General features: G+C 46.4%; 2 protein-coding genes across 2 annotated transcripts in view; one reads left to right on the top strand and one right to left on the bottom strand.

Annotated features, from left to right (window-relative positions):
- lrrc51 (leucine rich repeat containing 51) overlaps positions 1 to 30,788 on the top strand; it is a 34,476-nt gene extending 3,688 nt beyond the window's left edge. The window contains exons 2-5 of the mRNA XM_078545014.1: positions 4,495 to 4,577; positions 9,877 to 10,082; positions 15,270 to 15,418; positions 30,426 to 30,788. Of these exons, the coding sequence (XP_078401140.1) occupies positions 4,495 to 4,577; positions 9,877 to 10,082; positions 15,270 to 15,418; positions 30,426 to 30,564 (577 nt within the window). The 3' untranslated portion in view covers positions 30,565 to 30,788. The remainder of the gene's footprint in view (positions 1 to 4,494; positions 4,578 to 9,876; positions 10,083 to 15,269; positions 15,419 to 30,425) is intronic.
- A 4,586-nt stretch (positions 30,789 to 35,374) lies between these two features.
- lamtor1 (late endosomal/lysosomal adaptor, MAPK and MTOR activator 1) lies at positions 35,375 to 62,074 on the bottom strand. Its single transcript, XM_078545016.1, has 6 exons — positions 61,848 to 62,074; positions 52,278 to 52,429; positions 43,959 to 44,036; positions 43,314 to 43,437; positions 36,595 to 38,688; positions 35,375 to 36,560 (listed from the first exon to the last, which is right to left on the bottom strand). The coding sequence occupies exons 1-5, from the start codon at positions 61,887 to 61,889 to the stop codon at positions 38,596 to 38,598; spliced, it is 489 nt and encodes a 162-aa protein (XP_078401142.1). The 5' UTR covers positions 61,890 to 62,074; the 3' UTR covers positions 35,375 to 36,560; positions 36,595 to 38,595.
- Between the last annotated feature and the right edge of the window lie 10,015 nt (positions 62,075 to 72,089).

The raw sequence follows: 72,089 nt of genomic DNA, 5'->3' as shown, positions 1-72,089 counted from the left end.
TGAGTTGGATGGAGGAGTGAGGAAGCAACAATCTGAGGGAGTGAGAAACAAAGTGGAAGGCAGGGGAAGAGAAATGTAAACTGGTGGGGATCATGTTGGAAGTGAGATGTTAAGGTAATAGTAAAGTCACTGGAATATTAATCCAGAGGCCCAGGATAATTCTGGGCAACTGGTGGAATTTAAATTCAATTAATAAATCTGGAATTGAAAGCTAGTCTCAGTAATGGTGACCATGAAACTATCATTGTTGTAAAAACCCATCTGGATCACTAATGTCTTCAGGGAAGGGAATCTGCCATCCTTACCTGGTCTGACTTACATGTGACTTCAGACCCACAGCAATGTGGTTGACTCTTAACTGCCCTATGAAATGGCCTAACGAGCCACTCAGTTCAAGGGCAATTAGGGAGGGGCAACAAATGCTGGCCTTGCCAGTGACACCCACATCACATGAACGAATAGGAAAAAAAATCAGCCTGTCTGTGTGCTTTTGAATAATGCGCCATCTAATGAGAATTGAGTAGATTTGGTTCTGGTTTTATTTACTTAAATAACTTGCAGTGTGTTTTTAAGAAAATAATTAATTAAAAATGTGTAACACTTCTGTTAAAAGATAGATTTGATAGGAGTATCCAAAATCACAGGGTGTTTTACTACCTGTAGAGTAAACAAAGACAAACTGTTTCAACTGGAAAAGGGACAACAACCAGCAGACCAGTAGCCATCACTGAGATGTGGTTGTGGGAGGGGCAGGATTGGCAGCTCAACATTCTAGGATATAGAATCTTCAGGGGAGGGGGTAAAAGAGGAGGAGGCGTTGTATTATTAGTTAAGGAGTCAGTTACTGCAGTAAGGAGAGATGATATCTTGGGGGAGGGGCATCGAATGAAGCTTTGTGGGTAGAGTTTAGGAATAAAAAAGGGGCAGCCACGTTGTTAGGTGTTTATTATAGAGCCCCAGATAGTCAGTGGGAAATTGAGGAGCAAATGTGTGCACAATCTGCGGAGGTATGTAAAAACAATAATAATAGGGTAATTATATTAGGTGATTTCAACTTTCTCAACATTAATTGGGATAGACATAGTGTTAAGGGCTTGGATGGAGTGGATTTCTTGAAATGTGTACAGGAGAACCTTCTAGGTCAATATGTAGAGGGTCCAACAAGGGACGGCACAGTGCTGGACCTAATTCTGGGGAGTGAAGCTGGACAGGTGGCTGAGGTGGTGGTGGGGGAGCATTTTAGTGATAGCGACCACAACATGGTACAGTTTAAGTTTGTTATGGACAAAGAAATCAACAAGTTGCAAAAAAATGTTTTGGATTGGGGGAGAGTGGATTTTAGTAAAATAAGGCAGGATCTGGCCAAGGTAGACTGGGAACAGCTACTTGTGGGGAAATCTACAGAGGAACAGTGGGGGGTGTTCAAAAAGGAAATGGGGAGGGTACAGACTCAACATGTTCCCTCTAGGGTGATAGGAAGGAGTAACAAGCCCAGAGAACCATGGATGACCAGAGATATTCAGGTTACGATGAGAAGGAAAAGAGAGGCTTCTGGCAGGTACAAGGGAAGCAAATCAGCAGAGGCATTAGTGGAGTATAGACAGTGTAGGGTGGAGCTTAAGAAAGCAATTCGGAGAGCAAAGAGGGGATATGAGAAAGCCCTGGCTGGTAAAAGTAGGGAAAATTCCAAGATATTCTTTAAGTATATCAATGAGAAGAGGATAACCAGGGAAAGAGTAGGGCCCAAAAGGGACCAAGGGGGCAATCTATGGGTGGAGCCAGAGGACATCGCTAGAGTGTTGAATGAATACTTCACGTCCGTCTTCACCCAAGAGAATGAGGATGAAGGTATCGAACTCGGGGAGAGAGACTGCGAGGTTCTTAAGCAAATTGATATAGGGAGTGACAAGGTATTGGAGGTGTTGGCAGGCTTAAAAGTGGGCAAATCACCAGGTCCGGCTAATTTGTGTCCCAGACTGTGGAGGGAGACAGGGAGGAGATCGCAGGGGTTCTGACTCAAATTTTTAATTCCTCTCTGGCTGTGGGGGAGGTGCCCTAGGACTGGAGAACAGCTAACGTTGTTCCGCTATTTAAGAAGGGTTGTAGAGATAAGCCAGGGAACTACAGACCAGTGAATGGTAGGGAAACTATTGGAGAAAATTCTGAAGGAGAGAATCTATCTCCACTTGGAGAGGCAAGGTTTGATCAGGGATAGTCAGCATGGCTTTGTCAGAGGGAGGTCATGCTTAACAAATTTGATTGAATTTTTTGAGGTGACCAGGTGTGTAGATGAGGACAGTGTAGTTGATGTAGTTTATATGGATTTCAGCAAAGCCTTTGACAAGGTCCCACATGGGAGACTTATAAAAAAGGCAAATGCACATGGGATACAGGGTAATTTGACAAGGTGGATTCAAAATTGGCTTAGTTGTAGGAGACAGAGGGTGATGACAGAAGGATGCTTTAGTGACTGGAAGCCAGTGTCCAGTGGCGTACTACAGGGATCTGTGCTGGGTCCCCTATTATTTGTCATTTATATAAATGATATAGATGACTATGTGGGGGTTAGCATTAGTAAGTTTGCGGATGACACAAAGATTGGCCAGGTGGTTAACAGTGAGGTTAAGTGTCTCGGGCTACAGAAAGATATAGACGGGATGGTCAAATGGGCAGATAAGTGGCAGATGGAATTTAACCCTGAAAAGTGTGAGGTGAAACACTTTGGAAGGAGTAATTTGACAAGGAAGTATTCAATGAATGGCATGGCACTAGGAAGTTCTGAGGAACAAAGGGACCTTGGCGTGTGTGTCCATAGATCTCTGAAGGTGGAGGGGCACGTTAGTGGGGTGGTGAAAAAGGCATATAGGACACTTGCCTTTATCAATCAAGGCATAGATTACAAAAGTAGGGAGATCATGTTGGAGTTGTATAGAACCTTAGTGAGGCCACAGCTGGAGTACTGTGTGCAGTTCTGGTCACCACATTATAGGAAGGATGTGATTGCACTGGAGGGGGTGCAGAGGAGATTCACCAGGATGTTGCCTGGGATGAAACATTTAAGTTATGAAGACAGGTTGGATAGACTTGGGTTGTTTTCATTGGAGCAGAGAAGACTGAGGGACGACCTGATCGAGGTGTACACGATTATGAGGGCCGTGGATAGGGAGCAGCTGTTCCCCTTAATTGTAGGGTCAGTCACAAGGGGACACAAGTTCAAGGTGAATGGCAGGAGGTTTAGGGGGGATGTGAGGAAAAACTTTTTTACTCAGAGGGTGGTGATGGTCTGGAATGCACTGCCTGGAAGGGTGGTGGAGGCGGGTTGCCTCACATCCTTTAAAAAGTACCTGGATGAGCACTTGGCACGTCATAACATTCAAGGCTATGGGCCAAGTGCTGGTAAATGGGATTAGGTAGGTAGGTCAGGTGTTTCTCATGTGTCGGTGCAGACTCGATGGGCCGAAGGGCCTCTTCTGCACACTGTAATTCTGTGATTCAGAGGGTGGACTTGGCTTTTTGTTTACACAGTAAATTGTGATCTGGAATGCACTGCCTGAAAGGTGGTGGAAGCAGATTCAACAGTAATTTTCAAAAAGGAATTGAATAAATACTTGAAGGGGAAACATTTACAGGGTGTGAACCAGTACAGGCACAATGGGCCTAATAATCTCTTCCTGATTCCTCTTTTTTTTCTTTATTCTTTCACGGGATGAGGGTGTCACTGGCAAGGCCAGTATTTGTTGTCCTTGAGAGTTAACCCCGTTGCTGTGGGTCTGGAGTCACATGTAGGCCAGACCAGGTAAGGACAGCAGATTTCCTTCCCTGAAGGACATTAGTGAACCATTAGTAAATAAAAAAAATTTACAACAATTGATGATAGTTGTCATGGTTACCATTACTGACTCATTAATTGAATTTAAATTCCATCAGATGCCCCTGGTAGGATTTAAACCCTTGTTCCCAGAGAATTAGCCTGGGGTTGCTGTATTACTAGCCCAATGATGTTACCACTATGCCGTCTCTGAAATTCCTGTGGGATATAAGGATAATATAAGTTGTCGTAGACAGACCTTATTCAACAACAGAAGCCAATTCCTTTCCAATTCAGCCTGTTGACTCCAAAAAGTGGGTTACAGGTTTTGATTGAAGCTTATTGGAAACAATCATGCATTGTACCCAGATTAGCCTCCTGCTCGTGGACTAATGCTCACTAGATGTTATGGTGGGTAGACACGCTGCTTTTAAGCATTGTAAAATGGTACAGCACAGAAGAAAGCCATCCAGCCCATTGAGCCCATGCTGGGTCTCTACAAGAGCAATTTAGCTAGTCCCATCAGCCAAAAGATGGATAATACCTGATGATTGAGTAAGGTGTAGGGGTTATATCTATCTGCCCTGCCTATTTAAATAAAATTATCTCCCTTTCTCCTCCCCTGTTCCCTCCTACCCCCTAATTTATACTATAGCCAGTAATTTCTTTGTACTTTATTTCCACAGGTCCATTAAAGCAAAAGAGTTCGATTCCATCTTGTATGGTCCAGTTGTGGATTATTCCTTCAGAAAGCTCGAAACTTTATCTGGTGATGTGTCTATCTATAAATCTTCACAAAAGCACAACATCTCCACATTTTCAATAGCTCCTCTGCTCATTTTGCTCATTAGAAATAATAGAGGATTAGATAGACATCTTCGTATTGTCTGTGACCCTGAGTTATATTTGGAGTGCCTGTGTATAAATGCACAAAATGTGTTAGCAAGGTCCATGAGTTGCAGGCACAAATAACCACATGGGATTGACATAGTGACGATAATTGAGACCTGGCTCAAATAGGCACATGATTAATGCTTAATATCCTAGGGTATGAGGTGTTCAGGAAAGAAAGGGAAGGAGGTTTTGTTCCGCAGTGGATAGCACCCCTGCCCCTGAGCTAGAAACTCTGGGTTCAAGTCCCACCCAGGACTTGATGGCCAAGGAAGGTGCGTTTATAATGCAGCCAAACAGGTTGAGTATCAACCTGCAAATCCTTCCCACGTGCCAATGGCAGGTGGTAAGAACAGGAAAGATTCCTGGTCAGCCATGTAATTGGATCGTCTATTGTCATTAGCCATAGCTCCAGGCTACAACATGCATGCAACAGTGTATGGTACCTTAGCAACTTGGATTCCTTGGGGATTGGTGCTAACAGCATGGGGTTCAATCCTCATTCTGGCTGGGGTGGATTCGGGATCTGCCTCCTTGCACTACCCAGGAAAGTGGTGGAGATTGTGGCCCGGTGAGTCGGACCTGCTTTCAGGCAGAGAGCTGAAGAAGGGAAGGAAAAAGAGGAAGAGGGGCAGCAGTTTAGATTTGAGGAAAATAATTGTGTGAAAAGAGAAATATCCTTGAGGGGATCAAAGAATCCATTTAATTGGAGTTAAGAAACAATAATGGAACTATCGCACTATTTATTGCATTTTAGAAGCCACCAAATAGAGGGAAGATGATAAAGTATTTACAAAGAAATTACTGAGAGGTGGAAGAATTGAGTATCAATAACGTGAGATGTGAACTAACCCAATACTGAGTGGGGCAATGGTTGTGTTAAGGGCACAGAAGGGAAGGAATTTCTGAAGTGCAACATTAAAAGGTTTTCTCTATGAACAGAAAATTCTGTTGTACTAAATAAAAAGTTCAAGCAAGAAGTGAAATGACAAATTATTTGTACTTTGAATTTATTATACTGTATTCGCTGCTTACGGTGCAGTCTGCTTTACATCAGGGAGCCAAAACACAGATTGGGTGACTACTTTGTGTAACACTGTTCAGTCCCCAAGTGTGACCCTGAGCTTCCAGTCACCAGTAACATTAACTTTCTGCTTCTCTCCACTTTGACCTCGGCCTCCTGCACTGTTCCAGTGAAGCTCGGGGGTAGATGGTGGTGTACTGGTAATGTTACTGCACGAGTAATCCAGAGGCCCAGGCGCTCCCATTTACACCTCTTCTAGCACATCTTCATTTCCCATTGCCATCATCCTCTTTTGCCTTGCACCATCATCTATTTTGTCATGTAATGTCTCCTGCCATCCACCCTATCACAGACCTTTCCCTTTGTTCTTTCCTACCAATTTCTGTCCCCCATGAGTGTGTTGGTCTCCCAACGCCATTCCCAGTGCCAACAGGTTTCACCAGTCTTGGGGAATGGCAACCTTGAGATCCCACCTGATCCATTAACCATGTAAATAAGATTGTTAAGGAACTCAATGAGAGCTCTTTAAGGGGCATGTTCTGATTTTGATGGAGGTACATGGGCTGCACACGTTGTCTGGGGCAACAAGATGAATGGAGGCGGACATGGAGCCAGTCATAGCTGCCCCAGGGAATTAGGTGGGCCCTCCTAAAGGGTGAATGGCGCAGAAGGGGGACTGGTGCAATTGGGTCAGCCAAGGCTCCGTCAACAGCACCTTCCAACCTCTATCACCTAGAAAGACAAGGCAAGCAGACTCAAGGGAACATCACCACCTGCAAGTTCCCCTCCAAACCACACACCATCCTGACTTGGACTATATTGCTGTTCCTTCACTGTCACTGGGAGTCAAAATCCCTCCCAACAGCACTGTGGGTGTATATATACCAGATAGACTTCAGAAGTCAAGAAACAGATGACCATACCATTTCAATCTCTTCTCAGCTACTTTCTTTGATGCTCCCATCATCTTCACTGACTCCCTGATGCGCTGGTTCCTGATTTTTCTTTTTGTTCTTTCTCATTACTCCACACATTAATCTCAGCATCCGCATCTCATTAGTATCCAATCATTATCCCTCTCTTGATGTTGTCAAGTTTCTGCACCATATAACAAGGCTGGTCTTTCAACTGTCTTGTAAATTCTTCCTTTCAGTTTTAGTGATACTTTTCTATCACATAACACTCCACTTCTATCAATTCTACCAGGGTTAATCCATGGCTCAATTTCCATTCCCATGCTTCCATCTTCTGCCACCATTGACCCCAGGTACTTGAAACTACTCAGGTCTTCACCCAGAATCTTTCCACCTTCACTCTGGTTTTCTTCCCTAGGATAGAAAGAATAAAAGCAAATGCATGTGGGCAGACGATGCAGTCTGTGCTCAGGACATGCAGGGGGTTTTCACCCTCCTGACATTGAGTCCGGAAGGGGAGGGGGCAGGGCTGCCAAGCACAATTGGAGGGGGGGAGGGGGGCACCTAAGCACAAAGAAGGCAATAGCTGGCAATGGGAGCACAAGTCTCATATTTTGTGTCCAGTGGCGATAGGGAGTGGGATCCTCCATTGGAAGGGCAGAGTCCCAGGCAGCAGGAGGGCAAAGGAGAGGGACGGGAGGCTGGAAGGACATTGTTGTGTTTTTGTAATGACGTAAAGGCACCAATCATCCATAAATCTGGGTTCATGTGTTAAGACTGGGCACATGAGAATAGATATACGTGCTGCATTCTGCTCACAGGCAAAAGTGAAACTGAAACTGGATTACATGACACACTTCCCTTCTAGTGATATCATGCTGCAATCCCTTAAAGGCATATTACAATTGACATAGAGGCCATACCCTTAGCATAGGATCTGCTGTCAAAGAAGGAGCTACTTTGAGATGGCTGCAAACAAGTGTTTCTACAGACTGGGACTCTCCAGGGAAATGGGCAGAGACCTGTGCCCTCGTTAACAAAGACCTAGCAATGCTCACCACCATGCTCTGCCAGTAACCATTGAAATCACTGTGGTCTTGAACTTCTTTGCTTCTGGCTCCTTCCAAGGATCGGCTGCAGAATTTGGCATCTCAAAAACATTGATATCCTGCTTCTGAGACCTGGACAGTACGTACAATTCGAGGCAGACAGGGCCTTGCAGGCACAGAGGTCAGTGGGCTTCACCTCCAGTTGCACCCATGATGCCATCAAAGCTCTCAGTGAGATTCATCAACAGGAAGGGATTCCACTCACAGCATTCATCTGATCTGTGACCACACAGGAGCTTCCTTCATGTGTGTACCTTCCTGGCAGCTACCCTGATTCCTTAATCCTCAGCCAGTCCAGTCTGCTGCAGCTCTTCACTCCAATACCCAAACTCTGTAGACGGATTCCACGGGACAAGGAATATCCCTTGAAGAGACGGCTACTCACCCCATTACAAGAGACATGGAGGCAATACAACTGAAGCCATTTTCTCAGTAGAACTACCATTGAGCAGGCCATTGGGCTTCTAAAGATGCGGCTCTGATGCCTGGACTGTTCGGGTGGTGCCCTGCAGTGCATTCATGCAAGGATCTCACCCATTGTGGTGGACAACTGCGCTCTCCATAATATGGCCCTCCAGAGAGATGTGTCGCTTGAGGTCAGTGAGGCCCTGGAAGGACAAGACTCACTGGAGGAGGAGGTGGAGGGTGAGGATGCAGAACACCGAGGTGCGCCAGCTGTGCAGAGGGGTGACCAGGTCCAGCATAAGGTTCGATCTCATCAGGATGCCATCAACGTTAGTGATCATCTGATTCAGGCATGATTCAAGTGAACCCAGGAGGAACGGGTAGCCTGGAACTCGCTCTGCACTGTCTGTGCTAACACTTCATTCAAGATGCAGCCTGGAACATGCAAACTCTTACCGCCGATGAAGGAAGTACATCTACCCAGATGTTTCACCATCACCATACAGGGAACCTTTCTCTCCTTCACCGCTTCATCACTCTTTTCTTGTCCTACCATTAATAAAAGGATGTTTACATGGTTGGCTTCATGTGTCAATATTTACATGGTGCCCATAAAGACAAGCAGTGCACAGTTACAGGTAGAAGACACCCCAGTGACCCACTCAGTGTTCTGCCACTAGTGGTGGCCTCTGCACTAAACCACTTCTACACTCAGTGCTCCCTTTGTGGCCTCGGAGGAAGTGGAAGCAGACTGCCCACTTGCGACTGAGATGCATGTTGGGGCGTCCTTTTTGTGGGGGCGTCCATGGGGTCATCTCTTCCAGAGGCTGCTGCACCTGCATTATCACACGAGACAGCCTCTGTCACTGCACAGATGTCCCACTGTTAGAAGGGCCGAGAAGGCTGATGATGATGGCAGTGCCCCATGAGAGGTGGCACCCTCATCCTCCTCAGTGACTGCCTCACCCCTTGGCTGGTGCTTTGGATCGCTGAAAGGGGCCACCAGCAGAGGTGCAACTGGCATCCCCTGAAAACGTCCCTGTGCCATCAGCACCACTGACGGGTCAAGGTTACAGAACATGGAATGCATTTTGTGAACATCAGTACACATTTCCTACATGCACTCCAAGTGCTGCCACATATAGCTCTACAAGGGGCTGGCCACTCAATGGAGGAGCTCATGCGCACAAAGCCTTGAGTTATGGTGACATGAGGTGCATGGTTTCCTCCATTCTGAACCCATGATGGTGTATTACCTCAGGGAATGTTAAGATGTGGTTGCTGGTCTAGATAGAGGCTCCTTTCCTGTGACCCCTGACACCCTGCAATATGCCCAGCTCAGCAGGGCTGTGTCTGTCCTCCATCCTCCAACAGGCACTATTCACAGCTGCCCTTCCTGTGGCACCTCCTCCTGCTCACGAGGGTCTTGCTTATCACCCAGTGCCACCCCATCTAGTTTACTGGGGTTTGGTGGGGAGAGAGCAGGGCAGTGGGATTAGTTTGGGATTGATACAGGACTATGGGGGGTGGGGGGGGCGGGAGCAGGGGATTAGTTTGGAATTGATATAAAGCTATGGAGAGAGCGGGGGAACACACATTTATTGGGCTTCATCACTTCAATCTGTGCTGCAAAATGATATGCAAATTGGTAATTAGCTAGTCTCCAGTGTATTCTGGCAAATGGGCAGTTAGACTTCTTTTTAACTGTTTCTCTCCATTATCCAGACTGCATTAAACTGACGCCTCGCACTGGCCTCCGACCAAATGAGTACACAGAGGACAAGAAGCTGAAGAGCTGTTCCTTGCGTCTGAGCCACAACCGGCTGTGTGACATAAGCGATCTGAACCAGCTGATTGACGCATTGTTTGTGGAACCTCACCGCTTGTTCTGGATTGACCTCTCCTTCAACCGCCTTCCCAACATTGACCCTGTAGGTTCCGGCTTGCTACTGGGCTGTCTTTTGTCGCAGTGAAATCTATCTACCTTCCTCTCCTCACTAGTCATTATTTCAACAGTGATCAAGGAGACAAACTTCATACTCATCTGATTTCATTCTTATCGATCTAATCATAGCCAGAGTATCACTTGCAATGACTTCTTTTCCTGCTGCAGTATCATTACCTCTGCTGTCCCCCAAGGCTCTATCCTTGGCCCCCTCCTATTTCTCATCTATATCAATTTCCATATACACCCAGATCTACCAGACCAGCATCTCTCTTGACTCTTCCACTGTCACTAAATTATCAGACTGCTTATCTGACATCTATTAATGGATGAGCAGAAATTTCCTCCAATTAAATATTGGGAAGATTGAAACCATTGTCTTTAGTGACCACTACTAACTATGTCCCTCTTCCTGGCAACAGTCTAAGATTAAGCCAGTCTGTTTGCTTTTCTTTGTGTCCCATTTGACCCTGAAATGTGCTTCCAAATATGTATTTGTGCCATCACTAAGTCTGCCTACTTCCACCCACTGTAACATTGCCCGACTTCATCACTACTTTATCTCATCTGTTGCTGGAACCCTCATTTACCTCCAGACTTGACTATTCCAATACTCTACACTGTAAATTTGAGGTCATCCAAAATTCTGCTGCTCATGTCCTTATGGCACCAAATTCCATTCACCCCCTCTGCTCCCTCACCTACGTTGGCACTTGGTCCAGCAACACCTTGATTTTAAAATTCTCATCCTTGTTTTCAAATCCTTCCGTGGCCTCGCCCCCTCCCGAACTCTGTTATTTCCCCCAACCCTCTCAGATAGAGTCATAGAGTTTTACACCTCGGAAAGAGGCTCTTCGACCCATCATGTCCGTGCTGGTCATCAAGCCCCTATCTGCTCTAACCCCATTCTCCAGCCCTTGGCCCGTAGCCTTGTATGCTATGGCATTTCAAGGCATCTCTTCACTCATCTGATTCTAGCCTCTTGAGCATCCCTAATTTTAATCACTTCACCATTGGCGGCTGTACCTTCAGCTGCCTGAGCCTCAAGCAACCTACACCTCTCAACTTCGCCTTCCTCCTTTAAAACATTTAAACCCTGCCTCTATGACCAGGTTTTTGGTCACCTCTCTTTCTGTTGTCTATGTGTTTTTTTTTGCATTATAACCCTCCTGTAATGTGCTTTAGGAAGTTTTATTATGTTAAAGTGAAAAAATGAAAAAGCTGTTGTTGTAACCAGCTCTACAACTCAGATCTCTGTGTTACACCAATTCTACCCTCTTGTCCATCCCAAATTTTAATCATCCACCACTGGTGGCCATGCCTCACTCATTTTTAAGTTACCTCCCCTTGGCGACTTGGTGTCAATTTTCCATCTGATAACACTCCTGTGAAGTGCCTTGACATGTTGCACAAAATTAAAGACACTATGTAAATGCAGTGGGGGTCTGGTTAGCTCAGTTGGCTAGATGGCTAGCATATGGATCAGAGTAACAAGAACAGCATTGCGATCGATCCCCATTCCTGCTGAGGCAGGCTAGGGGCCTGCATCCTCGCCCTGCCAGTAGTAAATGATCTCGGCAGTTTATTTGTGGCTTGGCTAACATTTATCAAGGACCTGCCCTCGGACAGAGAACTGAAGAAGATAAATGCAATACTCTCTCTCTCGACTGACTCTGACTCAAATTCAAGACAATATCACTCCAATGATTGGGTGGCCTGATTGGTGCACAGTATTCAAGGTGGTGCCTATAAACAGTCCATTTATACACTTACACCACTTCTTCTGATTTGCATCCTAAAACTCTGCTACAGAAATCCAGTTTGAGTTTTTGCCATTTTCAGATTGGCTTGATTAGTTAATCTGAACACCTCGTGCACTAGTCTATGGCATTTCTAATGATGCAGTGCTCCCACAGTATAGAATCATACTGCATAGGAGGCCATTCAGTCCATTGCACCTGTGCCAGCTCCCTGAAAGAGCTATCCAATTATTCCCACACTCCTGCTCTTTTCTCACTGCCCTGCAATTTAATTCCTGTTCAAGTATTTATCCAATTCACTTTTCAAAGTTACTATTGAATCAGCTTCCACCGCTCTTTCAGGTAGCACATTCCAGATCACAACAACTCACTGTCTTAATAAAAAATTCTACTCTTCTCCCTTGTGGGAAAGGTGAACTCCTAACTGTCTGTACGTTTATTTCCCACATATCAGCAACTCCCTCACACCCCCCCCCCCCACTCACCCCTGCCACCCCTGATTATTGCTGCAGTTTTGAGAGATTATTGTGTTCAGAATGTACAGTTCACAGTGTAAACCGGTGTACGAGCTGCAGGGAGTGGGTCATGGTTTGGGTTTAACACTTGCTTGAGTTCAAATCCAGACCAGGCCCTTCTGGCTTTTGGGGAGGTGGGGTTTGTTCTACATGAAATGAGAGTGTTTGTCTCGGTCCACTCTTCAGCCAGCAGATATAGATCCTGTAATATTGGCTTGTGCTATCCCTGCCCTGGGAGTGTTAGATGGTGACAGTGTAGAGGGAGCTTTACTCTGTATCTAACCCCGTGCTGTACCTGCCCTGGGAGTGTTTGATGGGGACAGTGTAGAGGGAGATTTCCTCTGTATCTAACCCCGTTGCTGTACCTGTTCTGGGAGTGTTTGATGGGGACAGTGTAGATGGAGCTTTACTCTGTATCTGACCCCATGTTTTTCTTGTCCTGGTAGTGTTTGATGGGACAGTACAGAGGGAGCTTTACTTTGTGTCTAACCCTGTGTTGTACCTGTCCTGGGAGTGTTTGATGGGACAATGTAGAGAGAGTTCACTTTCTAACTAACAGTACCTAGGTTTGTTTCCAAACCTCTAACCTCTGGTTTGAATGGTGTTTATGAACAGTCAAAAAAGTAGTAGAAAAACAGATGCTTGGAAATGCTGACAGTAGGGGCCTGAATGGAAAAGTTCCCTTTCTACCACATTGATATTCCTCACATTCAGCCCAAAATTAATGAGAAAACAAATTCAACAAAAACCTTTAATTTTATTATGATCCCCAGCTGAGGTCACCACTGGTCAAGCCTGATCCCAGGATGGAACCCAGCTTGATAGATCCTAACTTTTATTTATTTGTTTGGATACATGGAGAGTGGCTACTGAACAGAGTCACCGGAGTCAGCTAATAAACTTTTAACAAAAGAATAAAACGTTTATTAAACAAGAAAAGATGAACTGTGTTACAATACTCCATCACCCACAACTATACCTTTACAGATTTGTAAGGATAACACAAGTTACAAAAGCTATCTTATACTCTAACGTTCACAGTCCATGTAAACCAATAGGCGACCTGTGGTCAGACACTCCATATTCTGAAACCAAGTGACAGATGCCATCTCAACCAGATACTATGGATCTCTCCTCAACTCCCCTCAGACGCTTGTCACACCGTGAGCCAACTGGTCTCACTGCACTCCGTCTTTAACATGAGGGTTTCCAATCTCCACTCTCCAAGTCCTCACCTTAGAATCTTCTCTCAAACTGACGCTTTCGCTCAGACGCCTTCCGCAAGAGTTCACCTCCAGGGTTTCAAACTCTCCTTCCGGTGTTCCTCTTCCCTGGGTCACCACATGCATTCAAGCTGTCTTCCACGTACTCTCTCTCACTGACTCAGCCATCAGCAGTACCACTGTTTCACATGCTCATAGCAAAGAGTTACAGACCTTCAGCCATCTAATTGGACCTTCTGGCTCTTGCAAGCTGTTTTCACTTTAAATCTGCTTTCTGCAGCTTTTGTCTCTTTAATTCTGAAGCTTGGAGGCTTTCTCTCTGCCCCTCACTGTTAACTTCACTTAACAGGACCTTTTCCAGGTTCCGCTCTTTCCCTTTGATTAGAAGGTCTGCTTGGGACTTTCTCCTGTTCCACTCCCCTGGATTTTGGCGTCTTTTCTTTAGCTTGGGACTGGCTATCTGTCCCCTTTGCTCCAGTTTGTGGGAGGCAGTGGCATAGTGGTATTGTTAATGGACAAGTACTCCAGGTACCCAGGGTAATGCTCAGGAGACCCAGGTTCGAATCCCACTACAGCAGATGGTGGAATTTGACTTCAGTAAAAAAATTTGGAATTAAAAGTCTAATGATGACCATGAAACCATTGTCGATTGTCGTAAAAACCCATCTGGTTCACTAATGTCCTTTAGGAAAGGAAATCTGCCATCCTTGCCTGGTCTGCCTACATGTGACTCCAGACCCACAGCAATGTGGTTGACTCTTAAATGCCCTCTGAAATGGCCTAGCAAGCTACTTTGTTCTCAAGGGCAATTAGGGATGGGCAATATATGCTGGCCCAGCCAGCGACACCCACATTCCATGAACAATTAAAAAGAAGTCTCTCCTGGCAGCTACTTTCAAAACCAACTGAACTCAAACTGCTGTTTATAGTTTCTGGTGTGTGTCTGTGGGAGGGACCTGTCTCTCCGAACCCCTGCAAGGCAACAGCCTAGATTTTTTTTCTTTTGATTGCTTTACTTAGCTTAGAGTTGTAAAACTCTCATTAAAAATGCAGGCCCCTTTTAAAATGAAACTAAAACTCAACTTGACCCTTTCTTAACCCACAAATACAAAAATACTAATCAAACTTAACACTCATTCCTTAATACCCACAAATACCAATATAACTTAAACTATCTCTTTCTTAACATTTTCTATAGTACTTTTCACCTCCCTCTATCATGTAGTCACCACTGAAATGCGGGAAACAGGGCAGAATTTGCGCACAGCAAGCTCCCACAAATAGCAATGTGATAATAACTGATAATCCGTTGTAGCCTTGTTGGGTAATGGATAACTATTGGTCTGAGAACTGGGGAAGAACGCCCTACTTTTCTTTCAATAGTGCCATCTTTTACACCCTTGCTTAATGTCTCGTTTAAAAGACAGCAACACCAACAGTGCAGCACTCCCTCAGTAATGCACTGCGAGTGTATGGGATTATGGGCTCAAGTCTCTGAAATGTGACTTGAACCCGCAACATTCTGACTCAGAGGCATGGCTGGCACCTGCTTTTAGGGAGTAAGAACAAATGCATCAAATGAACTTGTAATGTTTAAATGTAAATGATACTGCTGTCACTTTGGCTTGGGGATTTTATCCAATGACTGTCTGTCAACTGTTTAATCTTTCTACAGGTCCTGGTCCAGTGCACTAAGCTGCAAATCCTCAATCTCCATGGTAACCAGATTGGCGAGCTGTCTGAGGTGGACAAGTTGGCCTCGCTGGTCCACCTGCGGAGCCTGACGTTGCATGGCAACCCTATGGAGCTGATCAAAGGATACAGGTACCCGGGCTGGGACTCTCTGTGTCCTCTGGCCTGTACAGCAACAGGGCATCAAGTCAAAATATATTCTCTTCTGACGGGCACTCACTACTCGCTGGGGTATAATCCTACCTGTCTACCTGTCAAAATTTGCCATACTGGGTGATCGACCAGCTATTTGACCAAAGGATGCATATCACAGTCAAACCCTTGTCATGTCCTGGCCCCGCCCCTCCATACTTCAAGGTAGGTGGTACCGAGGCTGATGTGTAAATGGACCTCAACCAGACCCTGGTAACTCGGTATGGATCACAGCTGGCCTCTGACGTACCTTCACCTGTTTTATCTTGAGGGATTGGCTACCACTTTCCTCAACACAAGCACCCACATTCAGTCGGGATTTGAGTTATAGGGTGCAGGCTGTATCTATTGCCCATCCCTTGTTTCATTGATGTGGGACTGCAGACGCACACAGGCTCAGACTGTGTAAGGACGGCAGGTTCCCTTCCCTGAGGGACACAAGTTATTACAACAGTCTGGCAATTCATCGTCTTTTTATCTGGTGACTGCCCACCAATCACCAGATTTATTGAGTTTTTTGCATTTTGCCCTGGTGGAATTTAATGTCACATTCACTCTGGTTGCTAGTCTGATGCAATTAACACAAAACTACTGTACACCAGGTCTGGTTCAGAAGGTACCAAAAATGATTCTTGCATCAGCGGAATGCAGAGCTTTGATCCAAAAATAAGGAACTTGCATTTATATGGCACCTTTCACTTCCTCCGGATATCCCAAAACACTTTATAGCCAATGAAACACTTTTTTGAAATGTTGTCATTATTGTAATGGAGGAAACACAGCAGCTAATTTGGACACAGCAAGATCCCACAAAGGCTGAAGAGTTTTAGTTATGAGGAGAGATTGGATAGACTGGGGTTATTTTCCCTGGAGCAGAGAAGATTGAGGGGGGACATGATTGAGGTGTATAAATTTATGAGGAGCATAGATAGGGTAGACAGGAAGGAACTTTTCCCCTTGGTGGAGGGATCAATAACCAGAGGGCATAGATTTAAGCTAAGGGGCAGGAGGTTTAGAGGGGATGTGAGGAAGAATTTTTTCACCCAGAGGGTGGTGGGAATCTGGAACTCACTGCCTGAAAGGGTGGCAGAGGCAGATACCCTCATAACATTTAAGAAGTATTTGGATGTGCACTTACAATGCCATGGCATACAAGGCTATGGGCCTAGTGCTGGAAAATGGGATTAGAATAGTTAGGTACTTGTTTGACTGGCGCAGACTCAATGGGCGAAGGGCCTTTTTCTGTACTGTAGACTTCTATGGCTCTAAGCATAAGAACATATAAAAACATAAGAAATAGGAGCAGGTGTAGGCCATTTGGCCCCTCAAGTTTGCTCCACGATTCAATAAGATCATGGTTGATCTGATGTGGCCTTAACACCACATTCCTGCCCCCAAAACCCTTGACTCCCATGTCTATCAAAAATCTATCTAACTCAGCCTTGAATATATTCAATAACCCAGGCTCCCCTGCTCTCTGGGGAAGAGAATTCCAAATACTAACGACCCTCTGAGAGAAGAAATTCCTCTTCATCTCTGTCTTAAATAGGAGACCCTTATTTTGAAACTGTGCCCATTAGTTATTTCAGATTCTAGGGGCCATTTCTGGACCTCGTTTAACTTTACTGCCTTGACTTTGGCCTTGCTACATTCGAGCAGCTCTCACTCAAGGTCTATGGGTGCTATCCCCCCATTTTGGGCCTCTGGATCTTCTCCAGCTTTCTGCCCTTCTGCAGACTTCAGCTCCTTGGTCTTGGCCTCTTTTCTTTCACTGGCTCGCACCTGGCTGTCATCAAATCATTCCCAAGGAGGAAATCGATTCCTGCTACTGGTAGCTGAGGTACAATTCTTACTGTAACAGGGCCTGAAACAAGGTCACACTCTAGGTGGGCCTTACAAGAGGGGTGCAAATACAGATCCTCCCCCCACTCCACTGATCAGCACTTTGACCTTCAGGGAGGACTTGGGGTTAGGTTTGAGTTTCTGTCCAATATGAAGGATTGAGTGGCCCCCGTGTCCCGGAGCAGTACCACAGACTTGCTCACATTTTGGGGATGAGTAGAGGGACACTGTTCCCAAATGGACAAAGCTCTGGAAACGCTCTGGGAGTTTGTCCGGCTCAGGGACACAGAATGCCATACCCTCTTAAGGGTAAGTTCCTGTCGCGAGCGGCTCTGCCTGCACTACCCATTGAGACACTCTTCGAGGGACTACTCATGTACAGCCCTACCAGGCCAACTGGCTTGCCTAGCAACCTCCAGCACTCAGGTCTGGAATGGCCTATTTTGTTGCAATGAGAACAGCCTCCAGGAATTCTCCTTTCAGGCTGTAGGGGGGCTTCTTGCACCCTCTTTTGTGTTTTCTTTTCTGAGTGGAGGCCCTTTCCTCTCTCGGTCGCCATGCTCATCTTTCCAATGCTGATGGGTGTAGCTTGGAAAGGATCTGCCTGAGTTTCCAGCCTATAGGTGAGATCATAGCTGTCTGCTGTGACTGCCGCACCCCTGGCTGTGAGGATTCTCTGCTCCGCTAGGTGTATTCGCAGGTTGGAGGATAGGCAATTTTTGAATTCCTCCTGCAGTACCAACTCCCGCAACCCCTCATAGGTGTGTGGGATTTTTAGGGATCTTATCTATCGGTCAAATGCGATTTGTTTCAGCCGAGCGTTGTTATAAGCGTTCCGGAATTGCTGGCGGTATGCCTCTGGGACTAATTCGTAGGCACTTAGGATGGCAGCCTTGGACAGCTCGTAATTTAGGGACACCTCAGAAGGCTGCATGGAACAGACCTCTTGGGCTCTCCCTGACAGCTGCCCTTGAATTAAAAATGTCCAGATCTCTGAGGGCCATTTTAGCTGTCCTGATATTTTCTCAAATCACCTCAGAGTAGTTCTGGATTAGGGTGATCAGGGAATGCTGTCGGGAAGAGAGAGATTTTCCCTTGCAGCGGTGAGTTGTCTGCTCTCTCTTTCCTGTGAGCTGCTAGCTCCATTTCCAATTTTCGGAGCTGGAATTCTCTTTCCTTTTCTTGTTCCCTTGCTCTCTCTTCCCTCTCCTAAATTCTACTCCAATTTAAGCCTTTCCAGCTCAAAATTGGTTGGGGAGGGGATTCAGAGTCATGATTGAGCTTTCATCCGACCGCTGTACTGGTAACATAAGATCCAGATGTTCCACCAATGCCAGGATTAGTTATTTTCTTTTGTTTTGCTGGACAATTTGAACTGTATTTCCCCAGCTACAACTTTCAATTGATCTGTGCTAAGGGTCTCCAAACTTTCCACACTTAAATTCTCTTGCTGAACAAACATTAATTGGGCATCAAATATATGTTGCCATTTTCTTAGTGTTAGGACAAGGAATTTTCTGCGGGAAGTTACTTGTCTTAAAATTAGTTCCAGCCACCAAATTTTACCTCTTTGGCTTCCAATTGGTTTCTTTCACTATCCAGTTCAGTCTTGTTTTAAAATTTTGGACATTGGCCAAATTCAAATTGGGTTATCCTGGACTTGAGCTCTAGAGGGGGATTAATTGACCTGCTGAGTTTTTCCAGGTAATTCTGTTTTTGTTTTAGAGATGAATTGGTCTTGAAGGCACATATAGAGAAGTTCCGCTGTTCCAGTAGTTCACAGTGTAGATGAGGGCCAGGCAGAGCTCTTTCTGCTGCTACCTGTTAGATGATAAAATGGTAGACTTCTACTTCCCCTTAGCTCTGAAGAGTCATACAGACTCGAAACGTTAACTTTGTATTTCTCTCCACAGATGCTGTCAGACCTGCTGAGTTTTTCCAGCATTTTTTGTTTTTGTTTTAGATTTCCAGCATCTGCAGTATTTTGCCTTTATATTAAAATGGTAGACTGCCTGGGTTCGGTTCCACATGGTAATATGACAGGTTTGGGGAGGTCATGTGACATACCTCCCACCACCTCTCCCGGGTGTCAGACAAAAGATGTATTTTCCCAGGTCTGGAATCTCGAGGTGTTTAATAGAGGAATGAGTCTCTTTTGTCCTTTGCAGACATACCATTTACGTTGGCTGAATCTCTGCCTTAGAAATGCAATGGGGATGGTGCATTTCTTTGGAATTTGATTGTCAGCAGTCAAGAGAGCATTAACACCTCTTTAAAGATAACAAGGTCCCTACTGGCTTTTGAAGGTTAGAAATTCCTCTGGTATGAGTCATGGCTAGTCAGGGTAAAGACTTGTCCATTTTTAAAATGAAGATAATTTTATAAAGTAGCCAGATTTTTTTTTCCTTCCTGTCTTCTGGCCAGAATATTATCCAATTCCCTTTTGAAAGTTACTGTTGAATCTGCTTCACCACCCTTTCAGGCAGTGCATTCAAAATCACAGCAATTCACTCTGTCATCCTATCCAATTTCTTTTTTCCCAGTTCCTTGTTCATCTTCTTCAACCATTTATGGGATCCTTGATTTTATTGATAGAGGAATGGAGTACTAAAGCAAGGATATTAGGCTGAATGTACATAAATTACTGGTTAGGCCCCAGCTGGAGTTTTGCATCCAATTCTGTGCACAACACTTTACTAAAGATGTCAAGGCTTTGGAGAGGGTGCAGGGGAGATTTATCAGATGGATACAAGGGATAAAGGACTTCAGTTATGCAGAGGGATTGGAGACGCTAGATTTCATAGATGTGTTCAAAATCATGAGGGAAAAATAAAGACAAATTGTTTCCACTAGCATGAAGGCCTGTAACCAGAGGACACAGATTTACGGTAATTGGCAAAAGAATCAGAGGGGGAAATGAGGAGAATATTTTCTTCATTCAAAAGTATGACCTTGTACGCGCTGCCTGAAAGAGCAGCGGGATCAGATTTAATATTGAAGAAATATTGGGTGCTTGTGATAGAGGGGCGGCAGTTCCAGGACATCACTGCAGGAGTTCCACAGGGTAGTGTCCTAGGCCCAACCATCTTCAGCTGCTTCATCAATGACCTTCCTTCCATCATAAGGTCAGAAGTGGGGATGTTGGCTGATGATTGCACAATGTTCAGCACCATTCGCAACTCCTCAGAATCTGAAGCAGTCCATGACCTAATGCAGCAAGAGCTGGACAATATCCAGGCTTGGGTTGACAAGTGGCAAGTAACACTCGCGCCACACAAGTGCCAGTCAATGATCATGTCCAACAAGAGAGAATCTAACCATCACCCTTTGACATTCAATGGCATTACCATTGCTGAATCCCCCATGAACAACATCCTGGGGGTTACCATTGACCAGAAACTGAACTGGACTAGCCATATAAATATTGTGGCTACAAGAGCAGGTCAGAGGCTTGGAATGCTGCCGCGAGTAACTCACCTCCTGACTCCCCAAAACCTGTCCACTGTCTACAAGGCGCAAGTCAGGAGTTTGATGGAATACTCACCACTTGCCTGGATGAGTGCAGCTCCGACAGCACTGAAGAAGCTTGACACCATTCAAGACAAAGCAGCCACTTGATTGGCACCCCATCCACAAACATTCACTCTCTCCACCACCAATGCACAGTGGCAGCAATGTGTACCATTTACAAGATGCACTGCAGGAACTCACCTTCCAAACCTTCGACCAATACCATCAAGCAGGACAAGGACAGCAGACACATGGGAACATCACCACCTGGAAGTTCCCCTCCAAGCCACTCACCATCCTGACTTGGAAATATATCGCCGTTCTTTCACTGTCGCTGGGTCAAAATCCTGGAACTCCCTCCCTAACAGCACTGTGGGTGTACCTACACCACATGGATGACAGCATTTCAAGAAGGCAGCTCACCATCACCTTCTCAAGGGCAATTCGGGATGGGCAATAAATACTACCCTAGCCAGCGATGCTCACATCCCATGAACAAATAAATATAAATAAATAATCATGGTTGATTTTATCTACATATAAACTGGAAAAATCAGATTGGCAGTAGTAGCCTGGATGAGGAGTTCATAGAATGATTTTGTGATAGTTTCATAGAGCAGCATGTTCTGGAACCAACCAGATCGCAGGTTATATTAGACTTGGTATTGTGTAACGTGACAGGATTAATGGCCTCAAAGTAAAGGCACCCCTAGGTAGCAGCGAGCACAATATGATTGAATTTTACATCCAGTTTGAAAGGGAGAAGAGTGGTTCTGAGACAAGTATTTTAAACTTAAATAAGGGCAACCATATGGGCATGAAAGCTGAGCTAGCTGAAGTGAACTGGGATACTAGAGGATAGATCAATAGAGAAGCAGTGGCAGACATTTAAGGCAATATTTCAGAATACACAGAATAAGTATATTTCTACTATAAAGAAAAATCTAAGGGGAGGACTCACCATTTGTGGTTAACTAAAGAAGTTAAGGAAAGCATCAAACTTAAGGAAAAAGCATATAACTCCGCAAAGATGAGTGGCAGGTCAGATGATTGGTCAGAATACAAAGAATGGCAGAGAATGACTAAAAGGTTAATCAAGAGAAAGAAATGTAAAAATGGACTACAAGAGTTTCTACAGGTATTTAAAAAGGAAAAGAGTAAGTTCTGTTGAAGAGTCATACGGACTCGAAACGTTAACTGTGTTCCTCTCCGCAGATGCTGCCAGACCTGCTGAGTTTTTCCAGGTATTTTTATTTTTGTTTTGGATTTCCAGCATCTGCAGTTTCTTGCTTTTATGTAGGAGTAAGTAAAGTGTGTGCTGGTCCTCTAGAGAGTGACAATGGGGAGTTAATAGTAGATAATAACAAAATGGGGATGAAATGAACAAATATTTTGCTTTTGTCTTCACTATAAAAGATACAAAAAACATTCCAGTAATAGCTGTAAACCAGGAGGTGGAAGAGAGAGAGGAACTTGGTGAAACTACACTCACTGGGGAAGCGGTACTGAGCAAACTGATGGAGCTGCGGGCTGACAAGTCTACAGGTCCAGATGGACTTCATCCTAGGGTCTTAAAAGAGGTGGCTAATGAGATAGAAGATGCATTGGTGTTAATTTTCCAAAATTCACTAGATTCTGGAAAGGAGCAAATATAACCCCTCTATTCAAGAAGGAGGGAGGCAGAAAACAGGAAACTATAAGCCAGTTAGCTTGACGTCTGTCTTGGGGAAGATGTTAGAATCGAGCATTAAGGGGGTTATAGCTGGGCACATAGAAAAACTCAAGGTAAATGGCTTTGAGAAGGGGAAATTGTGTTTAACCAATTTATTGGAGCTCTTTGAAGGAATAACATTTGCTGTGGATAAAGGGGAGCCTGTAGATGTGCTGTACTTGGATTTCCAGAAGGCATTTGATAAGTTGCCACATCAAAGCTCACAGTGGAAAATGAAAGCTCATGGCGTAGTGGGTAACATATTAGCATGGATAGAAGATTGGCTGGCTGGCAGAAAATACAGATTATGTATATAAATGGATCTTTTTCGGATTGGCAGGATGTGACGAGTGGAGTCCCGCAGTGGTCTGTGCTGGGGCACTTTTTACAATTTATATCAATGACTTAGATGAGGGGAGTGAAGGCATGAGTAGCTAAATTTGCAGATGACACAAAGATAGGTAGGAAAGTATGTTGAGAAGAGGACATGAGGTTGCAGACGGATATAGATAGGTTGAGCGAGTGGGCAAAAATCTGGCAGGTGGAGTTTAATGTGGGAAATATGAAATTGTTCACTTTCGCAGGAAGAACAAAAAAGCAGACTATTAGTTAAACGGAGAACGATTCAGAATTCTGAGGTGCAGTGGGATCTAGGTGTTCCCGTGTCTAAGACCATGAAAATTAGTCTGCAGGTACAGCAAGTAATTAAGAAGGCTAATGGAATGATATCCTTTATTACAAGAGGGATTGAACGTAAAAATAAGGATGTTATGCTTCATTTATAAAGGGCATTGGTGAGACTGCATCTCGAATACTGTGTGCAGTTTTGGTCTCCTTAATTAAGGAAGGACATAAATATGTTGGAGACAGTTCAGAGGAGGTTTACTAGATTGATACCTGAAATGAGCTTATGAGGAAAGGTTGGACAGACTGGGCTTGTTTCCACCAGAGTTTAGAAGAGTGAGGGGTGACTTGATTGAAGTATACAAGATCCTGAATGGTCTCGACAAGCTGGACTTGGCAAGGATGTTTCCTATTGTGGGTGAGTCCAGAACTAGAAACATAGAAAACAGAAGCAGGAGTAGCTCATTTGGCCCTTTAAGTCTGCTCCGCCATTCAATATGATCATGGCTGATCCTCTATCTCAACGCCATACACCCACACTCTCCCCATACCCCTTGACGCCTTTAGACTCTCAAAATATATTTCCTTCTTAAATATATTCAGTGACTTGGCCTCCACAGCCTTCTGTGGTAGAGAATTCCACAGGTTCACCACCCTCTGAGTGAAGAAGTTTCTCATCTCAATCCTAAATGGTCTACCCCGTATCCTGAGACTATGACACCTTTTTCTAGACATCCCAGCCAGAAGAAACATAATCCCTGTGTCCAGTCTGTCCAGCCCTGTCAGAATTTTAAAAGTTTCAATGAGATCCCCTCTCATTGTTATAAACTCCAGTGAATACAGGCCTAGTTGACCCAATCTCTCCTCATACGATAATCCTGCCATCCCAGATACTGCTCCTGCCATCCCAGATACTGCTCCTATCACTGCTTGCTTGTCCCTACAACCACCCCACCCTCAACTTCTCTCCCCCAACCCCCCCCACCTTGAACCAGCTTATATTTCACCCCTCTCCTAACTATACTCAGTTCTGTTGAAGGGTCATGAGGACTCGAAACGTCGACTCTTTTCTTCTCCGCCGATGCTGCCAGACCTGCTGAGTTTTTCCAGGTAATTCTGTTTTTGTTATACCATTTGCCTTAACTGCTTGCTGCACCTGCATGCTTGCTTTCAGTGATTGGTGTACAAAGACACCCAGGTCCCTTTGTACATCAACATTTCCCAATCTATCACTATTTAAATAATACTTGGCCATTCTGTTTTTCCTACCAAAGTAGATAACTTCACACTTAACCACGTTATACTGCATCTGCCATGTATTAGCCCACTTACTCAACCTGTCTAAATCACCTTGGAGCCTCTTAACATTCTCCTCACCACTCACATTCCCACCAAAGTTTGTGTTATCAGCAAACTTGGAAATATTACATTTGATTCTCTCATCTAAATCCTTGATGTATATTGTGAATAGCTGGGGCCCAAGCACTGATCCCTGCGGTACCCCACTAGTCATCGTCCACCACTCTGAAAAAGACCCTTTTATTCCTATTCCTTGTCTGCTAACCGATTCTCAATCCATGCCAATACATTACCCCCAAGTCAATGTGCTTTAATTTTACACGCTATCCTCTTGTGTGTGAATTTATCAAAAGCTTTCTGAAAATCCAAATACACCACATCCACTGGTTCTCCCTTATCTATCCTGCTAGTTACGTCCTCAAAAAACTCCAATAGGTTTGTCAAACATGATTTCCCTTTCATAAATCCATGCTGACTTTGTCTAATCCTGTTGATATTTTCTAAGTGTTCTGTTATCACATCCTTTATAACATTCTAGCATTTTCCCTACTACTGATGTTAGGCTAACCAATCTGTAATTCCCTGTTTTCTTCCTCCCTCCTTTTTTAAATAGTGGGGTTACATTTGCCACCCTCCAATCTGCTGGGACTGTTCCAGAATCTACTTTATTTTGGAAGATGACAACCAACACATCCACTATTTCCATAGCCACCTCCTGGGGTAGATAAAAACAAAAAGCTAAAAGCTACTGCGGATGCTGGAAATCCAAAACAAAAACAGAATTACCTGGAAAAACTCAGCAGGTCTGGCAGCATCGGTGGAGAAGAAATCAGTTAACGTTTCGAGCCTTCACGACCCTTCGGCAGAACTGAAGCATAGTTAGGAGAAAGGAGAAATATAAGCTGGTTTAATGTGGGGGGGGTGCGGGAGGAGAGAGAAGTTGAGGGTGTGGTGATTGTGGAGATAAGCAAGCAGTGATAGGAGCAGATAATCAAAAGATGTCACAGACAAAAGGATCAAAGAGGTGTTCAACACCTCTTTGATCCTTTTGTCTGTGACATCTTTTGATTATCTGCTCCTATCACTGCTTGCTTATCTCCACAATCACCACACCCTCAACTTCTCTCTCCTCCCGCCCCCCCCCCCCCCCCCCCCACCTTAAACCAGCTTATATTTCTCCTTTCTCCTAACTATGCTTCAGTTCTGCCGAAGGGTCGTGAAGGCTCGAAACGTTAACTGATTTCTTCTCCACCGATGCTGCCAGACCTGCTGAGTTTTTCCAGGTAATTCTGTTTTTGTCCTGGGGTAGATTATCAGGCCACGGAGATTTGTCAGCTTTCAGTCCTATTAATTTCTCCAACACTACTTTTTAAATAATACTACATCCTTCAATTCCTCCTCCTCACTAGACCTTGGTTCCCTAGAATTTCTGGGAAGTTATTTGTGTCTTCCTCCGTGAAGACAGAACTAAAGTAATTGTTTAATTTCTCTGCCATTTCCTGGTTTTCTCTTATAAATTCTCCCGTTTTGGACTTTATGGGACCTACATTTGTCTTCACTAATCTTTCTCTTTTTACATACTTATAGAAGCTTTTGCAGTCCACTTTTATGTTCCTTGCAAGTTTACTATCATATTCTATTTTCCTCCCTTAATCAATCTCTTGGTTCTCCTTTGCTGAATTCCAAAGGACAGAGATGGAGAATTCTTTTTCGGAGGGTTGTGCGACTTTGGAACTTTCTGCCTCAGGGAGCGGTGGAAGCGGGGTCATTGGATATTTTTAAGGTGGAGGTAGATTGATTGCCTTGCCTAACAAGTACCCAAGGTTATCAGGGGTACATGGGAATATGGAATTTGAAACAAAAAAATGAGCCATGATCTTATTGAATGGCGAAGCAGGCTTGAAGGGCCGAATGGCCTACTCGTGTTCCTATTTCATGTTTGCAATAGTAACATTCAAAAGGGAATCGACTATATACTTGCCTGGGCGAGTGCAGCTCCGACAACACAAGAAGCTCAACACCGTCCAGGACAAAGCAGCCCACATGATTGGCACCCCATCCATCACCTTAAACATTCACTCCCTCCACCACCGAGCACTCAGGCAGCAGTGTGTACCATCTACAAGATACACTGTAGCAACTCACCAAGGCCCCTTATTATGATCCCAGCTGAGGTTACCCCTGGCCAAGCCTGATCCCAGAGTGGAACCCAGCTTGATAGATCCTAACTTTGTTTGTTTAGATATGTGGAGAGTAGCTACTGAACAGGGGTCAGCTGATGTGATGAACTTTTAACAAAAGAATAGAACATTTATTAAACAAGATGAACTATAATACAATACTCCTTCACCCACAACTATACCTTTTTTAAAAAATATCATTCATGGGATGTGGGCTTCACTGGTTGGGCCAGTATTTATTGCCCATCCCTAGTTGCCCTTGAGAAGGTGGTGGTGTAGGTACACCTTCTTGAGCTGCTGCAGTCAATATGGTGTAGATACACCCACAGTGCTGTTATTTTGACCCAGCGATAGTGAAGGAACGGCGATATATTTCCAAGTCAGGATGGTGAGTGACTTGAAAGGAAATTTCCTGGTGATGGTGTTCCCATCTATCTGCTGCCCTTGTCGTTCTAGATGGTAGTGGTCGTGGGTTTGGAAGGTGCTGTCTAAGCAGCCTTGATGAATTCCTTCCGTATATCTTGTAGATGGTACACACTGCTGCTACATTGCATCGGTGGTGGAGGGAGTGAGTGTTTGTGGATGTGGTGCCAATCAAGAGGGCTGCTTTGTCCTGGATGGTGTCAAGCTTCTTGTGTGTTGTTGGAGCTGCACTCATCCAGGAAAGTGGGGAGTACTCCATCACAATCCTGACTTGTGCCTTGTATTTGGTGGACAAGCTTTGGGGAATCAGGTGATTGAGTTACTCGTCACACGATTCCTAGCCTCTGACCAGCTCTGTAGCCAGTGTTTATATGGCTAGTCCAGTTCAGTTTCTGATCAATGGTAACCCCCAGGATGTTGATAATGGGGGATTCAGTGATGGTAATGCCATTGAACATCAAGGGGCGATGGTTGGATTCTCTCTTGTTGGCGATGGTCATTGCCTGACACTTGTGTGGCACGAATGTTACTTGCCACTTGCCAGCCCAAGCTTGGATACTGTCCAGGTCTTGCTGCATTTGGACATGGACTGCTTCAGTATCAGAGGGGTTGCAAATGGCGAATATTGTGAAATTATCAGCGAACATCCCCACTTCTGACCTTATGACGGAAGGAAGGTCATTAACGAAGCAGCTGAAGATGGTTGGGCCGAGGACACTACCCTGAGGAACACACGTAGTGATGTTCTGGAGTTGAGATGACTGACCTCCAACAACCACAACCATCTTCCTTTGTGCTAGGTTTGACCCCAACCAGCAGAGAGTTTTCCCCGATTCCCATTAACTCCAGTTTTGCTAGGGCTCCCTGATGCCACATTCAGTCAAATGCTGCCTTGATGTCAAGGGCAGTCACTCTCACCTCGGGAGTTCAGCTCTTTTGTCCATGTTCGAACCAAGGCTGTAATGAGGTCAGGAGCTGAGTGGCCCTGGCGGAACCCAAACTGGACGTCAGTGAGCAGGTTATTGCTAAGCAAGCGCTGTTGATGTCCCCTTCCATTACTTTACTGTTGATCGAGAGTAGACTGATGGGACGGTAATTGGTCGGGTTGGATTTGTCCTGCTTTTTGTGTACAGGACAGACCTGGGCAATTTTCCACATAGCCGGGAAGATGCCAGTGTTGTAGCTGTACTGGAACAACTTGGCTAGGGACACGGCCAGTTCTGGAGTACAAGTGTTGAGTACTATTGCAGGAATATTGTCAGGCCCCATAGCCTTTGCAGTATCCAGTTCCTTCAGCTGTTTCTTGATATCACATGGAGTGAATCGATTGGCTGAAGACTGGCATCTGTGATATTGGGGATCTCCAGATATATACAGATTTGTAAGGATACTACAAGTTACAAAAGCTATCTTAGACTCTAATGTTCATAGTAAGTACACAGTCTATGGCACCCTATGGTCAGACACACCACACTCAAATCAAGTAACAAGTGCCACCCCAACCAGATGCTATTGATCTCTCAACTTCCCCCAGACGCTTGTCACACCATAAACTAACTAGTCTCCCTGAATTCCATCTTTCACAAAGATTTCCAATCTCCACTCTCCAAGAGCTCGCCTTGGAATCTTCTTCCAAACCGACGCTTTCGCTCAGACACCTTCCGCAAGGGTTCATCTCCAGGGTTTCAAACTGTCCTTCCGATGTTCCTCTACCCTGGGTCACCATATGCATTCAAGCTGTCTTCCACAAACTCTGTCTCTCTGACTCAGCCGTCAACAGTACCACTGCTTCACATGGCCATAACAAAGAGTTACAGACCTTCTGTTGTCTCTTTGGACTTTCTTGCCTCTTAAAAGCTGTAGAAAGCAGACTTAAAGTGAGAACAGCTTGCATCTCTAAACCAGAAGCTTGGAGCCTTTCTCACTGCCCCTCACTCTTAACTTCATTTAATAGGACCTTTTCCCAGGTTCCTGTCCTTCCTTTGACTCGAAGGCCTTCTTTGGACTTTCCCCTCTTCCACTCCCCTGGATTTTTGGGGTTTTTCTTTAGCTTGGGACTGGCTATCTGTCCCCTTTGCTCCATTGTCTCCTGGCAGCAGCTTTCAGAGCCATTGGGGAGGCAGTGGTGTAGTGGTATTGTCACTGGACTGGTAATCCAGAGAACAGGGTAATGCTCTGGGGACCCAGGTTCGAATTTCACCATAGCAGATGTTGAAATTTGATTTCAATAAATATCTGGAATTAAAAGTCTGATGATGACCAGGAAACCATTGCCAATTGTAGTAAAAACCCATCTGTCATTTAGGGAAGGAAATCTACCTGGTCTGGCCTACATGTGACTCCAGACCCACAGCAATGTGGTTGATTCTAAACAAGGGCAATAAGAGATGGGCAATAAATGCTAGCCTAGCCAGCGATGCCCACATCCCATGAATGATTTAAGAAAAACAACTGCACTCAAATACCTTCCAGCACAACTGCAGTTTCTCTTTTTGTGTGTGTCTATGGGAGGGACCTGCCTCTCTGGGCCCGTTGCTAGGCAACAGTCCAATCCTTCTACCCATGTACGTTTACCTTCACTTTAGGGGTCATAAAACTCATTAGAAATGCAAGCAGCCTTTTAAAGTGAAACTAAAACTCCATTTCACCTTTCTTAATACACAGATAGAGAAATACAAATAAAACTTTAAAACTAAAAATCATTCCTAACACCCACAAATACAAATATAACTTGCTTAAACTATCTTTATTTCCTAACATCCTTCAACAAGACCTTCCAAACCCAGGACCTCTTGCATCGAGAAGAACAAGGCCAGCAGATTCATGGGAACACCACCACCTGCAAGTTCCCTTCCAAGCCACACGCCATCCTGACTTGGAAATATACCGCCATTCCTTCACTGTCACTGGGTCAAAATCCTGGAACTCCCTCCCTAACAGCACTGTGGGTGTACCTACACCACATGGACTGCAGCGGTTGAAGGCGGCAGCTCACCACCACCTTCTCAAGGGGCAATGAGGGATGGGCAATAAATGTCGGCCTAGCCAGCGACACCCACATCCTGTAAAAGAATAAAAACATTACTTAAAATGGGAAAAGGTTTTAAGTCGATGAGGAACTTTGTCTGATAATGCTGCTGTGATGTACTTTGGGAAATTTTACAACATTAAGGGTACTCTATAAATGCAAGTTGTTATTGAAAGAGGAAGTGGGACAAATTGGAAAGCCCTTTCAAAAAGCCGGCACAGGCACTGTGGGCTGTGACCCCCTCCCCTTCTTGATTGTAAGATTCTGGAAATTCCAGCGATTGAAGTTTAACTCACTCTCTCTCTCTCCCCACCACGCCCACCCCTGAAGGAGTTATTTGGTGGGGGTCATCCCACAGTTAAAGTCACTAGACTACAGCACAATCACCAAACAAGATCGTTCTACTGCTGCTGTCCTGAAGCCATTCACCAAACGTAAGCGTGTCGCCAGGAGAAAGTACCATGACTGATTCCAAGATGGCGTTGCAGTGGATTTCTTCCCACGCTTTGTTGGATTCCCAGCTGGAGCAGAGCCACTGAATTGGGAATGCCGGAACACACTCCACAATTTTCTCAAATTAATTTGATTTTTTAAAAAAGTCTTGTTGATTACTGACAATTATTTCTAAGATTACTCAAGGTCCGTGTGTATGTGTATGCGCACATGCATGTGTGTCACCATTGAATGCAGACTGAATGTTTCTGCCCCCTCCCACACTGCTTTTCACTCCTCACAGGAGGGAAATACAATTTCTAGTGTCAAGCCATCTTCCCAGTGCTGCTATCTCGCTGACAGAATTTGCCACAGGAGCTGCCACAATGACATCAATGAACAAATGCAGATGTAGGTGGTGGGAGATGAGAGGAACAGAGCAGGAATGGTGTGTGGGGGATACATGGTGCCAGGAAAGGTGGGGCAGTGATGGGATGGTATGAGACAAACATTTGGATCACATGAAAAGGTTGCACAGGAAAAGACCACCTTGTCTCTAGCCTCTTACATATGCATGGTTCTTGAATGAGGTGAAGAATCCCAATCCTACCCCACCCCTCCAATCCCCAACCAAACCCTTTCTCAGTGACGCCTCCTGGGAGAGACGAGAAATCAGATTAAAAAAACCCAAGGTCAATTGAGGGATAAAAGCAACCCTATAAACCCTGTATGCGATTGAAAATAGAGCAAGAGTCGGCACTGAGCGTGAGACTAATTCCTAATCCCTGTAAGATGTGATATGTCCCAGCCACACAGCAGTCCAATGAACTCTAGAAGGCCCACAGTGAATCAACACGCACCACACAAGTGGATGACAAAAAGGTTGGTCAAAGAGGTAGATTAAGTCCTCAGTCCTAATATCTCATGTGGTTCTGTATCAAATTTTGTCTGAAAAATCACTCCTTTGAAGCACCTTAGGACATCTTAAAAACATAACAAATAGGAGCATGAGGTACCATTTCCATTTGGCCCTTCAAGCCTTTTCCACTCATTCATTCAGACCATAGCTGATCCACCTAAACTCCACTCCGTTTTACTGCATGAAGGATATTCTATAAATGCAAGTTTTCATTTTGCTGTGATTTATTAAGTATTTTAAAAGGAGAGGCAGAGGGGTTTAGGGAGACAATTCCACAGCTGAGGGCCCTGACAGCTGAAGGCAGGGCTACCAGTGGCAGAGCAATTAAAATCGGCATGACAAAAGGCCGGTAGCAGAGTGATAGTAAAGTGTTTAAAATTCTGAAAAAAATGAAATAGGTTAGATAGAAACAGATGGTTTCCAATAGTTGAGGGTTCTCGAGTGAGAGGCCAAGCTCCAAGGCTAGGAGGTTTAGAACAGAGGGCAGGAGAAGCATCTTCTTACACACACACACATACCATTGAGGGGCTGAGATTTATCTCTTGCGTTAGTACTGGAGACAAACTGTCAACATTCTAGATTGGATAGGTAGCTGAAAGAAAAGGATGTAGGGATATGGGGACAGGGAGGGTAATGCTCATGGAAGATGGTACAGTCATACATAACGTCACTGGGCTAGTAACACAGGGATCGAGAGTGGGGACACGGTTCAAATCCCACCACAGCAGCTGAGGGAATTAAGATCCAATTAACCGAAAGTCCCAGTAATGGCGGCTGTGACAGCTATCATCTATCTGGTTCACTAACCTCCTTTCGGGAAGGAAATTCGCCATCCTTACCTGGTCTGGCCTACACTTGACTCCAGATCCACAGCAACGTGGTTGACTCTTAACTGCCCTCTGAAATGGCCGAGCAACACACTCAGTTCAAGGGCAATTAGGGATGGGCAAATGCTGGCCTTGCCGTTGACGCCCAAAGAATAAAAAAAGCTGAGATTAGAATCATAGAAATGCATAGCACAGGAGACCATTTTGGCCATCGTGTCAGTACTGGCCCACAATTAGTTATCCAGCCTAATCCCACTTTCCAGCACCTGGTCCATGGCCCTGTTGATTACAGCACCAACTTTTTAAAATGTTATGAGGGTTTCTGCCTCTACCATGCATTCAGGAAGAGTGTTCCAAATGCCCACCACCCTCTGGGTGGAAAAAGTTCCTCTCAAATCTCCTCTAAACCTCCTGCCTCTTACCCTAAATCTATGCCCTCCTGGTTATGGGCTCCCCAACCAAGGGGAACCCCCACAATGCAGAGCTCACATTAGGTGGAACTAAAAGCCATTATGGAAAGGCTGAGCCAGATGGGCTGTTTGCTACATACTCCAGTCCTCTTCCTAGTACGACATTATCTCACAAGTGTTTGTTTACTACTTTTTAAAACCAGCTTCTCCTCCTATCCCATCACTTTTCTCAAATTGGAATACCCACAATTTGTGACTTCACGTTCTTGTCACTGTTCACCAAATGGTTTCTTCCAATGAGCAATTCAGGAGAAACTTTACCCAGAGAGTGGTGAGAATGTGGAACTTGCTAAAAGAAGTGGATACGGTGAATAGCGTAGGTGCATTTAAAGGGAAGCTAGATAAACACATGAGGGAGAAAGGAATATGGATATGCTGATGCCGTGAGATGTAGAAAGGTGGGAAGAGATATGTGGAACATAATGTCTGTACATACCAGTTTAGCTGAATGGCCTGTTTCTTTGATGAACATTCCATGTAAATCTCCAGATTCTCCTTCCTGGTAGTTCTGGTACGGTTATGTTACAATACCGTTTCATCCTCATTTCCTCTATATTTTCAACCCAAGTGCAGGAAACCACATTAACCAACCCTCCATATATACTGGATCTTTAAGACGACTTCCATTTATATAGGGCTTTTCATGATCACCGGACATCCCAAAGTACTTTACAGCCAATGAAGTGTTTTAGAAGTGTAGTCATGGTGATGTTGGAAACACGGCAGTCAATTTGTGCCCAACCAACTCCTACAAACAGCAACATAACCCAAGCGCAGGGCTCCCCCAGAGCCCAGCTGGCACCCAGGAGCAAGTTGCTCCCTCGCCAAATAAGAACAAGACCACAAACAGCAACTTGATAGTGATCAGGTAATGTTTGTGTGACGCTGATTTACGAATAAATATTGGCCCTCAGACACTAGCAAAAACTCCCCTAACTCTACCTCAAAACTGCGTCATGGGACTTCCTTTACATCTACCCGAGAAGAGAGATGGAGCCTCAGTTTAATGTCTCATCCGAAAGATGGCACCTTCAACAATGCAGCACTCCCGCAATCCTGTGCTATGCTGTCAGATTTGTGTACTCCTGCAGTGAGACTTGAACTCAGAACCTTGTGCTTCAAGGGTGAAAGTGCTACCACCTGACCCTTTACAGGAATGACTTGTAAATTTGCTGAAGAACAGAGGATCAAAAAGGCGCCCATGTCAAATGGACAAGCTAACCCGGAATGCTTTAAACAGCAATCAGTTTGCAAACGGTTCTATAAATGATTCACCTATATAAGAGGGAGCGCAGAGGGGAAAGTGAATTTAGTCTGTGCCTCATTCAAGATAAGGGGAAAGAGTTACATGGGATGCTAACCATGGAGAACATCCCCAGGCTCAGCAGGAACCCTGGAGTAGTGGTCCTCCGCACCCCCCCCAACCTCTCCCGGAGGCCTAGCAGGAACCCAGGATCAGGCTTCCTCCCCACCAAGACAACCCAGCTGCCTGCCCCTCCCCCAGCCCAGCAGGTACCTGGGAACAGGGCTCCAACCAGAATCACAGTGCAGAAGAGGCCCTTCGGCCCATCGAGTCTGCACCAACACGCAAGAAACACCTGACCTATCTACCTAATCCCATTTACCAGCATTTGGCCCATAGCCTTGAATGTTATGACGTGCCAAGTGCTCATCCACGTACTTTTTAAAGGATGTGAGGCAACTCCACCACCCTCCCAGGCAGCGCATTCCAGACCGTCACCACCCTCTGGGTAAAAGTTTTACCTCACATCCCCCTAAACCTCCTGCCCCTCACCTTGAACTTATGTCCCCTCATGACTGACCCTTCAACTAAGGGGAACAGCTGCTCCCTATCCACCCTGTCCATGCCCCTCAATCTTGTACACCTCGATCAGGTCGCCCCTCAGTCTTCTCTGCTCCAACAAAAACAACCCAAGTCTATCCAACCTCTCTTCATATCTTAAATGTTTCATCCCAGGCAATATCCTGGTGAATCTCCTCTGCACCCCCTCCAGTGCAATCACATCCTTCCTATAATGTGGCGACTAGAACTGCGCACAGTACTCCAGCTGTGGCCTCACCAAGGTTCTATACAACTCCAACATGACCTCCCTACTTTTGTAATCTATGCCTCGATTGATAAAGGCAAGTGTCCCATATGCCTTTTTCACCACCCCACTAACGTGCCCCTCTGCCTTCAGAGATCTATGGACACACACGCCAAGGTCCCTCTGTTCCTCAGAACTTCCTAGTGCCATGCCATTCATTGAATACTTCCTTGTCAAATTACTCCTTCCAAAGTCACCCAGGAGCAAGGGTTCCCCCCACTGCCCCCCTACCCCCACCAGCTCAGCAGGCACCCGGGAACAAGTTACTCGCTCCCCGAACAACAAGAAGGAAGACACGCTAGTCCAATTGCCTGAGTGTTTCTTTCCTCCCCCAAACCCACAATCGAATGACCACTAATGACTATAGTGAGGGTGACGGGAAGCCTTAAGGAAAATTTCTCAAAGCAAATACTGAAGAATCTAAAATAAGTTAAAAAGCAACCATTTTAAAGAGGCATTTCCCACTACAGCATCATTAGCTGGATAGCCATTGCTAGCAGGTACTGTGAACAGGGAGTCAAACTGGATGTACTTTGAAAGTTTATTTAGTTTTAATCCAGACAGGATGAATTCAGCACATTTTTCTCAACACACCAGCCACACTCAATTCACACTTCCATCTGTTAAATGAATGTTGTATTGACATTCTCCTCTCCCCTGCCCCACCTATCCCATTTCTCCTGCGAACTGGCTGTTTGGGCAGGATGGTGGGATTCAGTTCCACCAGGTTCTGGTACCTCATCGAAGTGGCTGTTTAATGTACAAAGCGAATGCCAACAGGTTACGCAACCACAAAGTGCATTAGAGTCAATCCCAAACCCATCTTCACCCAACACAGTCACTGGATAGGAACCAGGAAACCTCCCAATGTATGATCCTCCCTGAAGCTTCAAGGGCAACTGCAGAAGTCGCATCTGCCATACCGACCGCAACCAGATAACACAGAACCATGCCATCAGCTCCCGCCACTACATCCATTGCTGGCTTCTGAGAAACCTAATGATCGTAATTTTTACTTTCTTTAAAAGGAGGGAGAGACAGGCAATTATAAATAACAAGGTGATTGCAGAAAGGGTTCACCAGGGGCTCAGCACAGGGTCCAATCTGATTTTATTCCCTTTTTTAAAAAAAAATCACATAGTTCCATCATGAAATCAATCGAGACACTGGTAGATTTCACTGTGACCCACTGTATTCCAGACTGGCAATATCTGCACTTTTTAAACTGAGCACAGGCAGAGAAAATAAACTTAAAAGGTCCAGAAAGAGAGGGTTTTTTTTGCCCGAAACGCAGACAGAACTGCTGTGTAGGCCAGTTAAAGTGTGATTGAGTTCCTCAGTTCCAGGGGGAGGGAGGGAGGGAGGGAGGGAGGGAGGATGATGACAAAGAAAGAAATAGCCCAAACAGATTAAGAAGTCTGAAAATTAAAAGCAAGGTTGAGAACATTAAGTGCGTCAGCTTTTGGTGAGAGTGATAGAGAGAATGAGAACAACCTTTAGGCGAGGACCTGTCACTTGAATCTGTTTACATGCAAACTGTTAAGCTGATTCAACAATTGCATTCGATACTGCAGTCACTTCCTGATGAAGAGGCCGAGTTAAATTGGACAGTGCTTAGACTGTACCTTGGCATAGGGAGTTTTTTTTTAAAAAATAGTCACTCCAGTGAGGAGGGGCTGAACTTGACACATCCTCCCAACCCTCACTGCCTGCTGTTACCAAGAGCTCATCAACCCTCACTGCCTGCTGTTACCAAGAGCTCATCAGTATCTGTTAAACAGTAACAGTGCAAACAAACAAAATCACATCCACACATCCCCAGGGAGAAGCTGTGCCACAAACAGTTTACAGCTTGGATCCCAAGTCAAATGCAGATTAAAATGCTGGGTTTTCAACCAGTCTGTAGAAACCAGAGGGAGAGAGGGGAAAAATTAAACAATAAAACAATTTGTACTGATAGTGATCAACCGTGCATTGTGAAAAGGGGAGCGGTGAGTAAATGGGGCAGAGACCCCACATAATCAGATATTGGTACAAATCAAATTCAGTGGCTCATTATAGAGACAGAAGTAAAAAACAGGATTCAGGGATGAGAAACAGCCAGTAATTTAATTCTCTATTCTCCCCCCACAAAGTCTCCTTCCACTTGGATTCTGATAAAGGATTGAAATAATTCAGGCAGGGGATGGACACAGTAAATTAAACAAAAACCCTTCCAAGAGCAATGGATAGAGAGAGAGAGAGAGAGAGACAAACAAAGCCTGGTTCCTGGATCACAGAAAAATTCTCCTCCAACTAAATTAAAAATTAATGTTAAAATAATTATTTTCAGATATTTTCTCAGGGAAATGAGAAGAAACCTCAAATCTCCAGGCTACCAGCCAGATGTGTTGTTGTTTGTTGGGGGGGAGGGGGGTAAACACACATCACCTTACCAGGATATTTTAAGCTATGAGTCCCTAAAGACAATTTCAGCTCATGTTATTCAACTGCACCTGTGGGGTTTAGATTCATAGCTAATTAGTGACTAAATGAGAACACGTGAATAGGAAAATGCACCTGGGGGTTCTCTCGCTCAGGTTTGTATCGAGTAGTGTGTCGATATCTATGCCAGTTACTGAGGACAAACAGTTGCAGGTGAGTGACTTGTTCCACCCTCAGAAAAATGCTCTCAGTTCAGCTTCCGATAGCCACCTCAATCCCTGCCGAACTGAGTTTGCAAAGTTCTGGGGTGAAGTTTTGGTGATGATAAATTAACAGAACACATTCACCGTGGAAACCGCTGCCTACTAACCAGTGCCATCTCCCTATAATTCCCTGCCCCTCCCAAGGTGTGTGCAGTGGTTGGGGGTAGGCAGGGGGCAAGGTGGGGGTGGGCGTGAGGAAGGAAGCTGAGTCACATTTCATCACGGGTGCATCCCAATATAGATTATTTACCCACGCCCAAACCAAAATAAACTATCAGACATAAAACCCTGGGCAGCATGGAGGCAATTTACACTAACAGACAACTGGTCTGTTCAAATATGCTCCCCAACGCTGAGTTTTCCCTTTAAGAAAACAAGGTGGTGGTGGGGGGTAATAGCAAACAGGTTAACTCAGAGCTAAGTCTCTGTCAGCATGGCAACAACCCACACCCCCACAATCCCATCACAGTACACTCACAGAACCAACTCTCACTCCAGAGTCAAATACTTTTAAAAAGAAAATCAACTCCAAACATATTCATGACCAACGTTTTTCTAGCCTTTCTCCAGAAACAGCCATTGTTAGAAATGAAATAAGATAGAACTTAAACACAGGATACGAGCCCATGGATCTCTCATGAGAGAAGGATGCATTGCAGGGAGCAACTGTAGGGTTAAATTCGATATTTAATATATGCAATATTTAATAAAAGGAATTCCCACTATCCCTCAGGGTGAATATTGTGCAGTTAGTCACTGAAAAGGGGAAAACATGTCGAATAACGAGACAGCTTAAAAGCATATGAAGTGTATTTCAGAGTCCCCCCCAGTTCATAAACCACCTAAAGCTTGTTCTCAAAAAAAAACCAAAAAACACGTTGCAATCTAGAAAAATCAAATCGGGTAAATATACAGCACAAGAAGCTTAATTAAAATAAAAGGCGTGATTTACGGGAGCAGACACCCGCTGGCATGGAGGTGTCTCTACGTCTGTCTGAGGATAGTTAGTCCCAATGTTAAAGTCTTCGCAGAATGGGATCTGACACAGGTGGAGGGGTCAGGGAATTGCAAACTGCACCACAAGTTCTTCCTTGGCATCCACTTTGATCTGGGAAAGAGCACTTGATGCGTAAGCAGCAATTTTAGTGACCTGAAACAGAAGAGGAAAGAGAAAGAAAACACTGTTCAAAATACAGGACACACCCACAAAGGCTTCCATCCAAATTTTTATTTTAAAAATATAAACAGGCTGTATACAGTGACGTAAACCCCAGACAGAATGGAGATGATTGGTCAATTCACTCCTCAATCATGCCTGGGTTACCCACACTGCTATAAGTGACTGGGACTAATTTTATTACATTCACGGCATTGGCCAGCTGGCACTCACCGTGCCAGGCCAGCCACCACTACTGCACTGTGCTGGAGAAATCACCTTGCTTTGGCTGGGAGATTTTGCTATCCTTTATAGGCAAACAGACTGCTTGCTGACTAAATTAAAATCACAATTCCCACCTCATCTCCAACTCGCTGGTTTACGCGGTGATGTCAACATTCACTTTTTTAAAAAAAATATATATAAAAAGGGCTCTCCCCCGCAAGACAGAAGTGACAGAACACTTGAAGGTCATTCTGCCGTGTTCATGAAGCCTAAATGGCAAGTGCCCCAAGCTGTCCAATTACAATGTCTCAGCTCATAAGACCATAAGACACAGGAGCAGAAATTACGCCATTCGGCCCATCGAGTCTGCTCCGCCATTCAATCACGGCTGATAAGTTTCTCAACCCCATTCTCCCCATAAACTTTGATCCCCTTACCAATCAAGAACCTATCTATCTCGGTCTTAAATACACTCAATGTTCTGGCCTCCACAGCCTTCTGTGGCAATGAATTCCATAGATTCACCGATCTCTGGCTAAAGAAGTTTCTCCTCATCTCTGTTCTAAAAGGTCTTCCCTTTACTCTGAGGCTGTGCCCTCGGGTCCTAGTCTCTCCTACTAATGGAAACATCTTCCCCACGTCCACTCTATCCAGGCCTTTCAGTATTCTGTAAGTTTCAATCAGACCCCCCCTCATCCTTCTAAACTCCATTGAGTATAGACTCAGAGTCCTCAAACGTTCCTCATATGTTAAGACTTTCATTCCTGGGATCATTCTCGTGAACCTCCTCTGGACCCTCTCCAGGGCCAGCACATCCTTCCTGAGATACAGGGCCCAAAATTGCTCACAATATTCTAAATGTAGTCTGACCAGAGCCTTATAAAGCCTCAGCAGCACATCCCTGCTTTTATATTCTAGTCCTCTCGAAATAAATGCCAACATTGCATTTGCCTTCCTAACTGCCGACTCAACCTGCAAGTTAACCTTAAGAGAATCCTGGACTAGGACTCCCAAGTCCCTTTACACTCCAGTTTTCTGAATTCTCTCCCCATTTAGAAAATAGTCTATGCCTCTCTTCTTCCTACCAAAATGCATGACCTCACACTTCCCCACATTGTATTCCATCTGCCACTTCTTTGCCCATTCTCCTAACCTGTCCAAATCCTTCTGCAGCCTCCCTGCCTCCTCAATACTACCTGTCCCTCCACCTATCTTTGTATCATCTGCAAACTTAGCCAGGATGCCCTTAGTTCCTTCATCTAGATCATTAATGTATAAAGTGAAAAGTTGTGGTCCCAACACTGACCCCTGCGGATCTCCACTAGTCACCGGCCGCCATCCTGAGAAGGACCCCCTTATCCCCACTCTCTGCCTCCTGCCAGACAGCCAATCTTCTATCCATGCTAGTACCTTGCCTCTAACACCATGGGCTCTTATCTTACTGAGCAGCCTCCCGTCAAAGGCCTTCTGGAAGTCCAAGTAGATAACATCCATTGGCTCTCCTTTGTCTAACCTACTCATTACCTCCTCAAAGAATTCTAACAGATTTGTCAGGCATGACCTCCCCTTGATGAAACCATGCTGACTTTGCCCTATTTTACCATGCACTTCCAAGTATTCTGAAATCTCATCCTTAATAATGGACTCTAAAATCTTACCAACGACCGAGGTCAGGCTAATCGGCCTGTAATTTCCTGTCTTTTGCCTCACTCCCTTCTTAAATAGGGGGGTTACATTAGCGATTTTCCAGTCCTCTGGGACCCTCCCTGACTCCAGTGATTCCTGAAAGATCGCCACTAACGCCTCCACTATCGCTTCAGCTATCTCCTTCAGAACTCTGGGGTGTAATCCATCTGGTCCAGGTGATTTATCCACCTTCAGACTTTTCAGTTTTCCTAGCACCTTCTCCTTGGTAATGGCCACCATACTCACCTCTGCCCCCCGACTCTGCTGAACTTTGGGGATGTCACTTGTGTCTTCCACTGTGAAGACTGACGCAAAGTACCTATTCAGTTCCTCCGCCATTTCTTTGTTCCCCACTACTACTTCTCCAGCGGCCCAATGTCCACTTTTGCCTCTCTCTTACCCTTTATATATCTAAAAAACTCTTGCAATCTTCTTTTACATTACTGGCTAGTTTACCCTCAAATTTAATCTTCTCCCTCCTTATTTCTTTTTTAGTTGTCCTCTGTTGGTCTTTCTAGGCTTCCCAATCCCCTGGTTTCCCACTGCTCTTCGCCACATTGTATGCCTTCTCTTTAGCTTTTATGCTGTCCCTGACTTCCCTTGTCAGCCATGGTTGCCTCGTCCTCCCTTTAGTATGCTTCTTCTTCCTAGGGATGAATTTTTGCTGTGTCTCCCAAATTACTCCCAGAAACTCCTGCCATTGCTGTTCCACTGTCTTTCCTGCTAGGCTCATCTCCCAGTCAATTCTGGCCAGCTCCTCCCTCATGCCTCTATAGTTGCCTTTATTCAACTGTAATATCGTTACATCTGATTCCAGCTTTTTCCTCTCAAATTGCAGGGTAAATTCTATCATATTATGGTCACTTCTTCCTAAGGGTTCCTTCACCTTAAGCTCCCTTATCAAATCTGCCTCATTACATATCACTAAATCTGGATTTGCCTGTTCCCTAGTGGGCTCCATCACAAGCTGCTCCAAAAAGCCATCTCGTAGACATTCCACAAATTCATTTTCTTGGGATCCACTACCAACCTGATTTTCCCAGTCTACCTGCATATTGAAATCCCCCATGATCACTGTAACCTTGCCTTTCTTGCACACCTTTTCCATCTCCTGCTGTATCTTGTGCCCCACATCCTGACAACTGTTCGGAGACCTGTACATAACTCCCATTACGGTTTTTTTACCTTTGCAGTTCCTCAACTCTACCCACACAGATTCTACATCATCTGACCCTACATCATTTCTGGCTATCGATTTGATTTCATTTCTTACTAACAAAGCAACCCCACCCCCTCTGCCAACCTGCCTATCTTTTCGATAGGATGTATATCCTTGGATATTTAGCTCCCAGTCCTGATCCCCTTGCAGCCATGTCTCCGTAATGCCCACTACATCATACCTGCCAATTTCAATCTGCGCCACAAGCTCATTTACCTTATTTCATATACTGCGTGCATTCAGATACACCTTCAGTCCTGTATTTCCCGTCCCCTTTCTCATTGTCGTCCGTTTATCTGATGTGCTTGAAGTTAGATTCCTAGCCCTTTCCAAACACTCTGTCCTATTTTGTGTTCTGAGACTTTAATAGCCTCTCCTGGGCTCTCCTTTCTTTTCAGTTTTTTCATAATTTTCCATGAAGTTGAATCCACCCCCCCACATGCTAACCTGCTGCTTTGTTTCCCATTAGTCATTCTTCTTGGAGTTTTACCCTCCCCCTCCACCCCGCCCCCCTTTCTAGTTTAAAGTCCTGTTGACCACCCTATTTACCCTTTTCGCTAGTACATTGGTCCCAGATCGGTTCAGGTGGAGACCATCCCAACGGCACAGATCCCTCCTGTTCCAATATTGATGCCAGTGCCCCACGAAATGGAACCCCTCTTTCCCGCACCGCTCCTTTAGCCACGTGTTTACTTCCCTTATTCTCGCGTCCCTATGCCAATTTGCACGTGGCTCGGGTAGTAATCCGGAGATTATAATATCATTCCAGCTCAAGGATCACGTGAGACACTCTGGCAGCCCAGAATAAGGTGTTATGTACCTTTTGGGGACACAGAGCACACTACAGTCCCCCACCACCTTAATCACACTGGTAGGAAGAGACACTGATGCTGCCCCAACAGAATTAATGAAAAAACCTACTCATAGTTAAATGCACGAACCTGAACCATACAGCAGAATGCCCCAGGTCACCTGGAGGGAAGGTCAGTGATTCTGGCGCTAGGCCAGTGTCAGAAGCACACCCACCACCATACCCGTTCCAGTGATCTCTCTCCCCCCCACCCCTCCACTGTTCACAACAACCTCTCACTCCTGCCTTCCATCCTCGGCTGCTCGCTCTCTGCCATCAGCCCCTCTTCACAACTTACTCCCAACTCCCTGGTGACCAGAACAGGGAGTGGGGGAAACAGAGAACGACCGACTGACCAACCAAAGAACCAGCCCTCAGCTGTTAAAGGGACAGAAAGGTCTTCACTTGGCCACTACACCATTCCTTCAAGGCAGAACAAGTCACCCCAGACCACAATCTCTTCATACCCCACCTAGTGGCCAGTAGGAGAGACAGTGGCTCCTTTGTAGACCTCAGCCACCAGTTTGTCCCACCATGGTTTCATGGGCAGGAATGAGTGTTAGCACATTAAGGTGACCAACTTACTCTTTATCCCCTCCACCCTGCAGCTGCTGCCAGTGAGGGGGCAGTACCACCTACCTGCTGAATGTCTGAAGGGGGCACAGGTTCACTGGCCAAAACTTGGTGTGGTTGGCTGGTCAACGTTGGCAGAGAAGTGACTCGCTTGCACTGCGTCGAACCGCTGATCATTGCTAACCTTGTGCTGACAAAAATAACCAAGGCAAAAAGTTAGAAGCCATCTCAGCACAGAACCATACAACAGCCATTCAGCCCATTGTGCCTGTGCTGGCTCTTTTAAAGAGCGATCCAATTCGTCCCACTCCCTCCCTGCTCTTTCCCCATAGCCCTGTAAATTATTCCCCATCATTAAGTATCAAATTCCTTTCAGAAAAGTTACTACTGAATCTGCTCCTGTCGCCTTTCAGGCAGCAAGTTCCAGATCATAACTTATTACAGGCAAAAATTCTCATCACCTCTGATTGCTTTGCCAATTACCAGTCATTAAGCACGTCACAGAAAATTAGTATTTTTGAATTCCAAGTACTGTGGGAGACAAAAGTGCCATCTTTCCAATGAGACATGGAAGACATACCCTCTAATGTGAACATAAAAAGGTCCTCCCATGCCGAGCAGCACTGGTATTCGCAAGATGTCTCAAGTAAAACATCTCTAAACATCTGTCTGTTTACATCAGGATCTTTGAAATAATCAGCTGTTCCTCACCTGTACTGCCGCGCTCGATCCATGTACTCGTGCTGCTCCATACTCTGTGAATCTGCGGCTGACACATCAATTATATTACTGAGGATGGAAGGGCAAACACGTTAGTGAGCTGCAGCAGAGGGTAGAGGGGTTTGTTTGTTCTTGCCCCGCGTGGGCTGTTCACAGTCACCTCCCCAAGTGGCGATAGCAGCTGGTGTCACAAGCTGGACAGATTCAGCCTGAACAGCAAAAACCACACACGCAGGAGACTACCAACTGATCCCACCCACACACTGCAGTCTCACAGGCACATTCACACCTTTCTGCTCCACCAACCGCCCCCTCTCCACATACATCCTTTTGAGAGACAACAGAGTGTAGTAAAGTAAAACTGGGCGCGTGCCCCTGAAACCCCAAAGGCAGCCAAGCTTGAAGAGTAAATACATCAGATTATACAGCACAGGCCATTCGACCCAACTCGTCCATGCTGCTGGAAATGCTCCACGCAAGCCGCCTTCTAGTCCAGTGAATCGCACCATCTGTGTGACCTTCTATTCCTTTCTCCCTCATTTGCCTAGTTTCCCTTTGTTCTGGGGCAAATGCCACTGGGTGTCCTGAAATGGTTCAAGTTAGGGAATCTTTATTACAAGCACGCAGGGGAATGCTTCAGTGAGTCGAAGCATCTCAAAAAGCAATTGCAATAGCATACATTTATACACAATACAGTTGCTGCTGGCCAGCTATGTTTTGACTGCAAGTTAGTGGGAAAGTACAGGATGCAAGGAAAACCAAATATAACTCAAAAACAGCTTGGGCTTATCAGATAGTGACTTCATCTCTAGCAAAATATCTAGGTAAACAGATGTTTAGGCCAGGGACATTGTGTGTTCAGGAAGCACAGATCTAACTCTCATTGGTATCTAACCCCGTGCTGTGCCTGTCCTGGGAGTGTTTGATGGGGACAGTGTAGAGGGAACTTTACTCTGTACCTAACCCCATGCTGTACCTGTCCTGGGAGTGTTTGATGGGACAGTGTAGGGGTAGCTTTACACTTTTCATTCATTCATGGGATGTGGGCGTCGTTGGCTAGGTGAGCATTTATTGCCCATCCCTAATTGCCCTTGTTCAGAGGGCATTTAAGAGTCAACCACATTGCTGTGGGTCTGCAGTCACAGTAGGCCAGACCAGGTAAGGACAGCAGGTTTCCTTCCCTAATAGACATTAGTGAACCAGGTGGGTTTTTACAACAATCGACAATAGTTTCATAACAAAAACAGAAACAGAAATACCTGGAAAAACTCAGCAGGTCTGGCAGCATCGGCGGAGAAGAGCACAGTTGATGTTTCGAGTCCTCATGACCCTTCAACAGAACTAAGTAAAAATAGGAAAGGGGTGAAATATAAGCTGGTTTAAGTGGGGGGGGCGGGAAGGGGGGGTTTGTTGGGACAAGCAGCCAGTGATAGGAGGAGATAACCAAAAGATGTCACAGACAAAAGAACAAAGAGGTGTTGAAGGTGGTGATATTATCTAAAGGAATGTGCTAATTAAGAGTAGAGAGCACGACAAGCAAGGTACAGATAGCTCTAGTGGGGGTGGGGTGAAACAATACTAAAAGGGCATAAAAGGTAGAGATAAACAATGGGTCGAAATACATTTAAAAATAATGGAAATAGGTGGGAAAAGAAAAATTTATATAAATTATTGGAAAAAACAAAAAGGAGGGGGAAGATACGGAAAGGGGGTGGGGATAGGGGAGAGAGTTCAAGATCTAAAATTGTTGAACTCAATATTCAGTCCGGAAGGCTATAAAGTGCCTAGTCGGAAGATGAGGTGCTGTTCCTCCAGTTTGCGTTGAGCTTCACTGGAACATTGCAGCAAGCCAAGGACAGACATGTGGGCATGGGAGCAGGGTGGAGTCTTGAAATGGCAAGCGACAGGGAGGTCTGGGTAATGCTTGCGGACATACCGCAATGTAGAGGAAACCACATTGGCAGCAACGAATGCACTAGACTAAGTTGAGGGAAGTGCAAGTGAAATGCTGCTTCACTTGAAAGGAGTGTTTGGGCCCTTGGACGGTGAGGAGAGAGGAAGTGAAGGGGCAGTGTTGCATCTTCTGCGTTTGCATGGAGAGGTGCCGTGAGAGGGGGTTGAGGTGTAGGGGGTGATGGAGGAGTGGACCAGGGTGTCACGGAGGGAATGATCCCTACGGAATGCCGCCTGGGGGGGGTGAAGGGAAGATGTGTTTGGTGGTGGCATCATGCTGGAGTTGGCGGAGGATGATTCTTTGAATGCGGAGGCTGATGGGGTGATAAGTGAGGACAAGGGGGACCCTATCATGTTTCTGGGAGGGAGGGAGAAGGCGCGAGGGCGTTAGCGCGGGAGATGGGCTGGACACGGTTGAGGGCCCTGTCAACTACCGTGGGTGGAAAACCTCGGTTAAGGAAGGAGGACAACATGTCAGAGGAACTGTTTTTAAAAGTAGCATCATCAGAACAGATGCAACGGAGGCGAAGAAACAGAGAGAATGGGATGGAGTCCTTACAGGAAGCGGGGTGTGAGGAGCTGTAGTCGAGGTAGCTGTGGGAGTCTGTAGGCTTGTAATGGATATTGGTGGACAGTCTATCACCAGAAATTGAGACAGAGAGGTCAAGGAAGGGAAGGGAAGTGTCAGAGATGGACCATGTGAAAATGATGGAGGGGTGGAGATTGGAAGCAAAATTAATAAATTTTTCCAGGTCCCGATGAGAGCATGAAGCAGCACCAAAGTAATCATCAATGTACCGGAGAAAGAGTTGTGGGAGGGGGCCGGAGTAGGACTGGAACAAGGAATGTTCCAGATACCCCATAAAGAGACAGGCATAGCTGGGGCCCATGCGGGTACCCATAGCCACACCTTTTATTTGGAGGAAGTGAGAGGAGTTAAAGGAGAAATTGTTCAGTGTGAGAACAAGTTCAGCCAGACGGAGGAGAGTAGCGGTGGATGGGGATTGTTCGGGCCTCTGTTCAAGGAAGAAGCTAAGGGCCCTCAGACCATCCTGGTGGGGGATGGAGGTGTAGAGGGATTGGACATCCATGGTGAAGAGGAATCGGTTGGGGCCAGGGAACTGGAAATTGTTGATGTGACGTAAGGTGTCAGAGGAATCACGGATGTAGGTGGGAAGGGACTGGACAAGGGGAGAGAGAAGGGAGTCAAGATAATGAGAAATGAGTTCCGTGGGGCAGGAACAGGCTGACACGATCGGTCTGCCAGGACAGTTCCGTTTGTGGATTTTGGGTAGGAGGTAGAAGTGGGCCATCCGAGGTTGGGCGACTATCAGGTTGGAAGCTGTGGGAGGAAGATCTCCAGAGGAGATGAGGTCACTGACAGTCCTGGAAACAATGGCTTGATGTTCCGTGGTGGGGTCAGGGTCCAGGGAGAGGTAGGAGGAAAGTCTGCGAGTTGACGCTCAGCCTCCGCGAGGTAGAGTTCAGTGTGCCAGACAACAACAGTACCACCCTTGTCAGCGGGTTTGATGACAATGTTGGGGTTGGACCTGAGAGAACGGAGTGCAGTAAATTCAGAGAGAGACAGGTTGGAATGGGTGAGAGGAGCAGAGAAATTGAGACGGCTAATGTCACGCCGACAGTTCTCAATGAAAAGATCAAGAGAAGGTAAGAATCCAGAGGGAGGGGTCCAGGTGGAGGGAGAATATTGGACGTGGGTAAAAGGATCCGTTGAACGGGGAGAGGACTCCTGCCCAAAGAAGTGAGCACGGAGACGAAGACGGCAGAAGAAGAGTTCAGCATTGTGCCGAGCCCAAAATTCATTGAGATGAGGGCGTAAGGGTATGAGGGCGAAAGGCATTCAGTAGGGATCGTTCCCTCCGGGACACCCTGGTCCACTCCTCCATCACCCCCTACTCCTCAACCCCCACCTATGGCACCTCCCCATGCCCCCGCAGAAGATGCAACACCTGCCCCTTCACTTCCTCTCTCCTCACCGTCCAAGGGCCCAAACACTCCTTTCAAGTGAAGCAGCATTTCACTTGCATTTCCCCTAACTTAGTCTACTGCATTCGTTGCTCCCAATGCGGTCTCCTCTACATTGGAGAGGCCAAAAGCAGACTGGGTGACCGCTTTGCAGAACACCTTCAGTCTGTCCGCAAGCATTACCCAGACCTCCCTGTCGCTTGCCATTTCAAGACTCCACCCTGCTCTCATGCCCACATGTCTGTCCTTGGCTTGCTGCATTGTTCCAGTGAAGCTCAACGCAAACTGGAGGAACAGCGCCTCATCTTCCGACTAGGCACCTTACAGCCTTCCGGACTGAAAATTGAGTTCAACAATTTTAGATCTTGAACTCTCTCCCCTATCCCCACCCCCTTTCCGTATCTTCCCCCTCCTTTTTGTTTTTTCCAATAATTTATATAGATTTTTCTTTTCCCACCTATTTCCATTATTTTTACATGTATTTCCACCCATTGTTTATCTATACCTTTTATGCCCTTTTAGTATTATTTCACCCCACCCCCCACTAGAGCTATCTGTACCTTGCTTGTCGTGCTCTCTACTCTTAATTAGCACATTCCTTTAGATAATATCACCACCTTCAACACCTCTTTGTTCTTTTGTCTGTGACATCTTTTGGTTATCTCCTCCTATCACGGGCTGCTTGTCCCAACAAACCCCCCCCTCCCCTTTAAACCAGCTGAAATTTCACCCCTTTCCTATTTTTACTTAGTTCTGTTGAAGGGTCATGAGGACTCGAAACGTCAACTGTGCTCTTCTCAGCCGATGCTGCCAGACCTGCTGAGTTTTTCCAGGTATTTCTGTTTTTGTTTTGGATTTCCAGCATCCACAGTTTTTTGTTTTTATAACAATAGTTTCATGGTCATCATTAGACTTTTAATTCCAGATTTTTACTGAATTCAAATTCCACCATCTGCCGTGGCAGGATTCAAACCCAGAGCATTACCCTGGGTCTCTGGATTACTAGTCCAGTAACAACATATCTGTATCTAACCCCGTGCTGTATCTGCCCTGAGAATGTTTGATGGGGACAGTGTAGAGGGAGCTTTACTGTGTATCTAACCCCGTGCTATACCTGCCCTGGGAGCGTTTGATGGGGACAGTGTAGAGGGAGCTTTACTCTGTATCTAACCCCGTGCTATACCTGCCCTGGGAGTGTTTGATGGGGACAGTGCAGAGGGAGCTTTACTCTGTATCTAACCCCGTGCTGTACCTGCCCTGGGAGCGTTTGATGGGGACAGTGTAGAGGGAGCTTTACTCTGTATCTAACCCCGTGCTATACCTGCCCTGGGAATGTTTGATGGGACAGTGTAGAGGGAGCTTTACTCTCTTTCTAACCCTGTACTATACCGGCCCTCAATGTGGATGTAAGAAGAGAGAGTTTTTGATATAATGTTCTCTGGTACTTAAACTTCTGCAAAGCAACGGTGTCTGATTTAAATAGTGAGGCATGGATGGATAGAACTTGTGATCTGTAGAACACAGTAATCACAGATTTTGTCCGTGAGATTAAATGGGACATTGCCATAGTCAGTGTAGAATCCCATCATCGGGGCTGCTGACCAATCCTCATTTCAAAGGGACACCAATGTTCATTTTTTGGAGAATAGCTTGTAGAACATGCCCTCAACATTGATGCAGTCCTGTAGTTGACTCACCCATGTGAATATAACACCTCTCCAACACCCAGTGATACCGTGAAGACAGATAATTGCTGCACACACTGAGTGGTTAAAGGAGCAATGCAGATACCACAGATTGAAATTCACTACTTAGTATGTGATAACTGCTGCCCTCCAAAACCCAACCCAGATGGAGCAGAGCACTTTGTTTTTTATTATTCGCTCATGGGATGTTGCTGGAATTGTGGTTTTGTCACTGGACATATTTTTCTGGGATGTGTGAATCGCTGGCTAGGCCAACATTCATTGCCCATCCCTAAATGCCCTCTGAACAAGGGCAAAGGACGAAAGACCAGGTAAAAATAACAGATTCCTTCCTTAAAGGATATTAGTGAACCAGATGGGTTTTTACAACAATTGGCAATGGTTTTATGGTCATCATCAGATTTTCATTGAATTCAAATTTCACCATCTGCCGTGGTGGGATTCGAACACCAGAGAATTGCTTTGGGTCTCTGGAATATTAGTCCAGTGACAATACCACTGTGCCAGTGCTTCCCCTAATACAGGGCACAGGCAGGTTGAGGGAGTGGAGGACAAAAGGGACTTTAAGATGGGGATTTCAAGGCTTAAACAGGGAAAGGGAGGTGACGTCCTGGTGAGGGGGTTGGATTGGTGGGGGAGAACACAGAACAGTGAATCCGACAGGGGTCTTGATTTTGGGAGAGTGTTAGATTAGGACCAATGAGGGGAAATGATGGAAGGACAATGGGACAGTCTGCCTCTGCGCACAGGGCCAAGATCCTACCACAGAAAATGGACAAATACAATCACCAAAATCCTGGAACAAAATGCAATGAAACCAGAGGATTGTTATAATTCGCTGCTCATTTACTGAGTAAAGGATGAATATGGTGCCAGTCTTTCCTTTACATTGGTTTATTCACAAAGCCCAGAGAGCACAGGTACAAACTCCCTTTTCCTCCCCCTGATACTTAAGAATAATGCCCTAACCTTTCCCCAGTTAGTAACAGCTGCTCTCACGCTTATATCCAGAGGAGACAGTTCATTGTGACAGGATTGTAACGTGAACAAGGTGAGCTTTTGAGCAGGAGAGAGGGGAGGGAGAGGGGGGTTTGGAGAGAGGGGAGGGAGGGAGGGAGGGGGGGCTTTGGAGAGAGGGGAGGGAGGGAGAGGGGGCTTTGGAGAGAGGGGAGGGAGGGAGAGGGGGCTTTGGAGAGAGGGGAGGGAGGGAGAGGGGGCTTTGGAGAGAGGGGAGGGAGGGAGAGGGGAGGGAGGGAGAGGGGGCTTTGGAGAGAGGGGAGGGAGGGAGAGGGGGCTTTGGAGAGAGGGGAGGGAGGGAGAGGGGGCTTTGGAGAGAGGGGAGGGAGGGAGAGGGGGCTTTGGAGAGAGGGGAGGGAGGGAGAGGGGGCTTTGGAGAGAGGGGAGGAGAGAAGATGAGAGATTAATTGGATAGCTTTTTCGAAAGGGCCAGCAAGGCAGCAATGGGACAAAAGGACTCTTTCTGTGCTGCAAGAATGTCTGACTAGTTACCAATAAAGTGAATTTCTACCCCTACCCTGCATAAACGCAACAGTCAAGTGGCTCACTCATTCACTACTTACAAAGAGACTTCTCAAAGAACCACATGCAGTTTTGTTTGTTGAAACAGGGAACTGTGAGCCAGAAATAGCAAAACAGTCATTAGCCCAACAGCTGTCTTTCACACAGACACACTGCTACCCAGGGTATTTAGTAACCACATACGAAAGGTGCAAAACGGAGTGAGAGTGTGACTTGCTCTCAGCTCCCCAAAGCCTTAGCCAAATGGACGTTCTGAGGTCAGTAAATGCAAACAGCTGTTCCACCAGGAGTGTGTGTTTGGGGGGGCTGGGTGTTGGAGAAGGCGTCACAGCTAAAAGGGTAGCTGCTTCACCCAATGCTGCCTCATTGATAGACTGGATCCAGCACAGTCAAGAACCACAGCCGATCTCCCTTCGCACCAAGAGGCACTGGGGACAAATGCAGCCATGGCTCCCAGTGAACTTGGCACAGGCTGGTGAGAGAACCTGTGACTGTGGCCTCAGAGCACACAGATCCACAAAGGTGGGAGGGGCCATCTGTTTGATCCCTCTTGGGGTCACCCTTCACAGAATCTCAGTGCAGAAGAGGCCCTTCTGCACCGACACGTGAGAAACACCTGACCTACCTACCTAATCCCATTTACCAGCACTTGGCCCAGAGCCTTCAATGTTCTGACGTGCCAAGTGCTCATCCAGGTACTTTTTAAAGGATGTAAGGCAACCCGCCTCCACCACCCTCCCAGGCAGTGCATTCCAGACCATCACCACCCTCTGGGTAAAAAAGTTTTTCCTCACATCCCCCCTAAACCTCCTGCCCCTCACCTTGAACTTATGCCCCCTTGTGACTGACCCTTCAACCAAGGGGAACAGCTGCTCCCTCTCCACCCTGTCCATGCTCCTCAATCTTGTACACCTCAATCAGGTCGCCCCTCAGTCTTCTCTGCTCCAACGAAAACAACCCAAGTCTATCCAACCTCTCTTCATAACTTAAATGTTTCATCCCAGGCAACATCCTGGTGAACCTCCTCTGCACCCACACTATTGCAATCACATCCTTCCTACTCTCTCGGGGTGGGGGAGGGATCACTCACGGCACTCGTCTGCTCTCTCTCAGGACAATACTCAACTGTGCTGTTTTGCTGAGGATAGTGTTGAGGAGAGCTTGTTCATCTGGGAAACGGGATGAAGGAATACTATGGTAAGTGGGGTCAGTGCCACCTGACGATTTGTTGGAAGAGTGGTTGACTGGGATGAGCAGCGGCTTTCCTTCCTCTCGATCCTGGAGGGGGAAGAAGGAAAAATGCAACATGTGAGTATGGGGATTTCACACTCAACATCTCTCACGCTCGTTCACAACACTTTCCATCATAATGACAAAAAATAAGTCAACACCACAACCTCAGGTTCCACAATCCTCTAACGTTCTCTCTTAGCTAAACAGGGGGGAGAGAGATGGTGGCATAGTGGGGAAATGTCACTGGGCTAGTAATCCAGTGGTCCAGGTGAATGCTCTGGAGACACGGGTTCAAATCCCGTGGAATTTAAATTCAATTAATAAACGCAGTTAATTTAAAAAATCTTGAATTGAAAGCTAGTCTCAGTAATGGTGACCATGAAACTCTCAATTGTTGTAAAAACCCATCTGGTACCTCACTGAAGTGGCTGTTTAATGTACAAAGCGACTGCCAACAGGTTACGCAACCACAAAATGCATCAGAGTTAATCTCAAACCCATCTTCACCCCACACAGTCACTGGATAGGAATCAGGGAATGACTGCACTCTGAAATGGCCGAGCAAGCCACTCAGTTCAAAGGCAATTAGGGATGGGCAACAAATGCTGGCCTAGACAGCGACGTCCACATCCCAAGAAAGGATAAAAAAAAACTCATTGACTAATGCTTTCCAACAACCCCCCATCTCACCCACACAATCATTCTTCTTGCGGCTAAAAGGGTTAAATTACAAGGCCTGAGTTTTGAAGATTAAGGGGTGATCCGATAGACATGTTTAGGATTGAAGAATTTGATTGGGTCGATAGAGAGAAACTGTTTCCTCTAGGGGGATGGGGTGGGGAAAAAGTCCGGAACCTTAAAATGAGGGCCGTTCAGGCGTGATGTCAGGAAACACTTCTTCACACAAAGAGGAGTGGAAATCTGGAACCCGCCGCCCCAGCACAAAAAGCTGTTGAGGCCAAGGGTCACTTGGAACTTGGAAACTGTGTGTCTGCCCTCCAAAAGCACAATGTGGGAAAATGTGAGATTGTCCATTTTGGCAGGACAAATAATATATAAAAAAAGAGGCATATTATCTAAATGGTGAGAGATTGCAGAGCTCTGAGATGCAGATGGATCTGGGTATCCTAGTGCATGAATCACAAAAGGCTAGTATGCAGGTACAGCAAGTAATCTGGAAAGCTAACAGAACGTTATAATTTATTGCGAGGGGAATTGAATACAAGAGAAGGGAGGTTATGCTTCAGTTATACAGAGCGCTGGTGAGACCACATTTGGAGTATTGTGTATAGTATTGGTCTCCTTATTCAAGGAAAGGTGTAGACATTGGAAGCAGTTCAGAGTAGGTTTACTAGACTAATACCAGGAATTGGTGGGTTGTCTTATGAGGAAAGATTGGACAGGTTAGGTTTGTATCCACTGGAGTTTAGAAGAGTAAGAGGTGGCTTGATGAAACATATATGATCCTGAGGGGTCTTGACAGGGTTGATGCAGAAAGGATGTTTTCTCTAGAACTTGGGGTCACTGTTTAAAAATAAGGGGTCGCCCATTTAAAACGGAGATGAGGAATTTTTTTTTCTCTCAAAGGGTTGAGAAACTTTGGAACTCTCTTCCTCAAGGCAGTGGAAGCAGGGTCTTTGAATATTTTTAAGGCAGAGCTAGATAGATTCTTGATTAACAAGGAGGTGAAAGGTTATCAGGGTCAGCAGGAACGTGAAGCTGAGGTTAAAATCAGATCAGTCATGATCTTATTGAATGAGGAAAGCAGGCTCGAAGAGCCAAGTGGCCCACTCCTGCCCTTAATTTGTACGTTCATATGAAAGATGGCACCTTCAACAGTGCAGCCCTCTGTCAACGATGGCTCCAGAGCACTGACCTAGGTTATGGGACTCGAGACCTGCCATGGGTCTTGAAACCCCAACCTTCGGACTCAGGAAGTGAGACTCCTGCTCATTGCATGACATCTGGCTCAATGAGTCAATACAATCCCACTCAAAGGAGCCCCTGGTTTAACAAACAACGCTCTAGGGATCCAATAACTGGGTTGATGGCATAGGCATCATAGCGTAGTGGTATTGTCACTGGACTAGTAATCCAGAGACCCAGGGTAATTCTCTGGGGACCCGGGTTCGAATCCCAAATTCAATTAAAAAAATCTGGAATTAAAAGTTTAATGATGACCATGAAACCATTGCCGATTGTTGCAAAAAGAACCAATGGAAATCTGCCTTCCTTACCTGGTCAGGCCTACATGTGACTCCAGACCCACAGTAATGTGCCCTAGGGGGCAACTAGGGATGGGTAATAAATACCAGCCTGGCCAGCGATACCCACATCCCATGAACAAATAAAAAAGAAAAGCAAGCCAGAGACTGAGGGGAACTTGTGGTCAGGCACTAGAAACACAAATCTGAGAAACATCGTCTGCCCTCTCTTTTATTTATTCATTGGGGAAATTGCTGGTAAGCTCTGCTCCCCAATTGTCCTCAAGGAGGGGGTGGCAAGTCGCTTTCTTGATCACAACGGAGTGACTTGCTTAAATAAAAACAGAAAGTGCAGGTTCTGACGAGGCATCATCGATCTGAAACAGACCTCTATTTCTCTCCCCACAGATGCTGCCAGACCTGCTGAGTTTTTCCAGCACTTTGTTTCATTCTGGATTTCCAGCATCTGCAGTATTTTCTTTTGTACGAGTGACTTGCTTGGCCATTTCAGAGGGCAGTTAAGAGTCAAACGCATTTCTGAGGGTCTGGAGTCGCAAGTAGACCTGGCCAGGTAAGGATGGCAGTGAACCAATGGGTCTTTTACAAAGAATCCAGTTGTTTCACGGTCACCATTACGGCTACGAACTTTTTATTCCAGATTTATTAATTGAATTTAATCTTCACCAGCTGCTACGTTAGGATTTGAATTCGCGCCTCTAAATCATTAGCCCCGGCCACTGGGTTATTAGTCCTGTTCCATAACCACCATACTACCATCCCCTTAGAACAGGTAAGAATTGAAGATGTCAGAACAGATAAAACATGAGTTTAACAGCAGAGAGAGAGAGAGCGATTGAGGGAAACACTGAGCAACACTGGAAACAAACCGAGTGCAAATTAGTTTCCAGTTTGGGGGAAAATGTTAATCAAATCATCTAAAAACCATTAATAACTCATTCTTCCTCATTCAATGTGATAATCATTGCTCTTCTGCATTTACACCAGTCGTTTCAAGCCCCAAACATACCTCCCAACAACGGCTTCCTGCTCCAAATCGGGATCGATGGACACTGTCTCCTGCTCTAACTCAGTATCCCAGAATTCCAAAAACTGCTGCACTCATTTCCATTCCCCCCCACCCCCCACCCGCCACTTCAAACCTGAGCTTGGAGTTGCCTGATCTTCAAAACCTGAAGCTTTGCTCATGTTCACTTTCAAGCCAGGCTGTCTAAAGAAAGTTCAGAAGGGAAGTGAAAAAGGAAATGAAACAGCGAGAACATGAATCTGGCAGCTAACAAAGGGAATCTAAAAGTCTTCCATAGGCAGAGAAACAGCAAAAAGTTAGTAAGAGGAGGGGTGGGGCTGCTTGGGGAGCAAAAGGCAGACCTAAGCATGGTGGTGGAGGACACGGCTGGGGTACTTTGCATCTGTCTTTACCAAGGAAAAAAATGTTGTCAAAGTCATTGTGAAAGAGAAGACAGTTTAGATACTGGATGGGCTAAAAATTGATTCAGAGGTAGCATTAGAAAGGCTGGCTGTGCTTCAAGTTAAGTCACCAGGACTGGATGCCTCCAAGGCTATGGAGGGAAGTAAGGGTGGAAATTGCAGAGACACTGGCCATGACCGCCCCATCCTCCTTAGGAACAGGGGTGGTGTTAGAGGGCTGGAGAATTGCAAATGTTACAGAATTACTCAGAAGGGAAAAGGGGTAAACCCAGCAACTAAAGACCAGTTAGTTTAACCTCGGTGTGGGGGAGGGGGGGTGGGAAAGCTTTTAACAACGATAATCCAGGATAAAATTAACAGTCACTTAGACAAGTGTGGATTAATTAAGGAGAACCAGCATGGATTCGTTAAAGGCATATTGTGTTTGGCTCTGATGAAAGGTCATCGATCTGAAACGTTAACTGTGTTTCTTTTAACAGAAGCTGCCATACCTGCTGCATATTTCCTGCACTTTGTTTTTATTTTGTGTCTAATAAACTTGGTTGAGTGTTTTTGATGAGGTTACAGGAAGGGTTGACGTCTATATGGGTTGCCAAAAGGCCTTTGATAAAGTGCCACATCATAGGCTTGGTGGCAAAGTTGAAGCTGATGGAATAAAAGGGGTAGTGGGAGCATGGATACAAAGTTGGTTGAGTGACAGGAAACAGAATGATGGTGAATGGTTGTTTTTTGGGACTGGATAAAGATTTATAGTGGAGTTCCCCAGGGTCAGTGTTGGACCACTGTTTTTCTTGACATACATTAATCACCTAGACTTGGGTGTGTTGGGCACAATTTCAAATATTGCAGATGATACAAAACTTGGAAATATTGTGAATTGGGAAGATAGTGAGAGACTTCAAGAGGACATAGACAGGCTGGTGGATAGGCCAGACAAGTGGCTGAAGAAATTTAATGCACAAAAGCGTGAAGTGATATATTGTCTCTTCTGCGTTCTTTCTCCAAAATGTAAAATAAAGGGTTCACTTCTAAAGGGGGTGCAGGGTCAAAGGGAATTGGGGGTATACGTGTACAGAGTGTTGAAGGTGGCAGGACAGGTTGGGAAAGTGGTTAAAAGGCATAGGAGACCCAGGGTTTTACAAATAGAGGCATAAAGTACAACAGCAATGAAATTATGATAAACTTTTATAAATCACCGGGTCAACCTCAACTGCAGTATTGTGTCCAATTCCGAGCGCCGGGCTTCAGGAAGGACATGAAGGCATTGGAAAGGATGCAGCAATGGCGACATGAGGAAAAACTTTTTCACGCAGTGAGTGTGTTAGAGTGACATGGAGGCAGGTTCAATCATGCCTTTCAAAAGGGAATTGGATAAGTACCCTGTAGCACTGCTCTTCTGCTGAAGGTACTCTGTCAGTTGTGACTCAGTGGGCAGTGCCCTTGCTTGTCAGGAGGTCCCACCTTCAGGTCTCACTCCAGATACTCGGGCAATCTAGGATGACGCTCCAAGCGCAGTAGCAGAGGGAGTGCTGCATTGTCTAAGGTACCATCTTTCAAATAAGACGTTAAACCAAGACTCCACCTGTCATCACAGATAGATGTAAAGGATCCCATGGCACTCTGGGTCCTCCACAATATTTATCCCTCAACTAAACACCACAGATAGATTATCTGGTCACGATTACATTGCTGTTTGTGGGATCTTGCTGTGTACAAACTGGTTGCCATGTTCCTTATATTACAACTGTGACCACACTTCAAAGTGCTTCATTGACGCTACAGAAACCCAATTTTTTTTTCCCCCAAGATTCCTCCTGATTAATTTTACCAAAACAAGTAACTTCACTGCAAAACCATGGTTTGGAAACAATGAGGTAGTAAGTTAAGAATTGGGGGTTCATATTGTTCTGAAGGAGTAACATATGCTGAGATCAGCTTCTGTACACATTGGCTCTCTGAAGATACACAATGAATTTATATACTCAGCATTCACCCCCAGTTTATTAAGGTTACTCGTCTGCATTTAACTTGCATTATTTACCCATCAGATACCAGTTAAAGACCAGTAAGCACAAGAAAATGATTGAGGACTCAGGCCATTTTTCCTGAATAACTCCATTGTCCCCAAACTGCAGCACCAATGGTGACAAACAAAGAGTTTCTCACCTATTGCTTGCTTCTGGTATTTTCTCTGGAAAGAGAAGGCTGAGGGGTGAGAGAGAGAGAGAGAGAGAGGAGCTTTATTATGGAAAGCTTTTCGTCTTGCACTCATCAGGACACTCGCAAGAATACCAATATAAGGGGAAAACAATCTATACTGTATGTGAACAGAGTGCTCATTGCCTGGAAAGTGGCATTGCCATGGAGAATGCACCAGTGATGGTGACTGACAGTTAACTGCCAAGCACTGTTTGAAATTTAAACCAGGCAGCTTGACCCTGATTGGTCAAGGCGTTGCCCTGAGGACTGAGTCAGCGAATGGCTGTCACTTATTTTGTTTAGCTGAAATGGGAACAATGTGTACACATGTTCTTTCTGTCTGCAAAGAACAGGGCCCTGTGTATTAATATATGTAGCTTCCAGTACACACAAATACGTCACATTGTGAGCCCAACTGACAATCTTAAATTGGTTGTCAGCGTAATTCTTAGCACATTGAGGATTATTTAGCAAATGTTGTCCAATCATGGAATCACATCTAACATTGGACACTGTGTTTTGAGCTTTGCAAGCACGGGCTGGTTGGGTATGGTCTGTACCTTGCCTGTTGCGGCCAGCAGTTGGGACATGCTGTTCGGTACAATCCGCCAGTTTTTGGGAGGTATGGCCTACGTACATAGAGTCACACTGGCACTGAAATTCATATCACATCACTCATTTGTGAGATATGCAGAACGTCTTTTTGATGGCAACATCTAGTTAGTGGTGAATATCACTCATGTTGCTACTGCACAGTAGCAGTGTGAAACATCTGTTGCTCAAAGTTTTGAGATACCTTACCCTTCTAGGGTAATCTGAGGTAGGTTGGGCATTTTTCAAGACTGAACGTGATGGCCTTAGGCCTATTCATGAGTTTGCGTGATATACAGCGCAAAATGATCTGATCAGAGTAGGCATTATCCCGCAGGAGGCCTTTGATGCCCCTATTTCAGCATCAAGCTTGCATGGTGAGCAAATGGCTCAGGCCCTATTTACAAGGCTACCGATGAGACCAATCTTATAGTGTGTGGAACTGTAAGAATCCCAACATGTATATTGATCAGTGAAGGTCGGCTTGTGGTAGACCGTGGTACACACATTGCACCTGTTTCAGCTGAATAAAATAAGTGACAGCCATTTGCTGACTCATTCCTCTGGGCAATGCCTTGACCAATCAGGGTCAAGCTGCCTGGTTTAAATTTCAGACAATACTTGGCAGTTCTGTCAGTCACCATCAGTGATTCATTCTCCATGGCAATGCCACTTGCAAACCAATCAGCACTCTCTTCACATACAGTATGAATTGTTGTTTTCCCTTATATTGGTATTCTTGCGAGTGTCCTGATGAGTTTTAGACAAAAAACTTTGACATGTCTCTTTCTTTTCAGCAATACTTAAGTTCTGAACTACCAAATGACTAATTATTATGGAAAGGTTTGATAAGGGTGGATGTGGCTTGTGCAGGAGACCAGAGCTAGAGGCCCATCAATATAAGATAGTAATAAGTCCAACCAGGAATTCAGGAGAAACTTCTTTACCCAGAGAATGGGGAGAATGTGGAACTCACTATATGCAGCTTAGGTAAATAGTAAAGACACATTCGGAGGGGGGTGGGGTAGTGAGATAAACACGAGGGAGAAAGGAACAGAAAGATACTCTGACAGGGCAACGGAAAGCTCATGTAGAGTGTAAACACTGACAGGGACCTGAGGACTGATTGGGCTGTAACCTGTATGTAATTCATTGAAATGTCAATCCCCATGTTTTCAAATTGCTAATGTGAACTGTTGTCTCCTTATCCCACTCCTCCAATTTAAACTAATGTTCTGAGTTAACTTTGTCTACGTCCTTAACAATCTTACACACCTCGACATTAAAGTTACAACAAGGAACAAGTCATTCAATCTCACCAAGGGAGGGAGGAGGGAGATGATTTCCTCATTGTTGGATATCAAGATCAAATTGAAACCAGAAGGTTGACACAGACAAGAGGTCCTTTCAAAGCCAACCAAGAGAAGCAATGGAACAGAATCAAGAGCATCAGGCTTCGCACACTGTTGTTAAAAATCCAAATGGCCTAATACAGGCAGGTTTGTTCAGATGCTCACACTGTATGAAGCCATATAAATGGATTTAAACTTTACCCGTATACCTGACGAAGAGTGAAACTGCTGTACAATCACAAGTTACAGACCATTCACTCCATCCACCACTGACACACAGCAGCAGAGTGTACCATCTACAAGATTCACTGTGGCAACTTGCCAAAGCTTCTGCGGCAGCACCTTCCAAACCCGTGACCCCTAGAAAGACAAGGGCAGCAGACACATGGCAACACAACCACCTGGAAGTTCCCCTCCAAGCCACTCACCATCTCGACTGGGAAATATATTGCCATTCCTTCACTGTCACTGGGTCAAAATCCTGGAATACCTACACCACATGGACTGCAGCGGTTCAAGGAGGCAGCTCACCACCACCTCCTCAAGGGCAATTAGGGATGGGCAGTAAATGCTGGCCTGGCCAGTGACACCCACATCCCAGGATGTTTCTCAAGAGACACACACATCACTGAGACACAGCTGACAACTTGCATTTATATAGCACAAAATCTGACCCAAACCACACGAAGAGATATTAGGGGAGGGTACACGTGAATTTTAGTGAGAGCACTAAAGAGATTAAGGCCGACTGCTAATGGATAAACTAATAAAATTGGGGAGTCTAAGGAGGCCAGAGTCAGAGAAGCGGGATCTTCAACAGGAGAAGCCAATTTTAAGCTCTTCTAAATCCCTACAACAGAATTTTCTACTATTAAAAAAACATTCCTGCAAGAATCACATATCCTCCCTCACTGAGAATAAGTGAATAAATCCACACTCACAGCAGGAGCAATGCCACAGGAGACAAATTAACAAATTAATTAATTGCAGGGATTGGTCGGCCAGCCTCACCCTCAGCCCCCATTCAGGGGAGGGGGTGTCGGTCAGGCAGCCTCACCCTCAGCCCCCATTCAGGGGAGGGGGTGTCGGTCAGGCAGCCTCACCCTCAGCCCCCATTCAGGGGGGGGTCGGTCAGGCAGCCTCACCCTCAGCCCCCATTCAGGGGAGGGGGTGTCGGTCAGGCAGCCTCACCCTCAGCCCCCATTCAGGGGAGGGGGTGTCGGTCAGGCAGCCTCACCCTCAGCCCCCATTCAGGGGAGGGGGTGTCGGTCAGGCAGCCTCGCCCTCAGCCCCCATTCCGGGGGGGGGGGGGGTTCGGTCAGGCAGCCTCACCCTCAGCCCCCATTCAGGGGGGGGTCGGTCAGGCAGCCTCACCCTCAGCCCCCTAAAGCCACCCGCCCCTCACCATCTCCCCACCTCCCCCACCAGGTGTCACCCGGCCCCGCCCCCTCCCACCAGGTCAAGTGTCACTCTGGCCCCACGGACCCCTTCAGCCCTTCACGGAGTAAATTTAATTCCAGTTTATATCTGAAGGGGTTTTTTAAGCATTTTATTTGCAAAAAAAAACCGAGCTGGGGATTCGGGTTCATTAACAACCAACATTAAACTAATGGGAGTGGGAGTCACTGCCTCGGCCCCGGACCCTATCTCCGGGGGCCCCCCCCCCCTCACCTGCTCACTGGTGTCACCTTCGCTGCTATAACAACAGCCCATTGTCGGTCCCGGGAGGAGCGCAGGCCGCGGCCTCCGATATTTACAACATCACCTGACAGGGCCTAGCAACCGCTGCCTCACTTCCGGCACGAACCGTCAATCAACCAGGGAACCGCCCACATTCTGATGTCATTTCTACCCTGGTCTGTCAATCGTCGAGGGAGGCCACCCCGCGTCATGACGTCAATTCCGTGACAGCACGTCAATCTGTTGAGGGCGGAGGGTGGTGGCGGCCCACACTCTGACCGACGGTCCGTCCTCAGGCCCGCACTGCGCCTGCGCCAAAACCCCCCCCCATCCAACACCCCCCCCCAATCCAACACCCCCCCCCAACCCCTCCCCCTCCCCCCTCCTACCCCTCCCCCACCCCACCTTAGCGGATCTTCGGCTCACATGATGCAGACCCGGAAACCAGCCTCTAATTGTCACGTGATGAAAACTAGGGCGGGTCAGAGGTCAGGGAATCACATAAATAGTTAAATAGAGGATTTCTGGCTCTTCTTTCGCCAAAACCTTTGACAGGCTTGAAACTTCTCACTTTGGAAAAACTCACATAAAGTTCTTAGAATCATTACAGCGGTGAAGAAGGTCATTCAGCCCATCATGTCTGCACCGCCTGGTCTAATCCCACTGGCCCTGGAGGTTATGGGAGTTCAGGGGCATTCAGACACCTGGTTACAGAATCGCACAACTGTTACGGTGCAGAAGGAGACCATTTGGCCCATCATGTCTGCACCGGATTTCCGAACGTCCCTTCTCCCCGTAACCCTGCACGTTCTTCCTTTCCAGGTCACAGCCCAATTCCCTTTTGAAAGCCTCGAGTGAACCCGCCCTCCAACGCACTCTCAGGCAGCGCATTCCAGACTCTAAGAAGAACACATACACAGAATTACCTGGAAAAACTCAGCAGGTCTGGCAGCATCAGTGGAGAAGAAAAGAGTCGACGTTTCGAGTCCACATGACCCTTCAACAGAACTGAGTATAGTTAGGAGAGGGGTGAAATATAAGCTGGTTTAAGGTGGGGGGCGGGGGGAGAGAAGTTGAGGGTGGGGTGGTTGTAGGGACAAGCAAACAGTGATAGGAGCAGATAATCAAAAGATGTCACAGACAAAAGGATCAAAGAGGTGTTGAAGGTGGTGATATTATCTCAGAAAAGTGCTAATTAAGAATGGATGGCAGGACACTCAAGGTACAGCTCTAGTGGGGGTGGGGTGGAAAGACTGACAAGGTATTAGTTGTAGATTTAAAAATAATGGAAATAGGTGGGAAAAGAAAAATCTATATAAATTATTGAAAAAAAACAAAAGGGAGGGGGAAGAAACGGGGTGGGGATGGGGGGAGGGAGTTTAAGATCTAAAGTTGTTGAATTCAATATTCAGCCCGGAAGGCTGTAAAGTGCCTAGTCGGAAGATGAGGTGCTGTTCCTCCAGTTTGCGTTGGGCTTCACTGGAACAATGCAGCAAGCCAAGGACAGACATGTGGGCAAGAGAACAGGGTGGAGTGTTAAAATGGCAAGCGACAGGGAGGTTTGGGTCTTTCTTGCGGACAGACCGCAGGTGTTCTGCAAAGCGGTCGCCCAGTTTGTGTTTGGTCTCTCCAATGTAGAGGAGACCGCATTGGGAGCAACGAATGCAGTAGACTAAGTTAGGGGAAATGCAAGTGAAATGCTGCTTCACTTGAAAGGAGTGTTTGGGCCCTTGGACAGTGAGGAGAGAGGAAGTGAAGGGGCAGGTGTTGCATCTTCTGCGGGGGCATGGGGAGGTGCCATAGGTGGGGGTTGAGGAGTAGGGGGTAATGAGGAGTGGACCAGGGTGTCCCGGAGGGAATGATCCCTACGGAATGCCGCCAGGGGGGGTGAAGGGAAGATGTGTTTGGTGGTGGCATCATGCTGGAGTTGGCGGAAATGGCGGAGGATGATCCTTTGAATGCGGAGGCTGGTGGGGTGATAAGTGAGGACAAGGGGGACCTATCATGTTTCTGGGAGGGAGGAGAGGGCATGAGGGCGGATGCGCGGGAGATGGGCCGGACACGGTTGAGGGCCCTGTCGACGACCGTGGGTGGAAAACCTCAGTTAGGGAAGAAGGAGGACATGTCAGAGGAACTGTTTTTGAAGATGGCGTCATCATAACAGATGCGACACAGGCGAAGGAACTGAGAGAATGGGGTGGAGTCCTTACAGGAAGCAGGGTGTGAGGAGCTGTAGTCGAGGTAGCTGTGGGAGTCGGTAGGCTTGTAATGGATATTGGTGGACAGTCTATCATCAGAAATTGAGACAGAGAGGTCAAGGAAGGAAAGAGAAGTGTCAGAGATGGACCATATGAAAATGATGGAGGGGTGGAGATTGGAAGCAAAATTAATAAATTTTTCCAGGTCCCGACGAGAGCATGAAGCAGCACCGAAGTAATCATCGATGTACCGGAGAAAGAGTTGTGAGAGGGGGCCGGAGTAGGACTGGAACAAGGAATGTTCCACATACCCCATAAAGAGACAAGCATAGCTGGGGCCCATGCGGGTACCCATAGCCACACCTTTTATTTGGAGGAAGTGAGAGGAGTTAAAGGTGTGGCTATGGGTACCCGCATGGGCCCCAGCTATGCCTATCTCTTTATGGGGTATGTGGAACATTCCTTGTTGTAGAGGAATGTTCTAGAGTTGTACCTTGAGTTTCCTGCCATCCATTCTCAATTAGCACTTTTCTGAGATAATATCACCACCTTCAACACCTCTTTGATCCTTTTGTCTGTGACATCTTTTGATTATCTGCTCCTATCACTGCTTGCTTGTTCCTACAACCACCCTACCCTCAACTTCTCTCTCCCCCGCCCCCCACCTTAAACCAGCTTATATTTCACCCCTCTCCTAACTATACTCAGTTCTGTTGAAGGGTCATGTGGACTCGAAACGTCGACTCTTTTCTTCTCCACCGATGCTGCCAGACCTGCTGAGTTTTTCCAGGTAATTCTGTTTTTGTTTTGGATTTCCAGCATCCGCACTAGTTTTTTGTTTTTATCTAAGAAGAACATGCTGTGTGAAAAAAGTTTATCCTCATATCACTTTTGCTCCTTTTGCCTTGCAGAGCTTTAGCCTTGTATAGTTTTAGCTTAAATCTGTGCCCTCTCATTCTGGAAACTTTCATGAGGGGGAACAGTTATTCCCTATTTACTCTTCCAGGTTTTGTATCACCTGCAGACTTTAGAATTGTACCCTTTATTTTACATTGCTTCTCCATGTTCTTCCCGTCAAAATGACTCACTTCACGTTTAGTCATAGAGGTCTACAGCACAGAAAAAGGCCCTTTGGCCCATTGAGTTTGCGCTGGTCAAACAAGTACCTAACTATTCTAATCCCATTTCCAGCACTAGGCCCATAGCATTGTATGCCATGGCATCGCAATTACAGATCCAAATACTTCTTAAATGTTATGAGGGTTTCTGCCTCTACCACCCTGTCAGGCAGTGAGTTCCAGATTCCCACCACCCTCTGGGTGAAAGAATTCTTCCTCACGTCCCCTCTAAACCTCCTGCCCCTTACCTTAAATCTGTGCTCCCTGGTTATCGATCCCTCCACCAAAAGAAAAAGTTCCTCCCTGTCTACCCTATCTATGCCCCTCATAATTTTATACACTTTAATCATGTCCTCTCTCAATCTCCTCTGCTCCAGGGATTTCTCCACATTGAACTTCATTTGCCATTGTCCGCCCATTCCACCAGCCTGTCTGTGTCCTTTTGACATTTTACGCTATCCTCCTCATAGTTCACTATGCTTCCAAGTTTTGTATCATCCATAAACTTTGAAGTTGTGCCCTGTACACCAAGGTCTAGGCCCAGAAGACCATAAGACGTAGGAGCAGAAGTACGCATTCGGCCAGTCAAGTCTGCATCACCATTCAATGAGATCATGGCTGATCCAATAATCCTTAACTCCACTTTCCTGCCTTTTCCCCATAGCCCTTGATTCCCTTACTGATTAAAATTCTGTCTATCTCAGCCTTGAATATAATTAACAACACAGCCTCTACGGCCCTCTGCAGTAAAGAATTCCACAGATTCACTATGCTCTGAGAGAAGAAATTCCTCCTCATCTCTGTTTTAAGAGGGCACCCCCTTACTCTGAGATTATGCCCTCTGGTCCTAGACTCTCCCAGAAGGGAAACAACCTCTCAGCATCTACCCTGTCAAGCCCCATAAGAATCTTAATTGTTTCAATAAGGTCGTCTCTCATTCTTCTAAACACCAATGATTACAGGCCCAACCTATTCAACCTCTCCTCATAAGAAAATCCCTCCATACCCGGGATCAACCGGGTGAACCTTCTCTGGACTGCCTCCCGTGCTACTGTATCTTTCCTTAGATAAAGGGGCCAAAATTGTTCATAGTGTTTTAGGTGTGGTCTAACCAGTTTTTTTTTGAAAAATATACTTTATTCATAAAATACCTGGAAGAACATTCCAAACTATTTCAAAATCACCATCACAAAAGTACAATCAACTTTTACAACATGTATCACAAGGTGCATCAATACAATCAATGAATATTACAATCATTTCAATATGGTCAATGCAGACAATCAGACAATGGTATTGGAGTTGTCAATGTACATCATGTGGCACTCTGAGGTGCTTCAATACATTTATAATTCAATTATTATTCACTGCATACATACATTTTGAGCTGTACAGCCCGAGGGGCTCTCAACAGTTCCCAGTCCCTCGGTGCACTGTGGCAGAAAGGTCTTAGACAGCGACCCTTCCCCATTGCGCCTTTGCAGCGGCTGCCCCAAGCTTTAGTGCGTCCCTCAGCACGTAGTCCTGGACTTTGGAATGTGCCAGTCCGCAACACTCGGTCGGTGACAACTCTTTGCGCTGGAAGACCAACAAGTTTCGGGCAGACCAAAGAGCATCTTTCATCGAGTTGATGATCCTCCAGCTGCAGTTGATGTTTGTCTCGGTGTGTGTCCCTGGGAACAGCCCGTAGAGCACAGAGTCCTGTGTCACAGAACCGCTCGGGGTGAACCTCGGCAGAAACCACTGCATCTCTCTCCGGACCTTCTTTGCAAAGGCACAATCCACAAGGAGGTGAACAACGGTGTCGTCCCCACCACAGCCACCTCGAGGGCAACGTGCAGAGGGGGTGAGACTCCTGGCGTGTAGGAAGGATCTGACGGGGAGGGCCTTTCTCACCACCAGCCAAGCTACATCTTGGTGCTTGTTGGAAAGTTCTGGCGATGAGGCATTCTGCCAAATGGCTTTGACAGTCTGCTCGGGGAAGCATCCCACAGGATCCACCCTCTCCTTTTCCCGCAGGGTCTCTAAGACATTACATGCCGACCACTGCCTGAGGGACTTGTGGTCAAAGGTGTTTCTCTGCATTAATTTTTCCATGAGGGACAGGTGGTACGGCACGGTCCAACTACTTGGAGCGTTCTGTGGCAGCGTGGCCAGACCCATCCTTCGCAACACCGGGGACAGGTAGAACCTCAGCACGTAGTGACACTTGGTGTTTGCGTACTGAGGATCTACGCACAGCTTGCTGCAGCCGCACACAAAGGTGGCCATCAGTATGAGGGCGATGTTGGGCACGTTTTTTCCCCCTTTATCTAGAGGCTTGTACATCGCGTCCCTGTGGACATGATCCATTTTCGACCTCCAGATAAAGCGAAAGATGGCTCGGGTGATCGCCATCGTGCAGGAGTCTGGAATGGGCCAGACCTGCACCACATACAGCAACAGCGAGAGTGCCTCACACCTGACGACCAGGTTCTTACCCGCAATGGAGAGGGAGCATCGCTCCCACATGCCCAGTTTTCTTTTCACCATAGACACTCGCTCCTTCCAGTTTCTAATGCATGCCCCGGTCCCTCCGAACCATATCCCCAGCACCTTCAGGTCGTCAGCCCTGACGGTGAAGGGGACAAAGGATCGGTCAGCCCAGTTCCCAAAGAACATGGCCTCGCTCTTCCCACAATTTACCTTGGCTCCCGAGGCTAGTTCGAACTGGTCGCAGATGTGGATCAGTCTGCGCACCGACAGCGGATCCGAGCAGAAGATGGCGACAACGTCCATGTACAGGGAGGCTTTTACCTGAGTGCCTCCACTGCCTGGGATCGTCACTCCTCTTATGCCCAGATCCTTCCTGATGGACTCAGCAAAGGGCTCTATGCAACACACAAAAAGGACACGGGAGAGAGGGCAGCCCTGCCTGACTCCAGATTTAATAGGAAAGCTATCTGATTCCCACCCATTGATTGAGACTGCGCTACTGATGTTAGTGTAGAGCAGTTGGATCCATTTGTGAATTCCCTCCCCAAACCCCATTTTGGAGAGCACATCCACCATGTAGGTGTGCGATATTCTGTCAAAGGCCTTCTCCTGATCCAGGCTGATGAGGCAGGTGTCCACACCCCTGTCCTGTACATAGGCAATCGTATCCCTGAGCAGCGCGAGGCTGTCAGAGATCTTCCTGCCCGGCACAGTGCAGGTCTGGTCAGGGTGGATCACCAATCCCAGAGCGGACTTGACCCAATTGGCGATGACCTTCGACAGAATCTTATAGTCCACATTCAACAGTGAAATGGGTCGCCAATTTCTAATTTCCTCCCTTTCCCCCTTGTGCTTGTAGATGAGGGTGATGATGCCCTTCCTCATGGATTCTGACATGCTGCCAGCCAGAAGCATACTCTCGTACACTTCTAGCAGGTCTGGGCCCATCCAGTCCCACAAAGCCGAATACAACTCCGCCAGCAAGCCGTCGCTTCCGGGAGTTTTACTCTTCTCGAAGGACTCAAGGGCCTTAGTCAGTTCGTCAGGAGTTAGCGGTTTGTCCAGGCTCTCCCGCGTACTGTTGTCTAAGACCTCCGTGATAGAGGACAGGAAGGACTGGGAGGCTGTGCTGTCCATGGGCTTCACATCATACAATCCGGCATAAAAGGATTTGCTGATCCTCAAAATGTCGGACTGCGATGACTTTACTGAGCCGTCTTCTTCCTTCAGGATGCTGATCACAGAGCTCTCTCTGTGTACCTTTTGGAAGAAGAAACGTGAGCACGTCTCATCCTGCTCCACGGAGCAGACTCTGGACCGGAAGATGATCTTGGAGGCCTCCAAGGCAAAGAGCGAGGCTTGCTGGCTCTTCACCTCTTGGAGTTCCTCCTTGACATCGACTGCAGCCGGAGCAGATTCTGCATGTTTTTCTGGAGTCAGGACATTTCCGTCTGTTCCTTTCTAGCTTTCTGGGCGCCTTTGAGGATGAAAAACCTCTTGATGTTTCCCTTGATCGCTTCCCACCAGTGTGTCAGGGACTCAAAGAGGGGTTTCACGGTTCTCCAACCTTTGTAATCCCTCTTGAGCTCCTCAATGTTCTCTGGGGTCAGCAGTTGCACGTTTAGTTTCCATGCCCCCCTGCCCACCCTCTGGCCTTCCTCTAAGTGGCAGTCCGCCAGTAGGAGGCAGTGGTCAGAGAAGAACACCGGCTTGACGTCGGTGGATCTGACTGTGAACGCGCGGGACACAAACAGGAAGTCTATCCTGGAATGGATGGACCTGTCTGGCCGCGACCAGGTGTATCTACGCTGCGCTCCGTCTGCAGGGTTGCTGAATACATCGTGCAGCTTGGCATCCTTAACTCTTTCCATCAGGGATCTGGACGTAGCGTCCAATCTGCTGTCAGCCCTGCCAGATCGTCCAGTTGCATCGATGATGTAGTTGAAGTCACCGCCCAGAATGACCAGCCTGGAGGTCACCAGCAGCAGTGGGAGCTGCTGAAAGACCTCCAGCCGCTCGGCCCCTTGTGACGGGGCATACACGTTAATTAACTGGAGTGGAGCACTCTTGTACATTACGTCTGCTATGAGGAGGCACCCGCCCACCACCTCCTTAACCTCGGAGACGGTGAAGTTGCCTCCCCGCAGCAGAATACCCAGGCCGGAGGAACGAGAGTCGTTTCCTCCTGACCAGATCGATGGCCCATGGGATCACCATCGTGACCATTGCCTGTAGGAGCTGAGGTGCGGTATCGCACACTCCTGCAGAAACAACAGGTCAGCTTTGACCTTGCAAGGTAGTCCAAGGTCGCAACGCATCGCGTACTAGATTTAATGCTACGCACATTTATGGATATAATCTTTAAACCCATTTTAAAGCATTTAGTCTCTTACCAAACCTGTTGCCTCTGAGAGCCCCAGACCTTTGGTCTGCTCCTTCATACCCATAGTGTTCACAAATTGCCTCACTTTGGATGGGCTGAGGAAACTGTCCTGAACCTCCCCATTGGCAATGTTCTGCTCAGGTGGCATCTGGGGGTTCGTGCAGAGAACAGGATTTGAAATATTCTCTGTTGGAGAAGCTTCTCCAATCCTCTCCCCCTCTGGGACGTTGCTGCTCCCGGCTTCCTGGAGCTGGGGTGCGCTGAGCGTCCTCCAACTCCCTAGAGCTTTGCCGCTTCTTCTGTAGATGCCGCCCTTTCCCTTCTTCGTCCGAAGAGCAGCTGCCCTTGTCATCCGTATCAGATGGGAGACGCCTCTTGCCACTTGTCTGGGAAGTGGCTTGGTCCCTTCTTAGCCGCTTCTTCCTTTTGGCTCTCTTCACCAGCTGCCACTCCTGATGGATATGCTGATATTCCGCTGCTTCCTCCTCCTCCATTGATTCGCTCTCCTGAGGAGTGGGAGGTTCAGGGGGCAGTGCTGTTGATTGGCTGTCTGCTGCCTCAATCTTTTCCTCCACCTTGTCTCTCTCTGTGTCCTCCTTTGTCCCGTTGTTCTCACTGGGGACATGGTGGTTGGAGTGTTGCAAGTGTCCTTGGCAGCAGTGACATTGACCATTTCCTCTGCTTCCCCCTCGTTGGCTTTGGCTGCCTGTGCATAAGTGAGGCAGCATTTGGGGCAGTTCCTGTAGAGATGGCCTGCCTCGCCACACAGGTTGCAGTACTTAGTCTGTTTGCAGTCCTTTGTCTGGTGCCCTTCCTGTTTGCAGAGGGCGGCGCTGCAGTTGGCCGCCACATGACCAGACTTGCCGGATGAGCGACAAAGTTTGGGCTGCCCAGCATAGACAAGGTAGCCACGGCTTCCCCCGATAGCGAAGCTGGAAGGAGGGTGGAAGATGGCTCCCTTACCATCGGCCTTGAGCGTGACCTTGACCTGGCGTTTGCATGTCCAAATCCCAAAGGCGTCTCTAACCTCGGTGCAGCTCCCAACCTTGTCGACGTACCTGGTGAGGAAGGTGAATACGTTGGCGACAGGAACATGGGGGTTGTAGAGATGCACAGTCACCACACGGTCCCGTTGCAACGGCAGAGCAAAGAGCGGCTCCACCGTCAGGATCTTCATCTCCGGCTGGTCTCTCTTCTCCTCGAACACCTTCAGGAACGTGATGCAAGCTGCCACATTCCTGAAGGTCACGTTGAAACATCCAGCATTGGGGAAGTCTTGCAGGGAGTAGATCTCTGCAGCTTCAAATCCACACGCCTTCAACAGGATCCGCTTGATGAAGAAGGCCCGATCCATGGGTGCTCCTCCTTCACTGTCCTTCACCGTCACCCGGATGGTGTTACGTACCCCATGGTATGGGGCTCGATTAGTTATAGCCATCGCTTCATGACTACACTTGATCTTAGCCAAAAGGCTGAGAAGCAGTGTATACATCTACAAATTGCACTGCATGGACTCGCCAAGGCTCTTTAGAAAGCACAGAAACATAGAAAATAGGAGGAATAGGTAATTTGGCCTTTCGAGCCTGCTCTGCCATTCAATATGATCATGGCTGATCCTCTCTCAATGCCGTAATCCCACGCTCTCCCATACCCCTTGATGCCTTTAGAGTTTAGAAATCTATTTCCTTCTTAATATTTTCAGTGACTTGGCCTCCACAGCCTCTGTGGTAGAGAATTCTACAGGTTCACCACCCTCTGAGTGAAGGCGTTTCTCCTCATCTTTCCTAAGTGATCTACCCCGTATCCTGAGACTGTGACCCCTTGTTCTAGACCTCCCCCAGCCAGAGGAAACATCATCCCTGCATCCAGTCTGCCCATCTCTGTCAGAATTTTATATGTTTGAGATCTCTCATTCTTCTAAACTCCAGTGAATACAGGCCTAGCTGACCCAATCTCTCCTCATTCGGCAATACTACCAGCCCAGGAATCAGCCTGGTGAACATTTGCTGCACTCCCTTTATGGCAAGTATATCCTTTCTTAGGTAAGGAGATCAAAACC

Source organism: Cetorhinus maximus, chromosome 7 (genome assembly GCF_964194155.1).
Source record: "Cetorhinus maximus chromosome 7, sCetMax3.hap1.1, whole genome shotgun sequence".
NCBI lineage: Eukaryota > Metazoa > Chordata > Chondrichthyes > Lamniformes > Cetorhinidae > Cetorhinus > Cetorhinus maximus.
This window is presented reverse-complemented; position numbering and strand designations above follow the sequence as displayed.

Excerpts from the sequence above, each read along its gene's own strand:
- lamtor1 (XM_078545016.1), bottom strand. The coding sequence starts at position 61,889 with ATGGGCTGTTGTTATAGCAGCGAAGGTGACACCAGTGAGCAG. Across the intron at positions 43,438-43,958 it reads GATCGAGCGCGGCAGTACAG|CACAAGGTTAGCAATGATCA; the intron begins GTGAGGAACAGC and ends TATTTTTGTCAG. Across the intron at positions 38,689-43,313 it reads CCCCTTCAGACATTCAGCAG|GTCACTAAAATTGCTGCTTA; the intron begins GTAGGTGGTACT and ends CTTCTGTTTCAG.